We start from the raw sequence: 68,008 nt of genomic DNA on the forward strand, positions 1-68,008 counted from the left end.
ACCTTGTACATAGTAGATGCCCACTCCCCACTCTCAAACCTTAAAAGGCTCCCCTTTATCTATAGGACAAAATAAAACTTCCTCAGCCTAGCTTTTAAGGCCCTCCACAATCTAGGCTCTGTCAACCGTCCCAAACTTTTTGCATATTACTCTCCATTACAAACTACATTCCAAAGCAAAGAACAGGGAATAGAGTATTGACTCTGGAGTCAAAAGACCTGAATTCAAATCCTACCTCTCTCTGATGTCTCCTATCTATTTGATCTCGGGCAGATACTTGGTTTCTTCATCTGGAAAATGAAGAGGCTTAAACTAGATATGATCTGGGAGCCCCTTCTGGATCTAGGTTTATGGTCCCAGACACTCCATCTCCCAAATCCTTGCCTTTGCAGAGATCATTTCCCATGCCTGTAATATACGCTGCCTCTCTAATTCTTGTCTTACCTCAAGGCTCAGCCTAGACTTTGAGTACTCCCTGAATACCTCCCCTCTCCCTCACAATAATGAGTGCTCTCTTCTGCTTCAAATTACTTACTTACTCTTCTTTATACACACTGTTCCCCAGTTGAATCTAAGTTCCCCAGGGCCAAGGAATGTCGAATTTTTGTCTTTGTATCTCCAGTATCTGGCATCTATGAGATGCTTGATGCTTCTTGAATTGAGTTGAACCATCAACTAAAGAAAATATCCAAGTAAAAGTAAAGGTCAACTGAAAAGGAAATATACAAATGAGAAGACCCTGAACTGTAAATAGAACAGCAACAATCCAAACTATTTAAATAGGATACCAATTCAAAAAAAAAATGGGAAATGGACAAAAGATTGACACTGACTCTAGCTTTTCAGGCCCTCCACAATCTAGGCTCTGTCAACCTTCCCAAACTTTTTGCACATTACTTTAGTGAAGTTTGATGAGAAGTAATCACTATAAAATAAAGGAGCCCAGAAAGACCCTCCAACCAGCAAATGCTTAAAGATACAGGTCAGCAGTGCTTTGGAACACAAACTCAACTGCAAAATATTACAGAAGAATAACAGAAGTCAATAAGCAATTTCAGCTAATAACATGGTGAAAAACAGTTTAAAAGAAAATAAATCTTCTGAGATATTAGCATGAGATCCAGTTGAACTAGATCATCCTCAGACCATTGGTAGATGAAACCAGGAGGGCACCAAACAGATGTGAAATGGAACAGATTTGCTAATGTTTTAATAGTGATCAGTTCATCTGAATGATGATAATAGAAACAATACAACTGAATTCTATAATCTCAGGACCCAATGCACTATATATGTATATATATATATATATACATATATATATATATATATATTTTTTTTTTAGGTTTCACTATGGAGGTTTGTTTGTTTGTTTTTGCACTATTAGAATTAAATGCCAACTTTCCACGGAGTCCCATCATAGGTCATAAATGACACAGAACTTGAAGAGGAAATCCTTGGGCCCCAGAGCATGAAGTTCAGGGAAGAATTAAATCATGGGAATCCATTCCTTCATATCCTTCCAATTCTATCTTCCTCTTAATAACCAAAAGATCTACTACCCAAGGGCTGGTAATCTGGATGTTCTTTATGAACATTTCTTAGACTGTATCCTGGCCCTGCTTCACAGAGATGCCCAGCTAGAAAAGGTCCAGCTGAATTGACACTCATAGCAAAGTGAGAAAAGTTGGTTCATGGTAACATCCATTCTTTGAAGTAGATAGATAGATAGATAGATAGATAGATAGATAGATAGATAGATAGATGGATGGATAGATGGATGGATGATAGATATATAGAAATGGATGGATGAACAAATAGATAGATAGATGGATGGATAGATAGAAATAGATGGATGGATAGATAGATAGATAGATAGATAGATAGATAGATAGATAGACAGATAGTGGTTATATTATTAGATAGTCAGAGTAGGAGAGCAGGCAAGGACTTTGACCTAGCAGAAGATATTGCCCTCTGAGGCAGATAGATCTGGGCTTTGCTAGAGAAAATTTTAGTTAGGATTGGGATGTGGGGTATAGTTATAAGCTATTGTAAGATTACTTTCACGTTTATCCTTCCTATTTCCTATCCTTATTTCCTAATAATAAACTAAGTTTTTGCATTTAAAAAATAAATAAAAATTTAGTAGTCAAAAAATGCATACGGTCCAGACTATGGCATGAAGCTGATTGTTCAGCTTTAGGAATTAAATTATCAATATGGATTTCTGGGCGTCACAGAATGATAATAAACTGGGCTCAGATGTGTGTAGAAAGGATTGACTCTTGTCATAATTAGAAAATTGTTCAGTGTTTTCAATGATCCCAAATTATCTCCATCACTAAAGGTCATCCCTTTAATATCAATATTTTTCTAGTGATGTTTTATAGCTGTGAATCACGGGATACAACAATTTCAGAACAAAAGTTACAACTAATCCAACACTTAATGGAATGATGCATCTTTTTATAATTAAGAATTGATGAACAAGATATTATTGAGAATATAGAGGACTGGATGAGTTCTAGAAAACCTCGAAAGATTTCTGTGAACTGATGCAAAATGAGATGAGCAGAACCAGGAGCACAGTGTATACAGTAACAGAAATGTTGTGCAACAATCAACTGTGAAGGACTAAACTTTGATCAGCAAGACAAGTGTCCAAGATAACCCCAAAGGGCTCATGAAAAAAATGCCATCCAAAGCCAAAGACTGGAGTCTGGTTGCAGATAAAAGCTTTTCCATTTTCACTTTAATTTCTTCATGAGTTTCTTATTGTATGGGTGATATGCATCTTCTGTCATGGTATGAGCAATATGGAAATAGGTATTGTATGAAAGCACTGCTATTGCTATAATCTATTTCAAACTATTTACCAGCAGGGATAGAGGGAGAATCTGAATCATAAAATGTCAGAAAACAATTGTCAAAAATTGTTTCTACGTGTAATTGGGGAAAAAATTAAAAATAAAAAGAGAACATGTGGAACTGAGAAAACTCATAGCCTGAGAACAAGACACACAGTCCAGCTGCCATACTAGGATTCTTAATGTATCAGAGAAACATAAAAATGTCTCCTCTGGGGGACAGCTGGGTAGCTCAGTAGATTGAGAGCCAGGTCTAGAGATGGGAGGTCCTGGGTTCAACTCTGACCTCAGACACTTCCCAGATGTGTGACCCTGGGCAAGTCCCTTCACCCCTCATTGCCTAGCCCTCACCGCTCTTCTGCCTTGGAATCAATACACAGTATTAATTCCAAGATGGAAGGTGAGGGTTTTATAAAAAAATATTTTTTTTATTTTTAAATGTCTCCTCTGAATGAGGTGAATCAGTAAACATTTAGTAAGCATCTACTCTATTCCAGGTCCTGTGCTAAGCCCTGCGGATACCAAGAAAGGCAGGGTCCCTGACCTCAAGGAGCTCACATTCTAATAGGGCAACAATATAGAGACAATGACGTGGAATCAAGAGACATACAGTGTAAATGGCAGGGGAGGCACCAGCCGTAAGAGACAAGTAGGTGTGGGAACAAGTGTGGAAAAGGCCTTGCGCAGAAGGTGAGATATGAAGGAGAAACACTGAAGCATAAAGATGGAGATGAGAAGGGAGAGCATTTCAGGCATGGAGACAGGCAGAGAAGGAGTGTCGTGTGCAAAGACAACAGGAGGACCGAAATTATCCAGGATGAGAAAGTGGAGGAGGCGCCTCACCAATAAACTCAGAGACCTGCCAAAGTAGCCCGATACCAAATAGCAAGGTCTAAAGGGGAGGAAGTGCTGGATAGGGGGTGGGGGTGGGGGGCTGTTAGAGAAGACACTGGGAAACAGCCAAAGGGAAAAGCGGGGGAAGGGCTAAACTTCATTATCGCTGAGTCCCATCTCAACACGCGCAAAGAGATGGGAGCTCTAGGATGGCCGATGGCCATAGATGGGAAGGATTCGGCACAATCTCCCCCGTCTTCCTTCCTTATCTTCTGCTCTCAGAATGCTAAAGGAGGAGAATGAGAGAGAAAAGACCCAGGCCCACCACTGACGAGGGCTAAGATGCCACTGTGGCTCCTGGCCGGTCCAATGGGAATGATGCTCCAGCACTCGTGGTGTCGGCCGCTGGCTAACTCAGAGCAGCGGCGCATCATCCCATCGCCTGCAGGGTTGTCTGGCCCTTTGCCGGCTGTTGGGTCCTATGATTGGCGGCTCCACAACGTCACTAGAAAATGTTGTCTCTGAGCGGGGCCCCTGGGAATGCAGTCCGCTAGTAAGACCCTTCTCGTCCAAGACAGCCATGATGGAGCCCCAGCTTGGGGAGGCAACAGTAAGGCGCGGGGAAGGCGGAGCTTCTTCTGTGCGCGTGTGCGCGTGTGCCTCGGGATATGTGCACATATGCACGTGTATGTGAGTGTGTATATGTACATGTACATACATCAGTTCTTTCTCCCTGGCTTTTTGTCCTCGGCTGCCGGAGGGAAATGAGTGAGTCATTCAAACCCGGCTCTCCCACAGCTACCTTCTCTAACCTTAGCCTACCAGGTTCCCTCCTTTCCAGCTCCTTAAAATAGCTCCATTCTCTCGGCGAACTCATTTCCATGGAGATCCAGCTGTCAGAAGGGCTCAAAGTTTCCTCCTGCGAAGCAACAGCCGCAGTGCACAGCCTCCCAATGGCAGCCTTCTGCTCGGCCGAGAAAGAGGCCTCTTTATGATGCAAATCGACTTGGTGGCACCATCTCCACCCCCGGAACCAGAACGTGGCTCTGGCTTGGGTGGCCCGAATTCACCTGCATGGCGGCAGCGGTAGCCGCCTTCACCCCACGGGGCTTCCTCTAGGAAGGAGCCCCTCCGGAGTCCACATGCTCCCTCTCCTACCAGCCGGTGTGGCTTTGACCGGGTTGCCATCCCCTGACTCTCTCCAGGGCCCCTGCCGGGAACTTCCGCCTTCCTCCTCCCTTCCGCCATCATCCTGTGGCTGGATACCTCTTCCTAGATGAGCCGGAGTAGCTCCCATTTCCCCCAGTCGGGTGTGGCTCGGGCGCGCTTTGCTTTTTCTCTCCTGAGCTTTTCTCGAGCACCTTCAGGTGCGGGCGCTGGTCGGGGACCCGATTCTCTCGGAGCTTATGGCTAGCAGACCAAGGGTCCCATGGGTTCCGTTCTTTTCAACCAGTATTCACCGGGAGCCTCCTGGGGGACCAACGAACTGCTCCAGGGCCTTTGCCGAGAAACCCCCAGTAGGGTAGGGAAGAGTCAGCGAAGACTCGGCATGGCCACTCAAGTCTGTACTTGGCCCCGAGAAAGAGACGAGGAATAATCTCTGCCTTCCAGAAGCTCCGATTCTCCTGGGGATGGGCACGTGTACCAACCATTACAACACGAGGCAGGGTGAGGGCAGCTCCAGAGGAGCCCCGAAAACAGTCACCTTCCTCTCTCCATCGCAAGAGGAAGGACTAGAGGTGTTGAATATACTGGGGAGGTAGAGACGTGGGTGGTGGAAAGGGGGCTGAGGAGAAGGAGGAGGAAGAGAAGGAAGAGGAGGAGGAAGTGGGGAGGAAGAGGACAAAGAAGAGAAGAAGAAAGTAAAGGAAAAGGAGAAGAGGAAGAGGAAGAGAAAGAAGAGGAAGGGGAGGAGGAAATGGGGAGGAAGAGAACAAAGAAGAGGAGGAGGAAGAGAAAGAAAAGGAGGAGGAGGAGAGGTGGAGGAAGAGAAGAGGAGGAGGAGGAGAAAAAAGAGGAGAAGGAAAGGGAGGAGGAAAGGGAGGAGGAGGCGGAAAAAGAAGAGAAGGATAAGGAGGAGGAGAAATGTGGCTCTGTGGATATAGCTGTTCTAGGCCCTTGGAATACATGGATTCAAGTCCTGCCTCTAACACATGCCAGATGCCTGACCTTAGAGAAGCCACCTCACCTCCCACTGCTCTTGTCCCTTTTCCCACTTTCTTACAAATACACCCAAATCTGTCTTTAAAAGACCTTCCCATAGTCACAGCATCCCTTCTTCATGTCTCCGTTCACAAACTCCGAGGGAAAAACACCTTCTATCCTCTCCACTCTGGGGCATCTCTCACCCCCTTGCAGTCTGGTTCTGACTTCACCACTCATCTGAAACTGTTCACTCCAAAGTTCCCAATGACCTAATTGCAGAAACCAGTGGGCTTTTCGCAATCTTTATCCTTCTTCACTCACCTTTCTGCAGTCTTTCACACTATAGATCTCCTCTTCCTCCTCCTCCTCCTCCTCCTCTTCCTCCTCCTCCTCCTCCTCCTCCTCCTCCTCCTCCTCCTCCTCCTCCTCCTCCTCTTCCTCCTCCTCTTCCTCCTCCTCCTCCTCCTCTTCCTCCTTCCCCCCCCCCCCCCATGGACACTTCTCTCTCCAGCTTCTTTTAAGTCTCATTTCCTGGTTCATCATTCACTTCACAACTCTAACCTTTGGTGAGAGGCAGCATTTAGAAACAAAGAGAGGTTGGCCTTGAAAGCAGGAAGACCAGAGCTCAAGTCCAACCTCCGACTCTAGACAAGTCATCTGATCTCTTTGCACCCTAGGAAATGCTCTCAGGCTGTAAACTGTACAGAAGGTATAAATCTATATTGGCAAAGGGAATTTCCTCATCACTGGTAATGCTAAATTCAAATGAGAATTTCTGGGCCACATATTGACTTAGACAGCCACAAATGACCACTCTCCATGTTGGGATGTTTGTATTTATTTTGTTAAACATTTCCCATTACGCCGTTGGCTACACACTTCCCCTCGAGTTTGGCATTCTCGTCCCACAGCAGTGAAATCATTAGCAGAGCACCTACCCAATTACAATACCTAGTAAAGAAGGAAGGGGGAAAGGGGAAACCATAAGAAGTGCTTTGAGATTATCTGAGGAAGGAAAGAGCACTTTTAGACAAGGGCTAAGAAGGGCAGAGGTAAGGAAGGTGGATATTCCAGGCCTGAGGGAAAAACCTACAAAAATAGCCCAGAAGGTAGAGATGGCGTCTTGAGTTCCAAGAGCAGCAAGTAGTCCAAGTTGGCAGAAGGATAGAGTGCACAAGACAAGAGAACCCATTAGAGGGACCACAGTTGGATGCTACAGGACGGTAAGAGAAGGGAGTTTAATTTCCAGATAGGATAATTAGGAAAACTTCATGGGGGAGGTTCCTTTTGGGTCCACCTTGAAGAAATGAGTAGGATTTCCCAAAGGAGAAATGGGCAAGGATGGTAATGATTACCCTTCCATAACAGCAAAGAGAAAGTTCAGAGTCCACAAAGCAGAATTTGTTCTTGTTCTGATTCATTTTCATGGCAATGCAAAGATACTCTTGGACATGAAGTGGGCTCCAAAGCCTCAGCCTCCACACAGCTCATGTGGGACTCTTCAGTAGTGTTCCCTAAAATGGATTTGAGAGCCCTAAATGCCCACAAAAAGCTAAACTGGGAGCACCAGGCATTTCCAACCCTTAGTCAGATAGTTGTCATTAATGTGGCACCAGACATAGGAAGTCCAAATAAACATTTGCCTTTTGTTTGCTTCCTGCTTACTATGATGCAGTGACTAGAAAGCCTCTCCCTGATAAGGACAGGCTAAAAGTTCTAGTCATGGTTTTTATTACCTCTCCAACCAAAGGAAACTGAGAAAATACCACCAGGCTAAGATCAAGTCTATTCTGTGGTTTGCCCAAGTCCGGTTCAGCATCAAATTTATGGTCTCAGATGCCTTTGACCTGATTTTTGTACTATATTCTGGCCAACTCAAAACTGTAATGATTTCCTACATACATGTGCATTTATGTGTATATACTTGGGGTATGTATGTTGGGTTATATGGTTATAGTTGGGGTGTATGGGGTGCTCAGGGAGGGGTAGTATCTCTGGTATGGAGGGCTTGTCGTGCCCTTCTAGGGCAGCTCTCCAGTCTCTGACCCTCACCTGACACCCAGCTCTCACTTGTGGCTTCTAATAGCTGCTAGCATGCGGCAGCGGCCACACCCTGGGCAACGGCTTCAACAAGCCAGCTAAACCTTGTGAGGGTAGCCATTGGGTCGTCGACCCCTGGTGAACCAGGGCCTTGCTCACCCAGCATGTGAAGACTGCTTCGGCTGAACAGACGGAAGAAACCAATAAGAAGGTTCAATGGCTGAGATGGCGACGCAGCAAAGCACTGTGGAGTGCTCAGGGCGTGTTGGAGCACAAAGGACAACACGGCCATCTAATGCAGCTGAGGAAGTCTCCAGGTGTAATCATTTTTTGTGCCACTGGACCCAGGCTTCCAATGCAGAGAGAGTGGGACTGTGTCTGTGCATCAACTTTTCCACTTAAATCTCCTTCACGCACAAGTGTCTTTGTGCACACTCATCTATCATCGATGAAAGCGCACAAAAACAATCGTCATCCTCGGTTACCGAGAGACTACTACTACTTGGGGTATGTATGTAAATAGCATGTCTCAAGTCTTGGTGCAGTTTTAAGCTTTAATAACTCTATATAGTTATATATAACCACAAAAGAGGATGAAGTGAAGGATTAAGTCCGTTAAATTGAAGCGCATTCTCCAAGACTCTAATAATAAGAGAAATGAAGATTGAAACAAGGCTGGTGTCACCTCACACCAAGAAAGCTGTCAAAGATGCCAAAGGATAAAAGTGGAGAATATGGAAGGCCATGAGAAAACCAGCACACTATACCATGGGGGAAGCCATGAACTGCTCCAGCCATTCTGGAAAACAATATGGAATTATTCAAGGGGAAAAGTGATTAAACTGTTTCTAGGTTTTAACCCAGAGATCCCACTGCTGGACAAGTAGGTCAAAGACAGAGAGGTCCATTATAAATATCAAAATAGTCATAGGAAACCTTTTTTGTTCTCTTGTGATCATTTAAAAAATGGTACCCATCAATAGGAGACTAGCCCAATAAACTGGTGTATAAATCCAATAGGATGCTACTGTACAGTAAGAAATGACAAGCTTGAGGAATGCGGAGACACAGAGGAAGATTTCTATTAACTGATGCATCACGGAGTAAGCAGAGTCCGAATGAGAATCAATTTCATGACTATCATGATATGAATGGAAAGGTGCCTAAAGGCAGTCCAACTGGAAGTCAGGTTATCTCTCAGGCCCAGAGGAAAGGAAACAGCTATGACTTAACTACAAAAAAGCGTTGCAGACCCAGTTATATATGATCTCTGTAGTTTCTGTGTATTCACTTTTCTTTGTCACAAGGAAGGGCTCAATTCCAGGTTAAGGTATATGGTGGGAGACTCAGGGAAGAGACACGAACACACAAATTCCTGATATAAAAACCAAAGCCTTAATATATCCAACATAATATTTTCCTTAAATTGCAGCTCAGTGAGAAGCTTAACCAGCATCGCTACAGCTGAGCCAGAAAACATCAGTATTAATCAGAGAGGACCGTACGTGCCTTCCTTTGTCGTAGACTGGTGGTCCAAGTTCCAAAAGAAAACTTGCAAATAAGAGGGAAAGAGTGAATGACACAGCAGAAAATGTGTTCCCAGAGAGTTAGCTTCCACCCACCTCTCCTGCTCAAGGAGAACTGGAGGGAGGCATCGTTCCAGGAACAAGTTTCCATCTTGGCTCTTATTTGGGATTTGGTCAGATTTTGACTACTAAAAAGCATTGGCTTGACAGTTTGGGGAATTCAAAAAACATTTTCTTTGTTTTAACTTCCATCTTAGAATCAGCACCGTGTATTGGCTCCAAGGCAGAAGAGTGGTAAGGGCTAGCTAATGGGGGTCAAGTGACTTACCCAGGGTCACACAGCTGGGAAATGTCTGAGGCCAGATCTGAACCTAGGACTCCTGTCTCTAGACCTGGCTCTCCATCCACTGAGCTACCTGGTTGCCCCCTCAAGGAATATTTTTAAACAAGATCATTCACTAGTATAGAAGCTGATCAGCCACCAGACCTCATAGGAGGGAGAGCAGGGGCTGATTTTGAAGAAATGCTGCTTGCTGTTTCTAAGGCTAAAGAAAGTAAATTTCCATAATCATCAGATGGAAGTCGAAAATCTCTCTGATTTCTGTTTATTCAATCGTTTATTTACAACAAGGGCTCTTCACCTGGGATCCATGAACTTGTTTTTTCAAAAAATGGGCAACTGTATTGAAATACATTATTTCTTTTATTTTTTATTATTATTATATATTTATATATTATGTATATATAATATATTATAGTATAATTAATTTCTTTTTTAGTCTTCAGTATTTTATTTTATGTAATGAAAATCATTATTCTGAGAAACGGTACGTGGGCCTGAGCAGCCTTCTCGGGATCCTTAACAAATAGTCGTGGAAGAACTGATGGTTAACTTTTAATTAGATGGTGATTTCCCTCCCAAATGTAGCAGCTGCCTCTTGTCTTGGCAAAACTGACAAATGTCTCTTTCTTTTTCTTCCTTCCTTCCTTCCTTCCTTCCTTCCTTCCTTCCTTCCTTCCTTCCTTCCTTCCTTCCTTCCTTCCTTCCTTCCTTCCTTCCTTCCTCCCTCCCTCCCTCCCTCCCTCCCTCTCTCTCTCTCTCTCTCTCTTTCTTTCTTTCTTTCTTTCTTTCTTTCTTTCTTTCTCTCTTTCTTTCTTTCTCTCTTTCTCTCTTTCTTTCTTTCCTTCTTTCTCTCCTTTTTTAAAAACTCTCACCCTCTGACTAGAATTAACAATATGTATTGGTTCCAAGGCAGAGGAAAAGTAAGGAGTAGGCAGTGGAGGTTAAGTGACTTGCACAGGGTCATACAGCTAGGAAGTATGTGAGGCCACATTTGAACCAAGATCTCCCATCGGAAGGCCAGGTTCTCTATCTACTGAGCCACCTAGCTGCCTTCTAATGATTCTATTTCTAAGACTTTATTCTACAAATGTTATAAAAAGGAAAACATATATAAAATATTCATGGCTTCTATGTTTGTAATAGCAACAATTTGGAAACAACTTCTTTATGTGTGAGAATGGTTGACTAAATTATGGGATATTCATGTGCCATGGGATTTCATGGCAGCATCAAAATAAAAGGCATAAAGTATATAAGAAAATCGGGAAAGATCTATATGAGTAGAAATAAAATAAGAGACTTAAAAACATTGCCTGTGTATTACCGGTGCTTAGCCGGTAGGCTTCTTGATTTGATTTGAATTAAGTAGAAAAGATTATTCCAGAAGTGTTAGGAGCTAGAAGGCCCAGTGGAAAAAGTGTCAGGCCTCTGAGTTCAAATCTAGCCTCAGACACTTACTACCTATATGACCCTGGGCAAGTCACTCAACCCTGTGTAAAGATTAGAATTAATAAGTTTATACTCCAAGTATTATTTTAATACTATTTATTAAAAATCAACGTAGAGGGGCAGCTGGGTGGCTCAGTGGATGGAGAGCCAGGCCTAGAGGCAGGAGGTTCAAATCTGGCCTCAGCCACTTCCCAGCTGTGTGACCCTGGGCAAGTCACTTGACCCCCCCTTGCCTAGCCTTTATCACTCTTCTGCCTTAGAACCAACACACAGTATTGATTCCAAGATGGAAGGTAAGGGTTTTTTTTTTTAAATCAACTTAGATCAAAAAGGGAAAATTAAATGCCAGCCTCCTAGCTCCACGCTGCTACCGCCAGCCTGCACTTCCTGCAGAGAGTGAACAGAGCGAGAAAACATGCCCCAAACTGTAACTGAATACAAAATGAACCCATGATGCATGACAGGAAAAGGGAAAAGGGGATTGTAGGAAATGTAGTCTCTGGGGTTCCAGATTCTAAATCAATACACCTGTTTGCCTCAGTTTCCTCATCTGTCAAATGAGCTGGAGAAGAAAATAACAAACCACTCCAAGATCTTGGCCAAGAAAGCCCCAAAGGGGGTGGCCAGGAGTTGGACACAACTGAACAGCAGCAACAGTGAAGAGGGCCCGAAGGAAGGTAGTGGCTACATAAGTGGAGGGAAGGGAGGGATGTGAAAGGGCTGGAGAGAAAAGCACGAGATGTGGCAGCTGGTTACATATGTAGGTTGAGTGTGAGGAGGGAGTCAAAGTAAATGCCAGGCTTGTGATGGCAAAAAAATAAGGTTTTAATGACAAACACAACTTGAAATACTTTCCATCATGTGTCAAACCTTAAAGTAAAATGCCAAGCCCACGTTCCGCCACGTTTAAGGACGCCACCAGTTCCACCTATTGCTGATATGCCCCAAGTTTCAAGAGGAAAAGATGTTGACCTTCCTGCATGATTCTCTCCCAAGAAGCATCTGCTTTCACCAGACTGAGCGAGATCCCAGACCTTTGAGGGTCCAGCAGGAGCAGCCTTCCTGGATCACCACTTTTCCACTTGGGGATCTTTACTTAAAAAATTCTGGCCACGTGCATCCACTCATATCATCTCCAGGCTTTATATTATTGCTGTTGGGGAAGGAACAGGGAGAAGAATTTGAGCTCTGCGGCTGAGACTCTGACACGGCGGCGATGTCTCCCCGTGCTGCTTAGCCTGGGCAGCGGGTGCCATTCTTCTGGCCTTCCTAATCCCCACCAAATCCCCAGAAAGACCACTGCTATTCCTGGGCTTTCTCCCTGGGAAATGGGAACTCAGGCAGAGGGAGAGGAGGAATATTCCTTGTATTTTTGCTTCTCCCTAGAAGGAATGTTTTCCCTTTCTTTTTTATTGTTTTTTTTTATTTAAAAAACCCTCACCTTCTGTCTTGGAATCAATACTGGGTATTGGCTCCAAAGCAGAAGAGCAGTCAGGGCTGGGCAATGGGGGTCAAATGACTTGCCCAGGGTCACACAGCTAGGAAGTGTCTGAGGCCAGATTTGAACGTAGGACCTCCCATCTCTAGGCCTGGCTCTCCATCCACTGAGCCACCCAGCTGCCCCCATGTTTTCCCTTTCTACAGGGCTGAAAATTGTAAAATTCAGATGCTTAAATCCTTTCCAAAACAGCCTAATGAGCAGGTGGGGAAGCGGACTGGCCCCTTTTAGCCGTGGTGGCTAAAAGGCTGCCCTCACCCGAAACAAGCAGGTTCTGTAGAGAACGATGATGCCATCTGTCCTAGATAGGCTCAGTTGCAGGTGTCTGCCGTAAATACTCCCAGTTCAGAATAGCCGATAAGCAGTTGGTGAAGTAAAACTGGAGCTCCGGAAAGAAACTGCTCCTAAAAATATGGATCTTGGAGGCATCGGCAAAGAGATGGAAAATGGAGTCACCAAGAGAGCGAGCCCCACTGTACCCGAGAGACAGGCTCCCTCCATAGTATTTAATGGGTCCTCCAAAGCTGGAGGCAGCAAACTCTTGGACCAGACATTCATCCTGGCATCACAAAGGCATCCCTCTGCTTAATTAAAGGTGGGCTGGACCAAGTACCTCTTTCAAAGACATTACAAAACATCTCATGCAGCCACAACAGTGATCATTTTGAAAACCCTTTTAAGACTGAAAAATAACCAGCAAACTAATAAGATTTAAGTTGGGATGGCTCAGTGGATGGAGAGCCAGGCCTGGGGTAAGGAGGTCCTGGGTTCAAATCTAGCCTGATACTTCTTAATTATATGACCCTGGGCAAGTCACTTAACCCCAATTGCCTAGTCCTTACTGCTCTGCTGCCTTGGAACCTACATTTGATGAAAGGTAAAGATTTTTAAAATTTATTTAATTGATTAATTTGGAGTATTTTTCCAGGTTTACAAAAATCATGTTCTTTCCTTCCCCTCCTCCCAGGCCCCTCTCGTAGCCAACACACAATCCCACTGGTTTTTACATGTGTCATTGATCAAGATCGATTTCCATATTATTGATATTTGCACCAGGGTGATCCTTTAGAGTCTCCATCCCCAATCGTATCCCCATCGACCCATGTGATCAAGCAGCTGTTTTTCTTGTGTTTCTGCTCCCACAGTTCTTCCTCTGGACATGGATAATGGTTAAAGTTTTTTTAACAAACTATTTATGTTATGTTATGTTACAGAATCTCACATCCAATTCTCATTTTTCTTAGATAAAAAAGGATTAATATATATGGTTGTGGGTGTGTATGTATACATACATATGTAAGCAGGTAGGGTATAGATATATATGTGCATCTTTTTGTTGTTGTTCAGTCGTTTCAGTCATATTTGACTTCTTGTAACCTCATCTGGGGTTTCCTTGTCAAAGATCCTGAAGGGGTTTGCTGTTTCTTTCTCCAACTCATTTGACAGATGGGGAAACTGAGGCAAACAGAGGTAAGTGACTTATCCAGGATCACACAGCAAATAAGTGTTTCTGGCCAGATCTGAACTCATGAAGATGAGTCTTCCTGGCTCCAGCCTGGGCACTCTATCCACTGTGGCACCTGGCTGCCCAGTACATGTGTGTCTTAGCTGGCACAAAAAATATCATGTGATTTCAAAAAAGCACCCCAATTCAAAGTTGGATGTGATCTCAGAGGTTGTCTAATCCACCCTCTATGTGAAGCAAGAATTCCTAGAAAGATTTCCCCAAGTGGTCACCCAGCTTCTCCTTGAAGGCTTCTCCCCCCTCCTATAGCAGCTCTTTCTACTTTAAGACAGCTGAGATTTTCCTTACGCTGAAACAAAATCTGATTCTCTCCAACTTTTACCCATCAAATCTGGGCCTTCCTTCTGTTGCCAAACAGAGCAAATCTAATCCCATAATCCCCTTCCTAAAAAAAACAACCTCACCTTCTGTCTTAGAGTCAATACATGTATTAGTTCCAAGGCAGAAAAACAGTAAGGACCAGGCAATGGGGGTAGGGAGGGTTAAGGTTAGGGCTAGAATTACTTGCAAAAGGTCACACAGTTAAGAAGTGTCTGAAGTCAAATTTGAACCCAGGACTTTCCCTCTCTAGGCCTGGCTCTCAATCCACTGAGCCACCTAGTTATCCTTCACTTCCACATCTGCAATAATGTACAATTTATTTAATAACTATCAATTTACATAGTAGCTTTAACTACATGGATACATACTCAGACTCTTCTTAAAGCCACAGAGAATCTAAGAATCCTAGATGGGAAAAGAATCATATTACAATAGAACAATCAGTTGGAAAGTGAATAGAGAGAAATGTAAAGTCATTCACCAAGGTCCAAAAAATCAATGCCATAAAGTATAAGTGCAGCTTAAAAAAAAAGTTCAGGCAAAAGAGAAATCTTGGGGTGTCAGTAGGTACAAGTTGAAGGTGAATCAATGGTCTACAACTGAGGACCAAAATTGGAGGTGTGAGCTTACTCTAGTAAGTGACTCAGGAATTCTCTTACTTAGTGTTAAGTAGGGGTTCTTTGAGTTCTTAATTTGTTTAGCTAAAAATAAACTAGGTGAGAGTTAATCCTATCTTCACATTTCCTAGCTGTAAAATCTTGTATAGGTCACAGCCTCTGTCTACCTCAATTCTGTAAAATGGGAGCAATAACAGCACGTACTTCACATAGTCATTATGTAGACAAAACAAGATTATACTTGTAAAAAATGTTTAGCAGGCAGTGGATTGAGAGCCAGGTCTAGAGATGGGAGGTCCTGGGTTCAAATGTGACCTCAGACATTTCCTAGATGTGTGACCCTGGGCAAGTCATTTAACCCCCATTAGTCAGCCTTTACCACTCTTCTGCCTTGGAACCAATACACAGTATTGATTCTAAGATGGAAGGGAAAGGTTTTGTTGGGGGGGGGGGGTTAAGCACTTTGCACAGTGTCTGGCACCTATTAGGCACCTAATAAATGTTTCTTTCCTCCCTTCTTTCCTACCAAACCAAATAAGCCTGCCTGATAGGGGTGACTCAGCGTCTCCTGACACCTAGTGCAGGCCTGGAAGGAATGTGGGGTGGGGGGGGTGAGGTCCGTGTCATTCTCATGATCGCATCATCCTTCATTCTCAATTAGGAAGAAGACAGCTGGCAAAGCTCAGCCAAAAGCAATCCCTATTTGGCCCGGAGTGCTGCTATAATTTTTAATAACAGATTTCTCTACCAATCTGTGTTGTGCTCTGCCTAATACTAACTAGTCCTCCAGGAGGAAATATCAGCTGACAGCAGCTAAGGAGGACAAGGAAAAGGACAGCCAGAAACGGAAAACCGCGCTGAGGATGATCCAAACAGCAACGACAACATCCTGCATTTCTAGAGCACTTTTGTTGTTGTTTCTGACTCCTTTGGGGGAGTTTTCTTGGGGGTTTTCTTGGCAAAGATACTGAGGCATTTTGCCATTTCCTTCTCCAGCTCATTTGACATATAGGGAAACTGAGGCATGTGACAAGGAAATCACTTTAAAAGACTGATATATATTAATTTAAGGTCGCCAAGGAATTCAGCTATGTAATTCCTAAATGAAAACTCAAGTCAGCAGTCAACCTTTTATGGAGTTTAATTACAAACAGGAGGAAGAAAGGGGAGAGAGAGAGAGAGAGAGAGAGAGAGAGAGAGAGAGAGAGAGAGAGAGAGAGAGAAAGAGAGAGAGAGAGAGAAGGGAATAGGACTTAAATACCCCCTCTGTTTAGGCTGGGCCAAAAGACCCAAGCCCTTAGATAGCTGAGACAAAGAAAAGAGATCAGTCCCTATCACTCACGTGACCAAAATGGAGAAACAGTCTCAGGGGCCTCCACCTCCAGCCTCCTTCAGAGCAAGCTCCTCAGAGCACAACCTCTCAGAGCAAAAACTCTCCAACCCCCTCTCAGTCCTCAGACCCCACTATCTTTCAGGAAACCATCTAAGTTCCCTCCCCTCAGTTCTCACATCTACCAATCACTGTCCATGTCTTCCCTGTGCCAATGGTGGCTCTAGCTTAACCCAGGACCGCCCAGAGGTCTGCCCCTTTGCACATGTCTGTTGAAGGTCATATTCTCAAATAATTAAATCTTGATCTTTGCTGCAGTCCTTCCTAAATCCTGTTACTCTGAGTAGGGTGGAGATTGGAAGTTCCAAGACCTGGTTCTGTCATTCCAAGTATCTCTATTGTATCAATTCTAAAATCAATCATGACTCAAAGAACTTCCTGTTCTATGCTTTAGCGTAGGTCAAAGCCCTTTCCATTGTTTAGCAAAAGGTTTCTGTCCTAAAGTAATCTTAAGTAGGGAGGAGAAGGACCCTCCCATGCCAAGGGGGGTTCACATTCCAATAGACTATCAGTAGGAAATTTTTCAAGTATGAAATTTCCCAATGGTGAAATTTCCAACATTTATAAGTCTAAGAAATTTTAAGGTTTACAGGCATGTCAGGGTCATGCATCTAGTAAGTGTCTGAGGTTGAATTAGAACTCAGGACTTCCTGTCTTCAGGCCCAACACTCTGGCACTACGGCACCCTCCCGAGCTGCCCTAAACTGGGAGTACTAGATTACAATTCAGAAGCTCTGGGTTCGAATTCCACCTCTAACCCTGACTGGCCCTAAGGCAGTCACTCAACCTCTGTGAGACTCAATTTCCCCTTGGTAAAGGGGGCTACCGATACCCTGTGGGCCTTAAGGGTGACCCAGAAACCTGAAGGCCCGCCCCCGAGGGCAGGTGGCTGAGCTCCTGCTCTAAGGGACGCCTGACCCTGTCCCCACCTGTCGTCATTCAGTCGGCCGCATCCCCTCCGCTGCTTCTGCGGCTGGGCCGGCTCCTGAGAAACCTCCACTGGACTCTGGGCCGCTTTGGGGGTTGCTCGTCGCGTTGTATAAGCCGAGAGGCTCAGAGATGCTTCGGAACGTCCTCAATAAAGAAGCAGGTGCCAGGTGCCACACTCCAGGACTTCTGCTAGGACTTGAGCCTATTCCGCGCTAGAATCAAGGCCGGGGGCCTCGAGGGCCCAACAAGGCTCAGCTCCTCTTCCATCCTCCTGGCGCTTCTAGCCCAAGCCGGCCAATCAGAGGCTAGAAGGCGTCACCGAGCCACGGCTCGCCACGGCTCACCCTGGCTCGCCCTGAAGGGGTCCTTCGGCTGCCTGTGGACATCTCCTAAGCCACAAGATTAGCCCTCGGCCTGCCTGCCACCTAAGCCATCAAGCACTGGCGCAATACGAGAGCCGCATGTCAAACACAATTCGTTTTGCTTAATGAAAAGCCAGAAAGCTCCGGGAGGAAGCTCTTCTGGAGGGGATAAATGTTAGCTAATGACAGCCGGCATTTCGCAGGCCTCCCCGATTTGCCAGAAGGAAAAAGACTCATTTCCTCCTCACCACAGCCTGGCAAGGTAGCGGCTTTTGGGCCGGGAGCAAAGAGGTAGTGACTCGCTCAGTCTGAGGAGGGATACGAACTTGGGTCTTTCGGACTCGAAGTCCATGCCCTAGAGCCCATAGACTCTTTTTTTTTTAACCCTTATCTTCCGTCTTAGAATCAATACTGTGTATTGGCTCCAAGGCAGAAGAGTGGTAAAGGCTAGGCAATGGGGGTCAAGTGACTTGCCCAGGGTCACACAGCTAGGAAGTGTTTGGGGTCACATTTGAACCCAGGACCTCCAGTCACTAGGCCTGACTCTCAATCCACTGAGCTACCCAACTGCCCCCCCAATAGACTTTTGACAACCGTTTGATCAACCAACCAACAGTTATTAAGCCCTACTATGTGCCAACCACTGGGCTAAGAGCTTGGTGTACAAAAAGAGGTAAAAGCCAGACCCTTCCCTCAATCTAATGGGGGAGACAACAGGCAAAGGTATAGACAAGATAAATAGGAAATAATTCACAGAGGGGCGGCAGAGACACAGAGAGACAGAGACAGAGAAAAGGGTATCCTGAACACCCTGAGAGAAGAGAAGAGAATAGGAAGGAGGAGAGGGATAAAGTGTCAAAGACTGCAGAGAGGTGGGAAAAGAATGAGGATTTGGATCGGCAACTCCAAGATCATCTATCATTTAGGAGAGAAGACTTTCCATGAAATAAGGCTGAAAACCACACCAGATTGGCAGAAGAACTTCAGAGTTGGAGGGACCTTTAAGACTACCTCATCCACTCCATCTGAGAAGAGGAAGTCTCTACACCAGCCTGACACCACCTGCCGTCTACCTGTGACTTTTAAGGTCTGGTCCAGGGACCAGAACAATCAGATGTCCTAGAGAGACATTCTAGGCATCAGTTTCCCAACTAATTTGCTGGGTTCTAAACCTATTGTGGAAGCATCGCTTCATTGCCTGGCAGGGGCAGACAAGTGCTCGGTTAATCCCAACCAGCAGCCAGTCCATAGTTACAGACCAGAAATTCAAGGAGACTCTCAGGCCACATTTCAGATTCTTAAGCAGAGTATAGGCCATGCAGCAGTCCCTAAGGAGAGCTCAAGCCAGATGCTTTAGACTAACGAGGGTTATGCCATGGGCTCCTTGGGGACTTGAGCAGGGGAGAAAAGCCTTTGTTCAACTTTAGACTATGAGCTCCTCGAAATTGAGGATTGGTTTTTGCCTTTCGGTGAAGCTCCAGCATTTTGATCCAAAGTAGGTGCTTAATAAATGATTCTTGACTCCACTCTCTGATTTGTTTGAGACTTTGATTGCACCTTTCCGGGGACGGGTTCTCCATTTGACATTTTTAGATCCATTCATGCCTCCATGATGAATGTACTCAACCTGTAAAAAAAAGGGGGGGTGGCGTCAGTTCCCTTCCTAGTTCTCTATCTGTAAACCATCCTCATCTTTTTGAAAAGACGGAAGAGCAAAACTATCTAGACCTACAAATGGTCCCCTTTTTTGTTGTTTTGGACGTCTTGAAACATTTTTTTCCAATTACATGTAAAAACAATTTTTAACATTTTTTAAGGTTCTGAATTCTAAATTCTCTCCCTCTCTTCTCCCCTCTTACTGAGAAGGTAAGCAATTTATTATAAAGGCTATACGTGTACAGTCATGTTCAGCATAGTTCCATATCAGTCATGTTGTGAAAGAAAACCCAGATCAAAAACAAAACAAAACAGGAAAAAAATAAAGTTTTTTTTTTTCAATCTGCATTCAGATTCTATTGGTTCTTTTCCTGAAGGTGGATAGCTTTTTTCATCATGCTTGTCTAGGATCATCGTACTGCTGAGAATAGCTAAGACATTCACACTTGATCATTGTGTGAGATATCTGTTACTATCTGTTACAACTATCTGTTCTTCTGGTTCCCTTTGAATCAGTTCATGTAAGTCTTCCCAGGCTTTTCTGAAGTCATCCTGCTCATTATTTCTTATGGTACATAGTGTTTCATTACAATCATACACCACAGCTGTTCAGCCATTCCCCAACTGATAGACAACCCCTTAATTTCCAATTCTTTGTCCCCACCAAAAGAGCTGCCATAAAAATTTTTGCTCAAATAAGTCATTTTTTTTTAATATCAGGTTATTATTTTTTTTAACCCCTTACCTTCTGTCTTGGAATCAATGCTATTTTTTGACTCCAAGGCAGAAGAGTTGTAAGGAAGGGCTAGGCAATGGGGGTTAAGTGGCTTGCTCAGGGTCACCCAGCTGGGAAGTGTGTGAGGCCACATTTGAACCCAGGACCTCTTTTTTCTAGGCCTGGCTCTCCATCCACTGAGCCACCCAGCTTCCCCCTAACTATGGGATTCTTACAAGCGTTTGGGCATCATTCCAATTGCTCTCCAGAATGATCAGTTCACAATTCCACCAATGATGCATTAATGTCCCAATTTTCCCTCATCATCTCCAATGCTTGTCAGTCTTCAGTCTTCTTAGCCAACCTGATCATTGTGAGATGGTACCTCAGAGTTCTGCATTTCTCTAATCAGTAGTGATTTAGAGCCTTTTTCCTTATGACTCTTTTTTTTTATTTAAAAACCCTTATCTAATGTCTTAGAATCAATCCTGCATATTGGTTCCAAGGCAGAAAAGTGCTAAGGGCTAGGCAGTTGGGGGTCAAGTGACTTGCCCAGGGTAACCCAGCTGGGAAGTGTCTGAGGTCAGATTTGAACCCAGGACCTCCTGTCTCTAGGCCTGGCTCTCCATCCACTGAGCCACCCAGCTGCCCCCTCTTATGACTCTTGATAGCTTTGATTTCTTCGTTTTAAAGCTATCTGTTCTTTTCCTTTAACCATTTATCATTTGGGGAAACTGATCTCCTCTTCAAAGGCCCACAACTTTCTACCCAACTAATACTCAAGGATGAAACACAGACACTCGGTACCCAACCTATCCTTCTGGGGATGAAAAGTCCCAAACAAAGGCTCCCTGGCCTGGGAGCTCCTCCATCCAGCCCCTTGTCAGCCAAATGGAACGTAAAGCATTGGAGGGGCCCAGAGTTCAAGGATGTGCCTTAGAAGAGCCTACCTGGACCCAGAAACAGGGAAGCAGGCCACAAAGGAGGAAGGAGCCCGCTGGTGCTGCTGGGGTTTCATTTTCTTTCCCCCAAAGGGCCAGCTTGGTATTTATTCTCTGTGCTGTGGTTAGGGAGAACAGCTCCAGGCTGTGCGTCTCACTTCTCCATCTGTGTTTCAGAGCTTTTACAATGGTTCCATCTTATGGTGAAACAGGAAGGTAGAAGAGAGAGTTATTCTAGCATCCCCTGGCTCACTGGGGTGCGCAGTGGGCTAGCTCTCTCGTTTGGTGTGCTGGCTCCTCCAGGGTCCCCCTGCCTTTTGTTCTGGGTCCAAGTGGCCTTCCCAATCCTGTGGGGCACTTGGCACTCGGGACGCTCCATCTCCAGATTCCACGGCTTTTCTCTAATTATCCCCCATGTCTGAAGGGCTCTCCCTCCTCCTAGCGTCCCTCAAGCCTCAGCTAAAATCCCACCCTCTACGGGACGTCCTTCCCAGCCTTCTGAAGCTTAGCCCCTTCCCTCCGACATCTCCCCCCAACATATTCTCTAGATGGCATTTTTATAAATAGTTATGCCCACCTCTTCCCTCTTAGAACAGGAGCTCCTGGACCACAAGGACTGGCTTTTGGCTTTCTTTCTCTCCCCAGTGCCAAGCACAGGGGAGATAGTTAATAAATGTGAGGTGGCTGATTTTCCTAAAGAGATCAGAAAAAAATTGTTTTGCTTTTAAAAAAAATTATTGAGCCAGGCCTAGAGACGGGAGGTCCTAGGTTCAAATCTGGCCTCAGACACTTTCCAGCTGTGTGACCCTGGGCAAGTCACTTAAGACCCATTGTCTTTAAAAAAAAAAAAAATATATATATATATATACATATATATATATATATAACTCACACTTCCCTTAGAAGCAAGAGTTTTTATCCAAAGATCTAAAAATATTTCATAAAAGCTTATGATGTGATTTTGTAATTTGATAGATTTCTTTTTCTTTTTTAAACCTAGAATCTATGTAGGAGTTTCAAGGCAGAATGGGGAGGGCTGGGAATGGGAAGATGGGGGTGGAGTGACTTGCCCAGGGTCACACAGCTAGGAAGTATCTGAGGTCAGATTTGAATCCAGGACCTCTGGTCTCTAGGTCTGGCTCTCTATCCACTGAGCCACCTCATTGCCCTCCTCCCCGCCTTTTAAAACTTTATTGCTAGGGGATTTTTGTTTCAAAATGAGAGTCCATGAAACACAGCAGGTAGAAGAGAATAAGAACTGGGATTTAACTTCTCTGCAGCCCTGGGCCAAGTTATCATCTGAGCTGGAAATGAGTCCAGGAGATCAGAAAGGGGAGCAAATAAGAGACCTTAAAGCCCAGAAGTCAATTTAAGTGGAGAAGATCATGTCTTGGGACTGGAAAAGAGGCCAAAGGAGATGGAAGATAATAGATGAGAACTCCAGAAGAATTCCAATGGAGGGCGGGGAGCAGAAATGAACAAAGAAATGGGGCTGAGCAGATCAATGGGCTCCCCAGAATCAGCTGCCTCTGGGTTGGGTTATCAAAGGAAATGTTTAGACCAATGGACACATTCAGGGGTGACCAAGAGGATCCAACGTTCTGAGACCAAGGAGATCCAGGAACAAAATGGGATCATTTGGCCAATGAAAAATCCCAGAATTCTTCAGTGTAAAGAAAACCAAGTCCAAATATGGAGAATGGACTGAAAGAGCTAACCGAAAAAATGAGATCTTCTCCTGATATCTTTGAAGAAAAGAGCAGAATTCTAAATGCATTGCTTCCAGAAAGTCATGGCATTGAAGTCAGGGCTTAAAAGTACCATAAAGTCACTGAATTGCTTGCCGAGGGGGCATTTCCAGTCCCATGTTCATTGGCCACAACCAAAAAGTGCATTTCATGTCTAACTGCAGGGTGGGATTAGGAAGGGAGAACAGACCACAGAGCCAACGGGGACAATGAGGACTTGCTCGATGTCCGGCAAGTCTTCTTCTCCTCTCTTATCTGTGATTGAATGAAATAGTGGGGTTCCCCCCTTTTTTTGGCTTGGACCCCTTTTAACAGTCTGGTAAAACCTTGGGACTCCTTCTTAGAATAATGGCTTTAAATGCTCAAAATAAATCGAAGAATGCTAAATATCAGCTAAAGACTTGTGAAAACAAGTGATTCCCCCCATCCAAGGTTATGGACCCCTTGAACTCTACCACCCTCGACCACGGATCCCAGGGTAAGAACGGATGTACTGGGTGAATTCTCATTTCTGGTCCACGTCCAACAAGCTGATTCTAAGTAGATTCACACCCCATTTTCATTCGGGTCAGTAGGAGCATCTGATTCAACTCTGGCTGATTCCATTGGCATCATCTGACTCGCTGTCCTGGAGGCAAACTCTCAGCAAAGCCGGGGACCTGCTCAATGTCAAGAAAGTTTTGGTTTCTGAGAGCGAGTCAACTAAAGGGATGACCCAACAGTGCACTGCCCAGACTGTCTTGACCCCTCCCATTCTCATATGATAGCACAGGAGCGATCTCCACCACCCCACAAGCCAAATGGCTCTCAGCCTGTCAAGAGGTCAATTCCCCTCAACCCAGAGACACAGTTTAATTACAAAGGGATGTGTTGCCATTGAACTGAAGGTAAACTGAGTCACAAAGTTCAAAACACATTCAATTTATTGGAAAGGCTAGCAATGACCAATAAAAGGGGTCTCTCCACCAAAGACCATTAGGTAGGGCTCACCCGTCTTCCTATTGTTTGATGAAATATAAGACAACAAAGAATGGGAAGTGTAAAACTGTATGATTAGTTATAAAGTCTGAAGTATCAGAGATGTGGGGAAACAGTGTGGTCCATAGAAATGAGGATTGCAGGACTGGCTACAAGCCCTCCTTCCACCTTGCTGGTATCGAAGGCTCACTCATTGGTAGCATCCACCCATAGAGTTAGAGTCTCAGCCCTTAGGGTTAGGGTTAGGGTTAGGATTAAGGTTAAGGTTAGGGTTAGGATTAGGGTTAAGGTTAAAGTTAGGGTTAGGGTTAGGGTTAAGGTTAGGGTTAGGGTTAGGATTAGGATTAAGGTTAAAGTTAGGGTTAGGGGTAGGGTTAGGGTTAGGGTTTGGGTTAAGGTTAGGGTTAGGGTTAGAATTAGGATTAAGGTTAAAGTTAGGGTTAGGGTTAGGGTTTGGGTTAAGGTTAGGGTTAGGGTTAGGGTTTGGGTTAAGGTTAGGGTTAGGGTTAGGGTTTGGGTTAAGGTTAAGGTTAGGGTTAGGGTTAGGGTTAATAGGGTGAGCCGACAGATTTCCCTTCTTTGTGCAGTCGGTGGGATGTGTAGAGACAGTCCGTTTCTTTGAATTAAGGTGATTTAGGGGACAGCTTAGCTCAGAGAAGGAAGCCCATTCATGGACAGAGATGAAGAAACATGACTTGGGCAACAGTACAACTTACGGAAGGTGATCCAGAGTAGACTCGATAATGAAATGGAGCCAGAATCTCCCCAACTTTCTCGGGTGGATGTAAAGGAACAGGAAGTATTCTCAGATGAACAAGTGACCAATCATGATGCTTCTTTTTCTTAAGACCTTCATGTTCATTTGGGAATCTGGCTGACTATACTCCATGACACGCAAAATGTATTTATTTATCCATTTCACCAGAACCCTATTAAACTGTCATGTCCCTGATGGTTATATTGTGTGAAAAAACAAAGCCTTTGTTCTAGTCCCTACAGAACTATTAATATCTCGTGAGTCACTTAAGAATCACACTGTGAAATGGCAGCCTTTCACTTTCTGTTTAAGGGGAAAAAGAGAGAGAAAAGAATCCCTTCTTGCCTATCATGACATTGTTTCCCAAAAGAATTCCTGCCTTGAAGTTCTGATGAAGAAAAAGGAGCCATTTGCCCCACCAAGGAATACTCAGTTTTTGGGAGGGGGCTTAAGTGAGACAGGGAGGGCCTCACGAGATCCCAGACCCAGCATTTCTGTAGGAGAAAGAGTTCAGGAAGGGAGGGAGGAGTCATCCCTCAGTCATCATTTTAAACATGAAAAGCTGAGTTGTGTACATCCTTCAGACCCAAATAATAACCACAGCATACCACAATCTGCCAGAAAGCATCGGGGAGAGGGAGCTGCGTAGCACAGTAGAGAGAACACCAGGTCTGGAGATAGGAGGTCCTGGGTTCAAATTTAACCTCAGACACTCCCTAAGTGTATAACCCTGGGCAAATAACTTAAACCCCATTACTTAGTCCTTACTGCTATTCTGCCTTAGAACCAATACACAGTATTGATTCTAAGACAGAAGGGAAGGGTTTAAACAAATAAGACTCGACACTAAGAAAGTAAGGGTTTAAACAATAGAAAGCATTAGGAAGTAGGGGATCAAGGAGGGATCATAGGATGTGACAGAGATTCAGGACCAACCAGCTGTGCAATCCTCAGCATGTCTCATCTTTAAAAAGAAGGGAATTAGGTCAGATGGACTCAATGGTTCTTCCCTTCCTCTAACTAACTAATAATAGCACTTAGGGTATGCCAGGCACTGTGCTAAGTAAGCACCTTACAAATATTCTCTCATTTTTATCCCCATTTATCATTTTCAGCCCAGGAGATAGATATTACTATCACCCCCATTTACAGATAGGGAAACCGAGGCAAACAGAGGTTAAATGACTTGTCCAGGGTCACAAAGTTAGTCACTCTTTGAGGCCAGATTTGAACTCGGGTTTTTTGGCCTCTGATCTTCAAAAGATGAGAGGAAGACCCATCTGCAAAGTGCTTCGTGTTCTCCACTTGTCAGGGTTTGAAATGCTCCCTGGCATTCAGTAGGGGACAGTGTGTTTTAGTGCCCACCTTTTAGAGTATACACCCTCCCTACATCCTACTGGGATGCCTCTTCATGGCACACCTGGATACCTGAAGGCTAACCAAGCCAAAGCACAAAGGGAAAATCCCAGAAGTTTTCAGAAAATCACCTGCCCTAATCTGGCATTCAAGACCCTCCCAAAGCTAGCTTCCAGCCCATTTCCAGGTCCTCTTCTACACGTTTTCTATGTCCTGTAGCCACATGGTCCTATTAGCCATTCTACAATCTATCTTGGCAGACCTCTCCTCCCTCCATACATTTGTATCCTCCATCCTCATCCCTGGAGCCTTTCTCCTCCCTCATTCTCTACCTGTTCAAACTCTGTTTCCCAAACAAAACCCAATAAAACTGCAGTAATGCTCCCCACCTCCAAGGCTCCCTGCATCTGTGACTCTCTTCTATGGGTTTCCCCATTTTCTCATTTGAATTATTATTGTTCTTTGTGTCCAGCTCTCATGCACCCCCATCCCCCATTAGACCGTAGATGCCTCCAGTCCCAAAATGGTGCCTTGGCATAGCTATCTACTGCAACTGACATCAATATTTGTTCAGATGGATTGTTGGTCTTCAACTGGCTTGTTACATTCAGCTCTAAGAGCATTTCCAGAGAGAACAGATCCATCTCTCTCTTGTACCATTTTCTTACAATTAAGTACCAATGATCATACAGGTCAAAAAGTCGTAAAGCAAGGTTTTGAACCCAGACCCCGTGATTCCAAATCCAGTTCTTTTCCAGCATGCCTGGTGAGTTTCTCCAGGCCTTAGCCACCTCATCTGTAAAATGGGTTTTGTATGATCTCCATGCTCTCAATTTCACCTATGAAGTGTACCATAAGATCCTTGAGGACAAAGCCTCTATCTTGCTTCTTTTAACTTAAAGTTTTATTACAATTTTATTTAATCACTGCATTGTGCTAAGGGCAAAGTATCAGTGTGTCTCTTCACTGGTTCTGCTAAAGGTCAGTCATTTTGTTTACCTTATTTTTTCCAATAGATAAAAGGATACAAAACAAGAGGAATCTCACTGAATAAACAGACAATTATGTCTGTTATATATATAATCTTATATTTCTTTCTATATGTTTATATATAATGTATACAATGTTATTTTATTATATATTTAATTTTTTTGTTTTGGGAAAAGTTATTTATTGAAGATGTGAGCACACTGATTTTTTTTTAGAGAAACTTTTTCCTTAATATAAGTGTACAGGGGCAATTATGTAGCTCAGTGGATTCAGAGCCAGGCCTAGAGACGGGATGTCCTGGGTTCAAATCTGGCCTCAACCACTTCCCAGCTGTGTGACCCTGGGCAAGTCACTTAACCCCATTGCCTAGCCCTTACCACTCTTCTGCCTTGGAACCAATAAGCATTATTGACTCCAAGACAGGTCAGAGTTTTAAAAAATGTATGTGTGTGCATACAAATCTAAGTGACTTCTACGAACTCTGTATATAGTTCTTAACAGGAATCCTAAAGCTTGTGACAAGGAAATCACTTTAAAAGACTGATATATATTAATTTAAGGTCGCCAAGGAATTCAGCTATGTAATTCCTAAATGAAAACTCAAGTCAGCAGTCAACCTTTTATGGAGTTTAATTACAAACAGGAGGAAGAAAGGTATTAGAGAGAGAGAGAGAGAGAGAGAGAGAGAGAGAGAGAGAGAGAGAGAGAGAGAGAGAGAGAAAGGGAAGAGAAGGGAATAGGGCTTAAATACCCCCTCTGTTTTGGCTGGGACAAAAGACCCAAGCCCTTAGATAGCTGAGGCAAAGAAAAGAGATCAGTCCCTATCACTCACGTGACCAAAATGGAGAAACAGTCTCAGGGGCCTCCACCTCCAGCCTCCTTCAGAGCAAGCTTCTCAGAGCACAACCTCTCAAAGCAAAACCTCTCCAACCCCCCTCAGTCCTCAGACCCCATCCATCTTTAAGGAAACCATCTAAGTTCCCTCCCCTCAGTTCTCACATCTACCAATCACTGTCCATGTCTTCCCTGTGCCAATGGTGGCTCTAGCTTAACCCAGGACTGCCCAGAGGTCTCTGGCTTTGCACATGTCTGTTGAAGGTCATATTCTCAAATAATTAAATCTTGATCCTTTTGCTGCAGCCCTTCCTAAATCCTGTTACCCTGAGTAGGGTGGAGATTGGAAGTTCCAAGACCTGGTTCTGTCATTCCAAGTATCTCTATTGTATCAATTTTAAAATCAATCATGACTCAAAGAACTTCCTGTTCTATGCTTAAGCATAGGTCAACGCCCTTTCCATTGTTCAACAAAAGGTTTCTGTCCTAAAGTAATCTTAAGTAGGGAGAAGGACCCTCCCATGCCAAGGGGGTTCACATTCCAATAGACTATCAGTAGGAAATTTTTCAAGTATGAAATTTCCCAAAGGTGAAATTTCCAACATTTATAAGTCTAAGAAATTTTAAGGTTTACAAGCTAAAGGGCCCTCATGCACCCCTGTAAGTAGAAAGGAATTAGAGAGCTTCTCCAGGACCAAACCTATGGCCATTTGGCCTCTCCAGTTCCAAGGAGGGAGGAGAGCCCCTATCCTTTGCTCCTCTGGGGCCAGTCAGGGCCCTACAGGTACTTAAGACGGCTGATCCCCAGGGAAAGCTCCTCCCAAATCCATCCTTATTGAGACTGAAGCTATAGAGTGAAAATGGAAGGTCCCCACTGAGGAGGGGTGAAGGGAGGCACCAGCTTGTTAGGGGGCTAGGAAGGAGCCCCTGCAGACAGGAGGGCATCTTCACAGAGAGGAGGAGGAGAAAGGAAGGCAGGAGGCAGGGAGGGAGACAGTTATGAAAATGTTTCAAAACAAACAAATCCTGCCCCTGCTGCCTCTGCCTAGGACCAAGTTATTTCATCTCGTAGAGCCTCAGTTTCTCCATTTGCAAAGCTCAGACCGAAAAATAGTGACCTCTGCCAGGTGAGGGTCTTCCCAGCACACAATGGCCTAGGGTCCCCTCTTGGGTTGGGGGGCAGCAATATCAGCAGAACCAGGAGTGTTGGTGGTTGGATTCCCCAGGCCCTGGAAAGGGCCTGATCCATCCAGGCTCCTGATGGGAGAGTCTAGAACTCAGCAGGCCTGGGCTGAAACGCAACACAACTGAATTGAACTGAACCAGGCTGAAAGGGAACTCAAGTCAGCGGGGCCGAACCAGAAACATTGAGTGAATGTGGGGTAGAGGAAGACCGAGGGGCGAAGTCAAGAGACCTTCCCACGGGTTGGTCAGGAAGGCTGTAAAAAGGAATGGATTAACTCAGCGATTGATAGTGAGCTCCCCATCATGGAAGGGAGTCAAGCCAAGCGGGGAGCTAGGATCCGCAGAGTAGACGGAGGGTGGCATCTCCCCACTGGCAGAGGCCTGAGGAAGGGGCGGGAAGCGAAAAATCTGTCCCTTGGGCACGGGGTAAGGAGATGAGGGAGGAGAGGGAAAGCGCGGAGTTGTGTAGCCCCGACTCCAGCCCCGCCCACCTACACCTCCGGAAGAGAGCCCAAAGACGTCGCCCGTCCCCTATGGCGTGCGCACGTCGGCGTCCCGGGCGGGGGAGGCGGGACTTCCCGGCCCGCGCTCGCTTAGCTTCCGGTGCAGACCGGAAGCCGCGGTTGTGCACCGAGCGAGCGGCAGCCGGAGGTGAGAGAGACGTCCTGAGGCGCCGCCCGGCCCGGCCCGACCCGGACCCGGAGCCGGCGCCGTCCCCAATGCTCGGCGCCGGGGCGGGCGCGGCGGACGTGGGTCGGAAGCAAGCGGCGGGGGGCGGCGAGGACCCGGTCCGGTGACGGCGGCGATGTCGACAGGCCTCCGGGGCTCCGGGCTCCCGAGCTGGAAGCGGCACATCGCGGATGAGCTCCGGCGGCGGGACCGGCTCCAGAGGCAGGCCTTCGAGGAGATCATCGCGCAGTGTGAGTGTCCGGTGGGTCCCTCGGGCCTCCCGTTCCTCCTTGTCTTGCCCACGTGCTTTCGGGGGCCCGGGCCTGCTATGGGAGCTGGAGGTGGGGGGGGGCGATGCTGACCGGCACGAAACTAGGGATAGCAGGGGTCCTTAACCTGGCCTCGAACGCATGAGCCTCCCCCGGACTGAGCTCTTTGCCCTGGCCTAGGCTCCCCTCGGTGGTAGACGGCACACGGCCCTGGCCCACCGGCTTTGCCTAGTCTCTTTATCTCCCCGTTCCCCTCTCTTCCTCCCCCTCCCCCGTCTCTGTCTCTGCGTGTCTCTCATTCTCAGAATTCCTTTGGGGACGTTTCCGTGCGTCATTTCGCTGCTTCCTAAGCCAGTCTCGGTGTATGCTTCCCTTTTTTCTTTTTAAAGTCTCCACTAGCGGGGTGCGGTGGGCGGAGCCGGGATTGCAGCCGCGAGGTCCCCAAATTGGGCCTTGGCGCTCCTGGAGAGATGCTTCACCCCTAAGAGATGTTTCCCCACGTTGAAATGATGACACTTGGGCCATTCTGAAAGGAAAACTCTCAATACTCTGCTCTGCATTTTCTGTTCCTTGTGGCTGCCCTAAACAGTTTTATTTAACGTTAGTCTAAATGTGAGTTTCTTACCCTATCACGTTTGGAAGGGGCATCTTCAGCTCCTCCTAAATAGAAAAAGAACACAGGCCCTACAGGTGCCCCAGTGCATCTCAGCCTAGTTGGTGCTCTCACACATCATCCTTGGGGTGTTTGCTTTGTTCTTTCCTATGACCTGCTCAAAGAGCAGCCCAAAGGACAAGGGATTCTTCAGGCTCACACTGCTGTGGCTGCCATCTGGCCCTTGCTCATTGTTAGGGGCTGTGATTAGTGTTGCTGGGAACATGATAGAGAGGTGATGGGTAATATTGAAGCCCTTCCTGGAGAGGGGAGGGAGAATGACTTCTAGCTCTGGACAACACCTGTCAGAACTACTCAGAACCCAGATCAGCAGTCATGTACCTTGGCCTAAAATAGTCATGGATTCACTAGACAGTTGTATGGTTTGTCAGAGATCTTGAACCCTCCTTGGCTGGAAACTCCCGGAGGGCAAGGATGCCCACCTACTTGAGTTTAGTCTTATCCTAACACTTGATGAAATTCTTTACCCCTGCTTTCCTGTCCACCTACCCTCCACCCCCAAGCTGTCATTTCATCAGCTTGGGGAACTCGGGATGTGGAAACTCCCTCACTCAGTGCAAATTGTCAAGTTTGTCTTAGAGGCTGCCAAGAGCACTCTGTGACTAAGAGAGTTGGCATTTTGTATCAAAGGCAGGACCTGAACCCAAGCCTTAGTGACTCCAAACCAAGTCCCCTACTGCTCTGCTTAGAATAGATGCCTAATAAATGGTCAGGATAATCATAGCTGCTGGTGGCAGCTTATCTTTTTTCTTTTTCCATATCTCCTACACCTCCGGACTCTTAGCTTTCAAATATTTGTAGTCTAACTTTGAAGGTCGGTTATGCTTAGAAGTTTTTTGTTAGTAACTATATAAGTTTAAATGTTAACCTTTTGTATATAAAGGTCAAGAAAATCTACTCTAAATTAACTTTTTTTTTCTTTAGTGCCAAGGACAAAAAATTGTCATGTACTTTGTTTAAGGCATCATTATACAATTACTAGCTTCTTTTACACCTTAATATCAACATTTATCAAGTACCCCCTACATGAATGACTATTTTTCAATCCCTTTTCAATTTAAATCAGTTTCTTTTTCAAGTTTCCCTTCAGCTTCCCCAATGTATGGCACCTCAGCCTTGAGAGAACTAATGGCCCTTTAGGGTCAGAGTGATGAGCTACTGGTCTTGGAGCTCCCATGCAGCTCTTAGAAAGTCCTAGAAAGAATGATTGAGTCAAAATAACCCCTTTAGATTAGTGCTTTGCTGAAAGGGCAAGTGGGCAGGGCTGGGATGTCCTTTAGTCAGCATTGTGGTAGAAGAATGCTTCTGAGGTCCCTTTCAGCTTCCAGATGCTGGTGAGCTATGGCATTAGTCCCATTACATATCAAGAGATCGGTCACGGCTGCACATTTGTGTGACCTTGGTCAGTATCCCTTCATAGCTAGCTCTTTGCTGCTTAATTCTAATCTAATTTGTGGGAGTATATAGTCTTTAAAGTCCTTTGAACTCTAAAATTCTGTGCTCAATTTGGGTTTCTTCCTCCCTGAACCAGCCCAGCTCTCTGCCTCCAAGGAATGACTTTTTATGGAGCCATATGGCTTGTCACTGGAAATTGTGAGGGTGGCAGGCGTGCTGCTGCCCTGCCAGTTCTGGGCATTCTCTTCCCTGTGAAAAACTGGGTAGAAGAAGCTTAGAAAGAGGCATTTTCCCCTCTTGGAATAAACCTCCCCTTTTCTGAATTCCTTGTGGTCTTTCTGGGCCATATCAGTAGTGTCTCTCCATCCAGTCCATCTCCTCTGCCTTCTCCTTTGTCATTGAAGGGACCTTTAGGAAGGCCCTCCCCAATGTATCCATTGAAAGACCTAAAATGGTATCGTGGATGCAGGATACTCTTAATCTACTGGCCTGAAAAACTGTTTCTGTTCAGTACTGCCCCCACAAATCACTGCCACCATCATTTGTCATCAGGCCATAGCAAGAGTCCACTGTGGATATCATGGCTTGCAGAAGCTGTAATATCTGTTCATAATCATCATCCCAGGGTGCATAAAGGAACCTTGAGTTGGGCTTTCTGCCCGTGGGGTTAAGGGAAAAGCACCAAAGAGAAGGCAACATATGGCAAGAAGTCATGATACCCTCAAAAGGAGACACTTCATTAGTGTAACAGACTCTAAGCAGTCTAAGCCCTTTCTCAGAGAACTGCTGACTTCTAGCCTGCTTGAGAATTGTGATAGTGATTTAATGGTGACTTGTAGTAGAGTGGATGGAGTGCAGAGGTTGGAGTGAGGAAGACCCAAACTCAAATCCAGCTTCAGACACTTTCTGGCTGTGTGACCATAGGGAAGTTATTTTAACTTCTGTCTACTTTGATTTCCTCCCCCTGCAGAATGAGCATGGATTCTGAGATCAAATGAGATACTGTTTGTGCCTGGCACTTTAGAAGGTGCTTAATAAATGCCTATTTCCTTCCAAAGCCATTTTTCTCCTTTCTTTTTCTCCCTTCTCTCTCTCTCTCTCTCTGTCTCTGTCTCTGTCTCTGTCTCTCTCTCTCTCTCTCTCTCTCTCTCTCTCTCTCTCTCTCTCTCTCTTCTCTCTCTCTCTCTCTCTCTCTCTCTCTCTCTCTCTCTCAAGTTAGAGATGGAAGGTCATGGTGAGGTTATTTTGTTTTCTTCAATTAAAATTTATTTTGGTATGTTTTCTATTACTCCTATCTGGTAACTAGCAACAGCTTGAGAAAAATTGAAAAACCAGAAGTGAGAATTACTGCTTCAGAGCCATGGAATAGAAAGAGCTGGCACTGGAAACAAAAGGGTAGAGGTTTCAATCCCTTCCTTTATAATCTTCCTTGCCCCCAGTTTCTTCATCTGTAAAATGAGAGCATTAAATTAGAAGGCTTCAAGAAGGCCCTTTCAAGGGGCAGCTGGGTGGCTCAATGGATTGAGAGCCAAGCCTAGAGAAGGAAGATCCTAGATTCAAATCTGGCCTCAGATATTTCCTAGCTGTGTGATCCTCTGCAAGTCACTTAACCCCCATTGCCTAGCCCTTACCACTCTTCTGCCTTGGAACCAATACACAGTATTGATTCTAAGACAGAAGGTAAGTAAGGGTTTTTAATTTTGTTAAGTCCCCTTCAGTTTTAGAACTGTGACCCTATGAACTGTATCCTTTTTGTTACTGTTTACAATCAGAAAAGATTAATAACTGGCCCAACCAGTTCTTAGGTGGCAGCAGAATTATTGGATAAGAGAGAGTGCCATACTTGGACTAGGAGGGTCTGTGTTCAAGGGCTGGTTCTACTCCCAGCTGGGTGATACAGGAGAAATCTCAGCCTTGTTTTTCCTCTGCTAGAAGATGAATAGAGTATAAATGATCTCTTTGGCATAAGGCAAATTCACTGTGTCCTTGATATAAGAGTATTCTGTTGGCTGTGCTTCTACACCTTTCTTGGGTCTTATAGCCTGTGCTTAGAATGGAAACCATTCAAAGTTGCCATACTTTGGGTTCCATCAAGAATGTCCTAATGCTCCTGCTGCCTTATTGAAGGTGGCCCAACCCTACATTTCATGATACATAATTAATACGAGCATTACTGAGGACATGATGTCAGTCATTGAGTTCAGATTGGATTTTGATTTTGCTCCTCATGCATGAATTTCTTGTTCTAACAGATAATAAGTTGCTGGAGAAATCAGACCTTCAGTCGGTGTTGGCTGACAAACTACAAGCAGAAAAACACGACTTGCAAGGCAGGCATGAAATCAGGTATTCTCTGATGATTAAGTATCTCTCCTTTGGCGAATTGGTTCCTTTTTCCAGCAGACCAGAGATTCAGGCATTTTTATTCTTGTTTGGAAGTGAGTTAAGGGTTGTGGGTAATTTCTGTAATGAAGATGTTTTGCTATTTAAATTCAACTCCAAGGGGCAACTGGGTGGCTTAGTGGATTGAGAGCCAGGCCTAGAGAAGGAAGATCCTAGGTTCAACTCTGGCCACAGACACTTCCCAGCTGTGTAACCTGGCAAGTCACTTGACCCCCATTGCCTAGGCCTTCCTTACCACTCTTCTGCCTTGGAGCCAATACACAGTATTGACTCCAAGACAGAAGGTAAGGGTTTTAAAAAAAATCGACCCCAAAGGTCACTTGAATTCTTTCTTCTTTGTCTTCCCCATGTTCCCTTCACTTGGCTGATTTTTGGAATCTTAGTCCAGGACATGATGGCATGTGGAATGATGCCCAATTACAAGAAATGGCCCAGCTGAGAATTAAGCATCAAGAAGAATTAACTGAATTACATAAGAAACGTGGGGAGGTGAGAATATCTATCTGGTCACTCTTTGTTGTCTCAAAATGTTGGCTGGGAGGGTAGTAAGACCATCCAATCAAGTTTTACCTAATAGACTCTGCATACATGTCTTTATCCCCTAGTTAGCTCAATCGGTGATTGACCTGAATAACCAGATGCAGCAGAAGGACCGAGAGATGCAGATGAATGAAGCAAAGTAAGTGGAAATATAACTTTCCCAGAGCTTGGCATTTGGGACCCACCCGTTGCTTATCTCCTCTCTTGGCCTTGGTGTACTTCCAGAATTGCTGAATATTTGCAGAAAATCAGTGAGCTGGAAGCTGAGTGCCAAGAACTTCGCAATAGGCTTCAGGATTTTGAAAGAGCCAACCAGACCCTAAAGGATGAATATGATGCCCTGCAGATCACCTTTACTGCCTTAGAAGAGAAGCTGAGAAAGACTACTGAGGATAATCAAGAGCTGGTCACTCGCTGGATGGCTGAGAAAGCCCAGGAGGCCAATCGCCTCAATGCAGAAAATGAAAAGGACTCCCGGTGAGATGTCTGACTGACTTCATCCTGGGGGAGGGCTTTTCATTCCTAACCAAGAGGAGGTCAGGGGAAGGCTTTACTGGGTGCTCAGTTTCTGATAAGCACCAGGAAACTCATTCTTCTTATATGACTTGCCTCTTGTAGCTTCACATTAACAAAAACCAACAGCTTTCAAAAGCTAATTGATATTTTATTATTTTGAAGCATGTGGTGGTTTTTCCTTTTTAAATCAGCCTCCTGGAACCTCCCCAGTTGATGACTTCTCTCAAGTACTTGGTACCAAGTTTATTTGGCAAGTTCTAGAAAACTAATGGATTCCACTTGAACATCCTATATCTCACAAATATAGTAGATTCTCAGGAATGCCTTCCACACCTTTTGTTCTACATACAACCACAAGTATCTTCAGAATCCCAGAGGCTACCTATTCCAACCTCTCCTTGAATGACCAAACACAAAAATGGTCATCCCTCAAAACCCCCACTTTTGGAGAGTTTTAATTATTAGAAAAGTCTGCCTGATATTGAGCCTAAAACCCTCCTCTGTCGATTCTGTATACTGCTCCTAGTTCTTCCTGCCAGGCACCACAAAGTAGATTTCTCTCTTCCTTGGTATGATACTCTTAAAGCCTGCCTGGGCCTTCTGGGCTTTTGGCCCAGCTGAGTGTCCACAGGGCCCTTAGCTTCTCCTTGCCATCCTCTAGAGTTTTGCTAGTTTTCCATTGTTCTTTATTACATGTCATAGAAACTAGAATTAGAAAACAGGCCTGTGAGATAATGTAACAATGTGTTAAGTAGATAGTGACTGGCCAAGACCAAAAGGGCTTCTCCCTTTTGGATGTTACCCCTGCTAACACAGCCTAATGTGCATGTGTGTGTTTAGCTGCCACATCTCACGTTAACTACCCCACACATCTTGTGTCTTTTCCATGTGACCTCTGGGTTTATTTACATCTCTTCCTGCTTATACTTTGAGGTTGATTTTTCAAACTCTAGGCCAGGGCTTCATCTTTATCCCTTCTAAATGATACCTTGTTTGATTTAGTCCTCATTCTAGGCTCTTGTAACCTGTCTCCGTCATCAAGGGTGGAAGAGCAAGTACACAGCCTGGAAAGAGAGAAATAGGCGGGAGTTGGATTGTGGAGGGTGTGAGACTCCTTTCATCAGCAGTTGTCATTGTCCCATCCACCCCAAGCTTGGGGTCTGGGTCTTCTTTGGTCCTTCTTGGTCCCAACATAGCTTGTTTGTTTATTATCCTTCGCATTCATGATCAGCTCTGGTCACTGTGTCCATCCATGCTGCCTACATTCTCGCACAGAGCTTTTTGTTCATCCTTCATGGGTGGGTCATAGCACAGAAAGACCTGGCCAAGACCCTTGGGCCAAGCCTGGGCAAACGGCTTAGCTTCTTTCCAGGTCGTAGCCGGGAGCTCTGAGCCTAATCCACAGTGATAGAGGGAGTTCCCCAACACCCAGTGACATCACAGCTCCAAGCCAGAAAAAGTGGTTGTTCCCTGACTCCCTCATCCTCCACCTCAGTTCTTCTGGTCAGAATTGATATAACTGCTGTTGTATCTTCCATTTCCTTCTTGGAAGTCATCTGTCTGTGAGCCAACTTCCGCTATGAATTTTAGGCCTCTTTACACCTGGAGGCTTAGACACGATCTCCTGTGTCACCAAAGAGAGGCGATCCTGTCACCGGAGGGGAGGGCTTCATCTCAACCCCACCAGTTAACCAAGGGTTAATTCTTCTCTGCTTTGGACCTCCTGAAGTAGTACTTGCCGTTAATCAATCATTGAGGTCATCCCCAATGTAACTGAGGTGGCTTCCTGTCCTGGTTAGGCAGATTGTGCACTTGGGCTCTGCCTCCCTGGGCCCCAAGAGAAGAGGCCTTTTATGGTTTTGCGGGGAGAGCTTCCCTACTCTGTCTCGGCAACGAAACAGATGGCTTTCAGCCTGCAGAGTCCCTGCCCAGTCACAACCTCAGGGTGGGCCTTTGGGGGGTTATGATGTGTTCTTGGTGAGAATGAGAACCTGCTTGTGGGAGAGGAAGTGAAGAGAGGGAGGTGCTGGGAAAGGAGAGCTGGGCTTCAGGCTTTTCCTTCCAGATGGCAGGTTGGAGAGTCAGGCAACCAGCTAGGATGGGGGAACCTTTGTGGTCAGGTGGCTGCAGTCTTGTCTGACCTAAGACCCTCCTCCTTAAGGCCCAGGGCCTGAGCTCTCTCATCAGATACCAGCCAAGCTCTCTGTATCCCAGCAGTGCTGATGCAGTCCCTTTGAGCAAGTGGTAAGTTCTTTATTGAGAGAGTCTTGAAGTCATAGAATGGGCCCTGCCCTCCAAAAGGCAGGAGTCCAGTTTGGGAGACCAGGATCCAAGAAGAAAAGACTCCTACTGCTACAGATCTCCTAGAACAGTAACTGTTTACTAAGTAATGGCAACTTCTAGCATACACAGAGCATCGAACGGAGCCTGGCACATAGCAGGTACTTAATAAAGATTCACCAAAAAAAAAAGAAAGAAATGTTCATTGAATTGAATTGAGAGGAAAGACCCAAAGGGCAAAGTTCTCCCCACCTTACCCCCATGCATCTGAATTAGTAGCCAGCCTTTATAGAAGACTATAGTTTGAAAAGCACTTTAGAAATAGGATCTCACTTTAGCCTCACAACCCTGGAAGGTAAGTGGTATTATCCTCATTTTATAGGGAAGGAAATTGGGGCACAGATTAAGTGACTTGCCCAGAGTCACACACAAAACTGGCTTTTGCGAGATTGGGAGAGCCAAGTGAAGGCAATTGGACTTTGGTTGACATGATGGTGAAGAACCACACCAGGCTTTTATTATGCCCCAGTTTTTAAAAAGTAGTAATTATACAGTCAAAATACATTTAGGTGGATATCGATGACCATCCCAGTTAGTTCAGTTCATATTATAGCTTCCTAGGATTGGGGAGGAGAGGGGCCGTGACATGGACTTTTCATTTTGTCTCATTTTGCTTAGGGCTTTCCATAGACCTCCAGATCCCTCATTTTTTGTTACTTTGGGTATTCTTTTGTGTGGTAATCCATCTTGGTTTGAGCAAGGATGTCACATGATGAAAGTGTGGTTTCAGGAAGTTGGATTGGAGGGGACAGGCAGCAGGATTGAAGAGAAAAGCAGGAGAGGGCCACAGTGACAGGGCTGGGTGAATTGGGCAGGAGGACAAAGAGGAGAATGAATAGAGAGGGTGCAGAGGTCTCCCCCGCCTAGAAGAGCAGGAGGGTCTTGGCAGGTCTTTCACTGCCCTTGGGCCTGAGAAGACCAAGTCTGGCTGTCCCTGGGGGAAGCAGCTGGAGCAACCCTGGCTGTTTTACTTTTGCCCTCCCCATTTTTCTTCATCAGTGATGGGCAAAAACACACCAGAGCCGCTCTGTTCCTTCTCCCACTCCCTCCAGACCCTTACCTTACATCTTAGAGTCTATATTGTGTTTTGGTTCCAGGGCAGAAAAGTGTTAGGGCTAGGCAGTGAGGATTAAGGGACTTAATGGAGTCACACAGCTAGAAAATGTCCGAGGTCAGATTTGAACCCAGGACCTCCTATCTCCAGGCCTGGCTCTCTAAACACTGAGCCACCCAGCTGTCCCCCTTTTTTCATTCCTTTTGCATAGGTAGGAGGTCATGAAAAGGTCTTGGAATTTCAGTACCAAATCAAAACCCACCTCTCCCACTTACTACCAAGTCATATGACTTCTCTAACCCCTTTTTTCTCTCAGTTCTATCCTGTCTTTGCTAGTAAAGGGAGTGACTTGGGTGGCTATTGGATTTTAGAGAAAGACGGGACGGAAGGGAATGGGTGGGAGTGCACGTGTGTGCTTGTATGTTTCAGCCTGGGACTCGTTCTTCCTGAAATAGTCTCAGAGCCCCCTGTAGTAGAATGGAGCTCTCCATCGGCACATGCAAGGGTCTTAAGTTTGGGTTTTAATGCTGTGACTTTTTCTAGACGCCGCCAGGCCCGGCTGCAGAAGGAACTCGCTGAAGCTGCCAAAGAGCCATTGCCTGTAGAACCGTAAGTGTCCTGGGCAGTGGGCAGGCCAAGCCCAGCCACCCTTTCTGGCCATCCTTAGCCCAGCCTCTGTCTATACCCTACCTCATCCCCTGCAGCCTGCTGAGCAATGCTTGGAAATTGGGGGTAGGGGCTGTTTTCATACCTCTGGGCTGTCCAAAGGGCACTGTGACCTGAGCCCAACAGCAATAGGCTGTGAGAGGAAGAAGTATGACAGTAAAGGAGAGGATCGCTGGGCCAACAGGGCAGGAGTGCTGGCTTTAAAAATGACCAAATGGAGGTCCTGCTGTTGGCTTAGTAGGGTCACAGGAGCCCAAGGCCTCTTGTAGTGAGCTGAGACCACCTGACTTTTTGTTTGTGTCTTTTTTTTACGTATGAATTGAAAGAAAACTCAGCTCTTATTCACTGTCTTAACCCACGTGGTGTTTCAAAGCTTGCAGCTCTTGAAGGAGAGTTATTGTGGAAATACCAGAACCTCCTGATTATGCCGTTATCGGGGGCCTTCCTGCCCTCACCCACCTTAGAAGCCAGTCAGGGCAGAACGTCCAGGAGGAGGGGCATGGCATGTTGCCAGTCTCCTTGTCCTGAAGTAGGTTCCCCAGAGCAACTCCTACCAGATATTTAAGCACAAATTGGGGCAAGCTCTCTGAATGCCAAAGGGCTCTTCCGCAGCCAGAAAGCTTAGATGGTTTAGGACGGAAACAGCCATTCAGCTTCTTTTGTTGTTCACTTTTTAGACATTACAAGTTTTCATCTTTGATTTCCCCATGGGCACCCCCTCCCCCCACCCACTTGGTCCCAGTGGTCATTCTTGTGCACCCTCAGCTTTGCCAGGGGACGCCAACATTGTTTCCCCTAAATTCTTCTTAAATGCTCAGAATTTCCAGGAGGGACAAGAGGGCAGTGTGAATGAGGAAGTGAGTTCAAAGCCACAGAAAGAAGGAACTTGGCCATCAGAGTCAAAAGCCAACAGCCTGCAAGTCACCATCCTCCCCCTTGAGACGGTCATTAGGGGAGCCATCAGGCTGCTGCTCCTCACCTGGCCTGGCCAGCTCTCAGTGTCCATGCAGGACTTGGTCGTGACTAGTTTCAGTGCTGGAAATAGATGTTATTGTAAAGTAGTCAGGAGGAAGAGCCTGGATTGCCCAGCAACCCCTTCTTCCTCTGAGAAACTTGAAGATGGGACATGAGCAATGCAGGAGCACACAGGGGGTCTGCTTGGCTCATCCCACTCCCTCACTGTCCTGCTCCCCAAAACCAGAAACCCTCTGTGGATGCCACCTCTGTTCTTGTAGACCTCGACAACCAGCTCCTGGGCTGGCTTTCTGACCACACCCTCCCTTCCTCTGCTTGGCTCAGAAGATGCCATTTGGCTTTTGCCTGGCATCTAATTCTTCGGGTCTTAAAATGCACAGCCATTGTGGAGAGGAAGCTAAGCAAACTGTCCCTGAGCAGCCATTCAGATAGCTGTTCTGAGCCCGCAGCACAGACTGCACTTGCGTTCCTAGGACCATTTGGGGCCCTAAATACCTCTGGCCTCAAAATAAGAGGGGAAGGGGGGCTTGTTATTACTTGATTGATGCCTCCCAATTTTAAAGGTAATGCAGTATCTGCCTCCCCCTCTCCCCCAACTGTTTGTTGTTGCTGGAGCCCCAAAGCCAAACACAGTAACATCTGTCAAGGTTGGCACTAATTTTGTACAATGTCCTTTGTTCCTACTGTTTGGGGGTTGGGAAAGGACTTGAAATATTCTCTGTAATATACCTCGACAGAAGAGCAGAACCTTCCAGGGGCTGAAGCCCATACAGAAAAAAGGAATTGGCCAGGAAGGGGAGGGGAGACTGTGCCTGGAGAGCTCACACCGTCTCTGACACTCATGCTTGCTAGGAGCTCACTTCAATGGACCAAAAGATTGCGGGGGGGGGGGGGGGGGGCAGTGCACAGTACCTGCAGGGATGGTAATTAAGAAGCTTCCCAGCCCTGCATGCAATGGCCAGCTTGTGAGATGGTTGCTCCTAGGACATTTTTGAGATTGAGGCTTGTGTCATTTGCAGATAAGGCTGAAAATTGATCTTGATTTCAAAGAGCAATACGAACACCAGCGGCGATGATGCCTTTAGCATGTGCAGGGCTTTTCCCTTCAGTTATCCAGAAGAGTATGAGGCCTTTTCTCCCGGCTCCCCCAACTATTCATGGCTTATCATTTGATGAGAGCCAAGCTGCCTCACTCCCCTCTCAGCATTAAAAGGAATGGGAAGAGAAATATAGGAACTGGTGTGTCACACCATTATGGCACACACATCCCATTCAGGGACATGGTGGTAGTTTAATAATTTGGGTTCAGAAAACATTGATCTGCCTACTATGTGCAGGCCCCTGCCCGATGGTGGAGTTAAACGTTGAGCAAAGACTCAACCCTGCCCTTGTGGAGATTACAGTGCAGAAGCCAGAGAGTAAAAACAGTTCAGGAGGTAGAGGAATGGCTCAGTGGATAGAGATCGAGGTCTAGAGACAGGAGGTCCTGGATTCAAATGTGACCTCAGCTACTTCCTAACTTTGTGACCCTGGCAAGTCACGTAACCCCAGTTGCCTGGCCCTTCTGCTCTTCTGCCTTAGAGTCAATATACTCTTGTATTGACTCTTAAGATGGGAGGTAAAAAAAATACAGTTCGGGATTGTGGATCGTTTTTTATTTGGGTTCTTTAAGTTCTCCTGGCTATCTCCAAACTATTCTGTGTCTCAGACAATTTTTCACTCTTTGCATCTTCACAGTTTGCAACCCCTTCTAGTCAGTGTTCTTCCAGGGAAGTGTGGAAGGTCAACATGAAGCAGGTACACTCTGGCCCAACTGGCTCAACACATTATTAGCTGGATATTGGACCACAGAAATCGGGTTCTGTATCTTGTCGGATAAAGAAGGTGTCTTTAGGACCTAAGCCTTCCCCAGATGTCTTAGAAGCAGACCCTGCTTAATTGATTGTGTTAAATCTGGGGACTTGGTATGGCCCATAGAAATCTTCAGGTTAACTCACTGATTTATTTACTTTTAATAGTCACCTTCCATCTTAGTACTGTGTATTGGTTCCAAGGCAAAAGAGCAATATGGGCAAGGCAATGGGGTTTGAATGATTTGCCCAGGTTCACCCAGCTAGTTAGTGTCCGAGGCCAGATTGAAATCGTCAGATCTAAAGAAATGATTTGTGGTCCACAAGGCGAGGTCAGCTTGGCCGTGTGTCCTTGACTTGCCATCTCCAGTGGTAGCGTGCAACATTCTGCAGCCATGCTTTTGGTCCCTGGGCACATGCGTGCTCTTCCATAATGGGAAGGTCTTCATAAATGATACTAACTCTCAGGTGCAGATTTAAGGTTTATGCTTGTGTCCCACCACTCCTGGGGGTGACCCAGGCAAGTGGACCAGCTCACCAGACCTAGTTTCTTCACCTTGCAAAAGAAGGGATTGGCAAGGTGGCCTCCAAGATTCCGTCAAGCTCTAAAGCTGATGAGATCAGCAGTCCTATAAGATATTTAACTCATAGAGACCAAGTGCGATGACTTGCCCAAGACCACAAGAGTACTAGGAGTCAGCATCATGTGAGCCCAGGCGTCCCTATTTTCATGTGTGGATGCTTCGGAGGAGGGACCCAAGGAGAAGGAATTCTTCCAGGATCCTTTGGGAGCTGCTGCTCCCTGAGGTCAGGGCTATGTGCCACATACTCCACGCCATGGAGGGCCCATCTCTCTGCTCCATTCTTGGTGTGGATCTCAATATAGTAAATCTTTCATTTTACTTCTTTTCTCTACTTTCCCTCTTCTCCAGAGACTGCAGTTCAGTAGGAGGCATTAAGAACAAAGCACTATGGGTTTTTTTCTTTCTCAATTGGGGAGGAGTCAGTGACAAGGAGAGGGGACATTCTTGTTGGGGGGAGTGAGGTGTTGAATTTGAAAAACACTTTCCTTCCCCCATGCAGAAAAGTTCTGAACAAGAAGCACAGCCTCTTTGCCGGGGAGAGGAGCCTTTCATATTCATTTGAGAATAAACAAAAACCCTTGGAAGGAGGGAATACAGAGCTCCAATCTAACTGACAGCTCCTTGGGGGCCCCCTCATGCCTCCATCCTTCCCCCATAAAGTTGGGAGACACCTTACAGCTCCCCCCATCTGTGGCCTTCATTTTAAAAATGAGTAGACTGAGGCACAGAGGCATCACATTTAGTTGTTAGCAACAAATCCTTGTCTAGAAACACTGGGATTTCTTGGAAAGGCTGTGATTTCTTACTCTTGTGTTCAAACATAAACACAGTATATTGAGAGTGAAATTCAGGTGGCTATTAGATTCCGACTCACTTTTTTTTAAACCCTTCTGTCTTAGAATTTATAATGAGTATTGGTTCTAAGGCAGAAGATTGGTAATGGGGGTTAGAAAGTAAAGGGATAAAGAAGGGCTAGGCAATGGGGGTTAAGTGACTTGCCCAGGGTCACACAGAGAAGGAGTATCTGAGGCCATATTTGAACCCAGGAGGACCTCTTCTCTTGCAGGCCTGGCTCTCTATTTATTGAGCCACCTGGCTGTCCCTCTATCTCACTTTTCCAAACAAATATATGTGTATGAGAACTTCCTCTGGCTTTGCTAACCCTCTCTGATCTGTAGACTTTGCTCTTTGGTGCTCTGTCATGTGGATGGCTATTTGGCTGCTTTGCAGATCCTTGCCCATATCCCCTCCACAGCCAGCCTTCTCTTTCCTAGTTTAGCCACAGTGCATGGAATCGTTCCTGGGGCTGCCACTGCTTGGGCTTCAGCTTAGGACTAGTAGACCAGATTGTTGTTGCATTCACACCACCCCTATCCTCCTCCCCTTCCTGGGGCCTGGACTCGTGACTGGCAGTTCTCATGCTCTTCCTGGCTTGGCCGTAGCCTCTCAGGGCCTTCCAAGCGCAAAGTGGGCTGATGTCCGAAGAAGCCAAAAGCTTGCTCTGAAGTGAGGTTTTTCCATGGAGCCCTGGCCTTGATTTCTGTAAGCGTCACTTTGGACATTTCCGATAGTGTGGCCTAGTTAGAGGTGGTTGATGGATGAGAAATGATAGTGGGATTTTCAGGAGAGATTCGTGATGGGGCTGCCACTAGCCGATTCACAAAGTAGAAACATTCCCATCCTTCTCCAGGGATGATGACATAGAAGTGCTTGTGGACGAAGCTTCAGACGCAGCCGAGGAGACATCGCCCGTTCGAACAGTCAGCCGGACCACCACGTAAGCACGTCGTGTGTCGGGAGAGAACGGAAGCCTATTTGTCATGCTCCAGGGAGGCTTAGTGTGCATTTCAGAAGTAAAAGAAGCCTGAGTGTTGCCCAGGCCAAGTTAGGGAGTCAGGCGGGGATGGCAGTGCCCAGGCTCTGCCTCTTCCGGTGTTCCATGATATATGGGAAAGGCGTAAAGGACCGTGTGGCTGGAGCAGCCAGACTCCTGCTGTCAGTCGTACCTCTGCTGGTATTCCTTCCAAGGGCCAAGGAGTGAGGCAGGCCAAACTTTGTCACCTCCTTAGAGTTTTTGAGTGTTTAAATGAAATTGTAAGAGCTTAGAAAATGCCGCAGCACTGCTGCACTTTGAAAGAAAAGTTTCTCATGGGCCAAGCTGTGGTTCTTCTCATTGCATTGCAGTGTGTTTTAAGAATAGCCAGAAATTCTAAAGCTCAAAACTCTTGAGACCAAATTCATTTCATGTCAGGAAAAGCTACGGTTTTCTTGACATGAAAAGAGAGATGAATTTCTTCCTGGCCTTGATACTTTCTACAAGCTAGGTGCTCTCTCCTGCCTTCCCCCATGTGTATTTTCTGGTCGGTTCTGTGTTGTACTGTTTTGCCCCGGTGGGGTTTGGGTCTCGGTGGTAGGATATTCTCCTAGCTCGCTTTTTGGTGTGGATGGCATTGATTGGGTTTGGGGCAGACTGTTCACAAGGTTTAAACCTGTCCTCCTATCCCCTTTAGTAAGCGAATCTCCCAGCCTGCTGGAGGCCTTCTGGACTCTATCACTAATATCTTTGGGTAGGTTAGAAAACATTCACCTTTTTATATATGTATTTGTATCTGTACAGATGTATAATGAACGTACACAAGAATATCAGTGATGCGAGGAATACAAAGCTTTTCTTCTAGCTTGTGCCTTCCTTCCCTTTTTTCCCCTCAACTTTCTGTTTCTTACATCTTGCTGTATGCTGACCTCTGACCTTTCCCTCCAGTCTGTCCGAGTCTCCCCTTTTGGGACACCACCCTTCTTCCGATGCTGCCAGGTGAACACATTATCCACTCTTAGCCCAGCATGTGAGTGTGGGACATTGAAGCCGTGCTGACCCCTGTCTCCTTGCCCTCAGTCATCTGATAGACACCACACTAACCTGGAAGCTCTGCATGTTCCTCTTAGCCCTTCCAGAGGGGAGCCGGGGTGGTCAGACCCTCCCACCCTCCATGCTCTCTTATCGTTAACCTTCCTAATCGGCATGCTGGTATTTGCCTTGGATGCGGCTGTGGTTAGGAGCGTGGGCTGGTTTCTTCCCACATTGACAATGAAGTGTGTAACGAGGCAGGCCCAGCACTGACCTCAGCTGTCTTTTTAAAGAGAGAGAGCGAGCGGTCCATCTCACCGTTCTGATGATTTTGCAGTCACAGAAGACTGGGCACCAATCATTGCAAGCCTGAACCAACAGGCTCAATTGGGCATCGTGGAATCTGTGGCCCAAAGAATGGGGGTGCCCGTTTCACTGGTGACCAGCCCTCCCACATGGCCTTCTTTAATAAATGTTTTCTTTGGTGAATCTCTGAGTGCTTTGACTAGCCAAGGTGGGAAGGAAAGAGATAGAAACAATCTGGTCAGGCAGATTCATCTCTGATTCTTCTGACTGCCATCTTGCCTGCTAATCTCTGTTTCATCTTCTGATTTAACATACCTGCATTTGTATTTTTCCTCAGGAGGCGTTCTGTCTCCTCCTTCCCTGTTCCTCAGGATAACTTGGATGCTCCTCCCAGTTCTAATAAAGAAGTTCGGGTGCCTACCACAGCAGTCTATGTCTTCGTAAGTACATTCCATCTCTGGCAGAGTGGCTCGGGAGGTCCAGCCAGTTGAACCTCTCAGTGTGGTTGCTAAATTTGAACTAGGCCTCTTCGAGGTCTAGCAGATGTTTAGACTAATGCAGTCCATCCCTTCAGTGGATGCTGCTGTTTTTGGAGGTCAGTGATGAGAAGTAAAAGGTCTGACTGCACTGAGAAATCATGGTCCCTCTTACAGCCTTCACAACTCCCAGCAGCCCACCCATCCTTTTGTACCCAGGCAAGCATAAGGCATGTTGTCCTTGGGATGGTGGAGCAGCTGACAGTTTGGGATGTGTCCAGTGTGTGCTTCCAAGAGGACAGAGGAAGGACATGCTGGGCTGGTATCCAACAGAACCTGTCCCAAGGAGTTGGGAGTGGAGTGCAGTAGGGACATGGTAGTGCCTGATCTCAAGTTTTCAAGCTGAGACCTCATGGGCTGATAGGAGCCTGAGAAAATAGTGGGGCCAGACTGTGGTCCAGCCTAAGCGTAGGCTTTAAACCTAGCGAATATATTGGGAAGGGGACTTGCCCTGATCCACTGTCTGGTTCAGGAGGTCAGCCAAGAGCTGCAGTGAGGCATGTTTCCTCCAGTTTCACCCTTTTGTTAGAGGCCTTCAGAAGAGAAGCAGGCCATTATAGCTTATGCTTGTCCTCAGACAGTCACTAAGAACACCTGGCCCTGCTTGTGATGCTTTATTCCTAGGATGAGATGGGAAGAGAGGCTTGCAATTTTTAAAATCCTGTCTACTGACTTCTGCTTCCCATCCTACAAGCAATCCCTCCTCATCTTCCTTTTTCACAACGGCTACTACTGCAGGCCCTTGACTGGCTAGGAGTACTCTGTCCGTACTGCCATAAGGGGCCTTTTGGCATTGGTCCCAGACTCCAGAAAGACTTGATGGTTGGATTTTCTTGTGAAAGATTTTATTTCATATAAAGACTATTTCTATGGCTATACCTGACCCTCCTGGTGCTGCTGCTCATGTATAGGCTGCTGCTCATCCTGGCAGGAGAAAAGTCCCAGAAACATTTCTGGATCTCACCTCATAGACCTCGTGGAACCTGGTTGGTGAAGCAGAGCCACTCGGTTACAGATTTTTACTGTCATTCTTTCTGAGAAGAGATCTTAATCAACTCATGCACTAAGATAGAAGTTACAACACAGATTAGTTTGAAGTGCATAAAGGCAATAAAATCGAAGCAAAGATCTCTCAGACTTGAGGGAGGTAGGCCACAAAATCAGACCACCAAGATGCTTATATTGTGTTGTTTTTTTGTTTTGTTTTGTCTTTTAATATAACTGTAGGCACAGCTAAGTGGCTCAGTGGATAGAGAATCAGGCATGAAGACAGGAGGTCCTAGATTCAAACCTGGCTTCAGATACTTCCTGGCTATGTGACTGAGCAAGTCACTTAACCCCCATTGCCTATCCCTAACCTCTCTTCTGCCTTGGAATTGGTATTGATTCTAAGACAGGTGGTAAAGGGGTGTGAGGGGGTGTTGGTATTAGACTTTTCATTCGAGAGCATGTTCCTATATTTTGTGTTTATAAATGGGCCTGCTTCAGGAGCTAGGGGTGCAGGCTTTGGTTACAATCCGTGTTTGGGTGAGGATACAACTAGGAGCTGAGGTGGGGTCTGATCTTCTTCCAGGACGCTCATGATGGAGAAGTTAATGCTGTGCAGTTCAGCCCAGGCTCCAGGCTACTCGCCACAGGAGGCATGGATCGAAGGGTTAAACTCTGGGAAGTATTTGGAGGTAAGAGACAGAACAATAAGGAACTGCTTGGGACGTCTCATTTGGCAAACGTGTGAATTGGGGCTTACTGTCCGGGGAGGAGAGGGGGGCACCTTCTGGAGAACCTTCCTCCACTGTCTGTATTTGAGAGGAGACACTAGAGGAGAGTGAGCAGTATACTGAGGAGCCTGAGACAGTTAAGGTCCTTAGCCTGGCTAATAGAACATTGAATGATGGCTGCCTTTTAAGTATTTCAAAGATGGTCACAAAGAGGAGACTAGATTTGTTCTGGAGAAGAGGAAAAGCTACCTAACCGAACCCACTGTTCTACCTGTTCAGAAGTGAAAGTAGGTGATGGCTCTTAGTGGAAGGCCCCCTAGCCACTCCCTGGTGATATTTAGAGCAGATTCTTGAGCAAGAGTTGGACTAGGTGGCAGAACTCCTAAATGCCCTTCCAAATCTGTGATTCCAGACAAACAAACATAAGTACTAATTAAACTTTCTCCCGGAGATGGCTCCTCGTGGTGTAGAAATGATCCTTGGGCCCTCACTAGCTATGCCAATAGAATAGAAACCCTGGCGGGCTCTCCTTCACTAGAGGGGCTTCAGGCCCTGATCTCCTCGGTATCTGTGCCCCAAGGACCAGCCCACAGAGGTCACTGGAGGACATCATCAGTGTGACTCCACCAGGCTGAATTATTCGACCCTAGCAGCTGTCAGAGACAGTCCACCCCGGTCGGAGAGTGGTTGTGATCCACCCGGATGGAGATGTTATCTGTCCTCGTGGGCGCCCTGGTCATTGATGGTCCTAAAACTGAAAAGTCTGCAGATTGATAGTGACAGTACTCGCAGCTCAGAACTGTGAGAGCACCCAAGAGAAGTCAAACAGGACAGAATGGAATTACTCAATGAATTAATACTGCAATGAAAAGAAATGGAAATTTTTGGAAAGTCAGCATCAGGCTAGTCTTCGTTCATGCCGACCCCCGTCCTTATACTTAACAGTGAACATATTTGGGCTAAGAGCTCTTTGACACTCTCCATTCTAGTCGTCGTTCTGCCACCAATCACCTGCATAGCCTTAAGCAAGGCACTTCCCCTCATTGGGCCTCAGTTTTCTTTCTGAGAATGTTGTGTTGGGCCAGATAAAGTGGAAGGAAGTCCATGCCTCTTCTTGGCATAAGCCATTCCCAACAATTGTGACTGAAAAATAATGAGCCATCCTGGCCAGTGCTGAGAGCATTCAGCCCTGCCAGCGGGACTCAAGAATCTCTAAGCTTTTTTTGGGCTTTAACATCTATTTTTGACAAACTTCCAAATTAAAGATAAGATAAACTGCAACCCTCAGAAGAAATCAAAAGGTTCAGAACAGAACATTCCTGGGTTGCATTCAGAGAAGAAGCACATCCACATTTGGCTTGCCCTGCCCTGAGCAGGGCCCATCTGGCCATTGTACTATCTGCATTTTCAGGAAAGGCTGCGATAAGCTGGAGCACGTCCCAGAATGGGGGTGACCAGCACAGGGGTCAGATGGCCTGGGAAACATGCTGTGAATGAGTAGCCAGTGGAGCCTGAAGAGAGAAGATGTAGAAGGCCCCACCTGAGCCGGCTTCCCATTTCAGTAAGGCCGGGCTTTGTTCTGTTTGGCCCCAGAACGTGGAACTTGGAGTGGTGGATAGAAGTTACACTGGGACATATTTAGGATTGGTGTACATGGCTAGGTTCTGGCTAACCAGAAGTGAACTGAGCTGCCTTTGGTTTGTGAGCCCAGATGCAGGCTGGAGGAGATGACCTCTGTGGGCTCTCTCTAGCTCTGAGATTCTGTATCTGTATTAGGGGGACGTGTCTACACCACTATTACTCAATAACCCAAGAACCTGGTGACATCAAACCAAAAGGCCTTAGGGAAAGCCATCAAGCCGGTGGGCTGGAGTGGAAGCTCAGGCTTCAGTCATAAGTCATAATAAGTCATAACTGAGCTTGGCCTTCAAGGCCTTTGTAGGACCTGGAAAAGGTACGGCCAAGTGCTGAGATCCCTTTTAGTTCCCCTGTGGTCCTTCATGTGGCAGCCCAGCAAACTGAGCTTGACAAAGAGACTGTCCTAGAAGAAGCTATGTGACTTCCCAAGGCCAGAGAGTGTGTCATTGGCCTCCAGAGCACTCCCTTCACTCAGGAACCAGGATTCCCAGTTGTGGTTCTAACAAACGTTGTCACTGTAGCTCAGCTGAAAGCCAAAACAGACGCCTCTCAGTGCTAAGAACAGCAGGCATCGGGAACCTGCCAGGCCTGTGCCCGGGGATCAGGTCAGAGCTGCCTCTGTCTGGAGACCACGCACAGAATTAGGGCAGAGCCCAGAGGCAGCATTCCTTCCCTGGATTGCCATTGGTGGGTTATTTCCTAGACTTCACGTCAATCAAGGGGTAATTCTGTGCTTGTGGGGAGCTCTCTTCTCCCTGCAGATGAATCCTGGTCTTCCAATTTGCTTTTGGGCCCTGAAACATTATGCAGTTTGCCAGTGGCACAAAGTGAATAGTTGTGTATCCAAAGTGAGATTTGCACTCAGGACTTCTGACACTCATTCAAGCTTATGCAGCAATGATTATGTGGGTCTTTTATTTACTGTTTTAAAGCCCTGTGCGGATTCCCTAGATCAGATAGCTGCATCACCAGTTGTTAGAATGATGACAAGAGCTAGCCAAGTGGCCTCTCAACTGTTACTTAGATTAGTTCAGACCTTTCTCGGCATCTCTAGTTCTTAAACATTCAGCTTAACCCCCATGGGGTCTGCAGATAGATTTTAGGGGGTCTGTGAATTTTGGTAGAGAAATAATTACATCTTTCTTTGCCATTGATTGGTTTCCTTTATAATAATCCTGCCTATTTTCTGCCATTAGAAACATTATTCTAAGAAGGGGATCCAGGGGCTTCATCAGATTACTGAAAGAGTCTGATTCCCACAGAAAAGAATAAGATCTCTTGATTTTACCAAGTGATTGCTCATTTCTTTCAGTAGAGCTAGCCCTAGCTTTGGCTACTGCTTTGAAACATGATTCTTTTTCTATTAAAAATTGAAAAGGTAATAACATATCAGCAAGACCTCTTCCTATAGGCCCTCTGTGATTTAGAAGGGATTGATCCTTAGGGTTTGGGAGTTTTCTACTCACCAAAATTTTTGTCTTAAAAACCTTACTTCAGAAAGTTTTGGATAAAATCAAGCCCTCATCATGACAGCAGCTTAAGATGCCAGATGATGGTTCGGTAAGTTTTAGAACCTTGTCTGTGGCCAGAGCGTCTTGAGAGTTTAACAAAAATACAATTGTGGAATGCATCACGTTCACCTGACCGATGGTTGTGAATAATAGGCCTTTGGGTTCTTCCTTCTCATTAGTCTTCAACCAGCAAGTTCTGTGGAAGAGAAGTTGAGACAGCGTCAAAGATACAGAAATGGGGTCCCCCTCCCATTAAAAAAAATAATATCCATTAACAGCTTTGGGTTTATGCTGCCTAAATTTCTCCCAGTGTCCTTCCTTCCCCCCAGGCATCTCACATAACAAAGAGTAGTTTTTTAAGAAAATAAAAGAAAAATCCACAAAACTTGACAGCATGTTGAAAAAGTCTGAAAATACATTCAGTGTTCCACATCTCTGTACCTCCTGTCTCTACAAAAGAGTCTCGGGACATTTCCTAATCAGAATTTGTGGCTTCCAGGTATATCAGGGTCTGTCATCTAGTAGGTCGCATAAATCCTTGTTGATTGCTGGCATTCTCTTATTTTATTGACTCTTCCATTGCCTTAATTGATCAGAAATCTGTCCCCCTTGGCCTTGGGAACGTCAGGAAACTCCCTTTACCTACAGAGATGCTCATCATCCCTCTGTACCTGACTGTCTTTGAGAGTTGCCTTGGGCACTGAGAAGTTAAGCACAGGGTCCCATCGTGGAGTTGTCTTTAGTTTCAGGATTTGTGAAAAGTGCTGGACTTTGTGTCCAAAGACCAAGATTCAAATTTTGGCTCTACCTCTTATTCCTCATAGTTTCTCTGGGCCTCTGTTTCCCCTTCAATAAAATGAGGAGCTTGGCTCTGAAGACCTCTTGAAGTCCCTTCCAATTCAGAATGGTGATCTCTTTTTTTCTGTTTTTCTGCAGATAGGTGTGAGGCAAAGGGCTCCCTCTCTGGCAGTAATGCAGGAATTACCAGCATTGAATTTGACAGTGCTGTAAGTATTAATCTAACACTCATAAACTGGGCAGTGAAATATAGAGTGGAGCAGCATTTCACGTGATTGGTACTTAAGGTAGATCAAATGAATGTTTCTGTCTCTCTAGTATAACCTTTCCTCCTAACTCAAAAGCCAGGTCAGAGAAAGACTCAAACAATATTTGTAGCATGATTTGATCAGTTGTGGCAGCAGCTGTCCCTGAAACCAGAGAAGGCAGTGTTTGCCTTTGTTAGTCTAGAAGGAATCATTGAGGCAATGAGATTTCAAGGCAAAGGAACATGTGCCTTGGGAGCTCTGTGTAGCCAGTCAGTGGACCTCCAGGAACCTTTGAACAAGGAGAAAAGATCAGGATTTCCTGGGGTGGCATAGCCCTCCCCTCTCCCTCCTTCTCTTCATCCTGACCTGACCAGTGTGTCCTACAACTGCTGGCGCTAATTGATGTTGGTCATTTCCTCACCTGTGGCCTTTTTGTAGATCGCTTTGGGGTTTTTTCATCATCTGCAGATGTTTTGTTCATGGGCATGAGAGAAAAAAAATGCTTGCTCATCATGGATGCTGAGCTTGAGCCATGGGAGCTCATGGGGAAATGGAGAGCAGTGGGGTGGAGGTGGGGAAAGCATAGCATGGACCAAGCAAGTGTGCAGAGTTAGCCACTGTTCTGTTCAACTCCAGCATTGGGACTGGATGTTTGCAGATGTCCAGTCCTTCTTGGGCCCTGACCCCTGATGTCTGTTCCCGCAGGGATCTTATCTCTTAGCAGCTTCAAATGATTTTGCCAGCAGGATCTGGACTGTGGACGATAACCGATTACGGGTAAGTCCCCTCGAGGCTAGACTGCAGTTGTGGGCCCCAGGGAATAATCAACTAATCCAGAATTTTTCTTTCTGGAAAACTCCACGGCTGGGTTACCCTTTCTTTTATTTAACAAAATCAATAGTTCTCACCTAATAGCCAGGTTCCCTTTGCACTTTCTTCCTTTGCCCAAGGTCTAGCCTCAGTGATATTTGGCTTTGAAATCTAGAAGTCTTAACACAGTGTTTGGAATGAGGGGCATAAAAAATGTGAGCCCTTCATCCAGAAACTAACTGATCGGGGGTGTCCATTTGTAGTTGGAACCTGGATGGGCCTCAGGATCGCTGCTATACTTATTTTTAATATGCGGCTAAAAAGAGCCTCTCAACAGTTTATTTTAGACCGTCAACAAGCAAGCATTTCTTACACTTTTACTATGTGCCCAGCAGGCACCCCGCTAAACTTGGGGGAATGTGAGAGGGCCAAAAAGGAGTGTCCATTCTGCCCATGAGGAATGCATGCAGAGTAGATGCCTGGGTAATCGGAAGGGCAAAGCACTAGCAGCTGGAGCCAAGACGGGGACGACATGCTGAGTGATAGAAAGCCAGGGGGATCAGGGGGGAAGTGAGGGGGCCAGGCTTTCCAGATATGGAGGACCACCATGGCAAAGGCTCAAGGGATGCCGTGTGTCCCGTAGACATGGAGAGCACTTGGCTGTCAAGCCTCTGCAGTGATGGTTTTGTAAAGTCTCAATGAAAAGGCAAGAAAGCCTCTTGGGACTTGGGCCTGTGTCAGAGAAAGGAGGCCGTTTTGAGTCATTCGAGCCTTGAATTTTAGTTTTTAGTGGTTTCCTGTTTTGTTTTGTTTGCCAGTTACTTGCAATAAATTTCCATGTACATTTTTTAAGCCTTGAATTTAAAGAGGGGTCAATGATGAATAGTAAAAGGTCTGATTGCCCCGAGATGTCTCTGCCCACCCTCACGATTCCCAGCTGCCTCTTTTCTGTCAGGCTCTAGTTGTGCCGTGACTCCCCAGAGGCCTGCTGACATCATGGGACATCTCACGTACATGCGTGTGTTCATTCAAATTTCAGCGAATACATCATTGTGGTTGGTGTCCAACAGTGGGTGTCAGCGAGGAATCAGGGCTGGTGGGAGCACATCTCCTATGGGTCTGATCTGAAACCTGCAAACTGAGGCCTCTCTGGGTGGAAAAGAATAGGGCGCCTCCCCTTGGGGGTTCATTCCTTTAGCATGGTTAAAAAGAGTGGAGGGGCCCCGCGCTCTGTCCTCATACCAGATGTTTCACTCCCTCGTGAGCCCCAAATTGTCAGGAGAAGCAGCAGTGGTGGTTTGGGGGTCTGCCCCCAGCACTGCGGACTGCATTGATCGTGAGCGCCATGCCGTGCTTCTCCATGCCAATGCCTCCCCTTTCTCTGACTGGCAAAGTAATCCAACCATTTCTTTGAAACCCTATCAGGCTCGATTCTGAAGCATCCTCTGACAGCCTTGGTTTGGGTTTTGTTTCTTTTTGTCATGGCAGGGGCAGGGGTTAAATATGCTCCTGGCCACAATGCCTTCGCCAGCAGCCAAAGACACGATACCACCCTCCTCCCACGCCTGTCCCACAGCCCTCTTCCCCTGAGAAGCCCGCGGGCCCAGGCAGCTCTCAGGCTGCTGCTCAGGCCATCGAAGTCTCCTGGGGTGACCCTTGTCTGACCTGTCTTCTCCCTCAGCACACACTCACGGGTCACAGCGGCAAAGTCCTGTCTGCCAAGTTCCTGCTGGACAACGCACGGATTGTTTCAGGAAGTCACGACCGGACCCTCAAGCTCTGGGATCTGCGCAGCAAAGTCTGTAAGGAAGCTCGCCATTGCGCAGTCCGCCCTTCTCTGCCTCCGCAAATTAGGGGAACGCCCCTTTTCTAGAATAAACTTAGCGTCACAAAACACTTTCCTCCCGAGAATTGCCACGGTGTGTTCTAAGTCGTAGACACAGACCCTGGGGCTTAGCAAGCTTCTATGACTGGTCAGCAGCAGCCCTGAGCGGTGGGCTCAGTTCATGCTCCAGCAGTGACTGGCCCCCAAGAACACCAATTCAGAGATCCTGTGAAGGGAGGGAGGCAGGTAGGGTTGTTGATGAGTCAGCTCTGTCCTCCTTTGCAGGTATAAAAACAGTATTTGCCGGCTCCAGTTGCAATGATATTGTCTGCACAGAACAGTGTGTGATGAGTGGACATTTTGACAAGAAAATCCGTTTCTGGGACATACGGTAAAATAACTGGCCTAAGAGCCAAAGGATTAGGGTCTGCCCTGTGACAACGTGCAGCTTAGAAAGCTCTAGAGATGCCTCAGATAAGTCTAGTAGATTTTGAAAAAAAATTCTAGTAGATTAAAAAAAAAAATTATGGGGCCACTGGGTGGCGCAGTGGGTTGAGAGCCAGGCCCAGAGCCAGGTCCTTCCTGGGTTCAAATCTGGCCTCAGATACTTTCTAGCTGTGTGACCCTGGGCAAGTCACTGAACTGAAGATCATGCCCAATCTTACTGCTCTTCTACCTTGGAGGCAGTACACAGTATTGATTCTAAGGTAGAGTGTGAAGGGTTTGTTTTTAAACATTTTTAAGATTCTCCAGCTCTTCCCCTCTCTCCAATATTTCCTTCATCTCTCTAGTCTAAGACTGGGATGCCCTTCTGTATGGTCTCCTATAGGCACATGTGAGCTCAGAAGGGTCCCAGGTACAGCTGGGTAGCACCCTTCTGTTTTTGGTGGCTGCTCCATGGAGAGGTGCTTCGCTTAGGAAGTGTTTCACTCCACAACATTTTACAACCCACGGGGATTGCTTGTTGGCTCTGGGAAGAGGGAGAGGAGAAGGGAGGGGAAGAAAATGAATCATGGAAACATGGAAAAGTATTTTTAAATAATTAAATTAAAGAAAGTTTATCCCTTCACATGCCGGTCGTTAAGCCCTAGGAGCCACGTCCTTGCCTCCAAGAGGCATCAATGGGACCAAGCGATGCTCTTGGCCACCACATGGGGAAAGGGAACGAGCAAAGGGACAGATTCCAGGGGCAACAGCTGGCACAGGGGCCTGCCAGCCCATGGACTTGGACCTTTTTAGCTGGCTAATGTGGTGCTTCCTGTTTGCCACTCGTCTTTGTAACCCCACTTCCAAGCACTCCTTCTCATGCCCTTCTCCTCTCTCAGCTCTGAAAGCATAATCCGAGAGTTGGAGCTGCTGGGGAAGATCACAGCCCTCGACCTGAACCCAGAGAGAACCGACCTGTTAAGCTGCTCCCGAGACGATCTGCTCAAAATCATTGACCTACGAGTCAATGCCGTCAAGCAGACCTTCAGGTGACCCGCGGCCTGGGGATTTCTGGCCGTTGTCGGGCCGTCCTGGAGCTGGGGAGGTTTTAGCACGCCAGGGGCTGGGGCAGCCTTTGGCCTGACTAATGCACGGCTGTGTTTGATTTCAGTGCTCCGGGCTTCAAGTGTGGGTCTGACTGGACCCGAGTCGTGTACAGGTGAGAGATGGCCGAGGGCAGCGTTGGGGGTGTTTGACTCCTTCAGTTGTAAGAACGTAGCCGGCTTGGAGCATCTGCCTCCCTCCTCCCGGTGCTTCCTTTGGGGCAGTGCAAGGCCACACACTGCAGTGTCCAGCTGAGAGCTGGTCTACACCTGGTGCTTCCTCCCTGCCAGCCTTGTCACATGACCCCTCTCAAAAGTTGGGGCAGGGGACACCTAGGTGGCTCTGGCTCAGACACTTCTTAGCTGAGTGACCCTGGACAAGTCACTTGAACCACATTACCTAGGCCTTAGTGCTCTTCTGCCTTAGAACCAATACACAGTATTGATTAGAAGTTTGGTTTTGTAAAGAAAGTCAAGGATAGCAAGCAAAAGCTATTTAACTTGCAGTCCAAGAGATTTCCCCAGAATTCCTTCCCTGCCCCAACTCTCCTTGCTTCCTGTCCCTCTTTACTGCCCCTTCTGCTCCCCTTAAATGCCCAGAAGTTGGACCCACATGCTGAGAAGCCTCATGGGTGTTGGCCCTCTCAGTCCTTGAGTGGTGCTTCACGATTGCTGACTGGCTTAACATGGAGGTGAGACCCCAGCCCTAATTAGGTTCCCCCCCCCCCCCCCATCTCCTGCAGCATCGCATGCACAAGCTCAGCTAGACGTGGGTCAGGCTGGGGAGGGACAAGGGCAGGAGGAGCTTGTTTGCACATCCCAACCCTTGTGCCCTGTCCTTGCCTCCTCCTCCAGCCCTGACGGCAGCTACGTGGCAGCCGGCTCAGCAGAAGGCTCCCTCTACGTCTGGAATGTGCTCACAGGCAAGGTGGAGAAGGTGCTCTCGAAGCAGCACAGGTAGGATGGGGCCCGGCCAGGGCTCCTAGAGGGCCCTGAGGGGGCTGATGAGCCCCACCACACCAGCCCCGGCCTCTACCTCCATGCAGGCACTGCCCTGAGGGCTCCCAGGCACAGGGCTGAGCCACGTTACTCGTGTTCATCTTGGCTTTCAAGGGGTCCCAGTTTTTTCAGCAGCAGCTCACAGATGTATTTACTTTATTCAGAAACAGAAATGGTAGGGTGCAGTAGGAGGAGTCCGAGCTCTTGATTTTGAGGAGCTGGGCTCAAATCCTGCCTCGGATGCTTTCAGTTGGTCGAGTCCTGAGCAGGCCATTGAATGTGGCCACAGCATCCTCATCTGCTGAATTCAGTGACCTCTTAGGTCCCTTTTAGCTTTGGAAGCTTGGAAGGGACTTTAGAGGGCAGGACTGGAGCTCCAGAGGTAGGATTTGAACCCAGACTCCAAGGCCAGTATTCCGTCCACGGTGGAATCGATGATCCTATTATGAACGAGCCAAGAAAAACCTCTAAGTACAGTTCAGGGCCTCGTCACTAAAGGAAACTGTTCCTGGTTTCACTTCCCCTGGGTTTCCCTCCAGCCTCAGGAGAGGCCTTCACACCAGATCAATGTAGTCCAGCCAGACAAGGCCAGCCGTGTGCATGGCCCGCTTGTAGGATGGTGGTGAGGGCTTCCTGGCATTGTGGTCCTTGGACTGTGTGTCCTGCTCCATTCCCTTCACGTCCCCTGCTTTGTTCAGCTGATGGGCCGCTCCTGCCTCCGGCAGTCCCTTTTGTAGTAGCATTCGTTGCTCCATCTTTGGTGCATCCGAACACATCTTCCCAAGCTTGGGGTGAAAGAGAACCCCAGGATCATTTTAACTTCCCCAACTGGTGATCTCACCCAACGAGATCAATTCCCTGGACATGGAGGATACAGACCTTCTTCAGAAATACTACAGGAGGTCCAGGTTCAAATGTGGCCTCAGACACTGCCAGCTGCATGACCCTGGCACCCTCCGTTGCCTAGCAACCCTGACCACTCTTCCTCCTTGGAACCAATACACAGTATTGATTCTAAGCTGGAAAGTAAAGGCTAAAAAAAATAGAGTTTGGGCATTTCTCCCCGTGCTTTTCTTCTGTTTAATTGATTTTGTTTGTATACTTCAATGTCACCTCCTGGTCCTTTTGTTTTTCAGTTCTTCAATTAATGCTGTGGCATGGTCACCTTGTGGCACTCATGTGGTCAGTGTGGACAAAGGAAACAAAGCTATTCTGTGGTCTGACTACTGACTGGATGGCATAGGAAAAGTGGGCTCCCGGGGCCACCATTGGAAGGGAGCTGCCCCTGGCAGCGGAGGATTGAGGAAGGCTCAGGCTAGAGCTGTTGTTCCTTGGACCGGAGAAGCCTCGAAGACTAATACCGAGAGTCATCGGACACTGCAGGCCCTTCTGGGGATCTGTTTCCTCCTTTGGTTGGGATGAAGAACACTACTAGCTTTGACTTTCCGTACCTCGGGGACGGAGCACAAGGCGCCGGCTGGGTCCCCTCGTGCACAGCAGTGCCAATTATCCCAAATATCCATGTTCATTCTCCTTTAGCACTTTCCCCCATCCCTAAGAAGTTAGGAATTATTCACGGTTCTGGTCTAACCCAAGGCCCAGTGTTCCTTGGGTCCAACAAGTTGACTCAGGCATTGGGTTAAGAGAAGCCTGGAGTAGGGAAAGGTGGCTCCCAGGGGCTTGGGTCCGGAGGGAGCCTGGCGGTCTGTTCAGTTTACATTCTTTCTCTGTCTTCTTAAGCCACCCTTCCCAGAAGTCACCATTCTGCTTTAGCTGCGGCGCACGGGAGAACTGGAGTAGGAAACGGTCCCCGTCTGGGGCCAGAGCTAGCGTGAGAGTCCTGAGGGAGGGAGGAGGGGGTGCGCTGTGGCCGTGAGGAGCGTGGCTTTCCTGTCTCTTATTGCCTGGTCTGCCCTGTCCCACCATTTTCTCCAAGTGTGTTTCTGTTAAGTTGTTGGTTGCTTGCAAGAGGTCGAGGCCTTGAATGTATTGCTCTGGGACTCGGCCTCTTTCAGCCACCCGTCCCCTTCACCAGGCATTCGTGCGATGCCTCTTTGGTGCTTGACAGAAGAAGCATGAGGAAGCCTGGGCGCTCGTGTGTGCTTCCTCCCATCCCCGGGCCTGTGATGGGACAGAGCAGATCAATTCAACGTTTATCCAAACTCGACCCTGTTTCCCTGTATATGAAATCATAATTATGTCAGACGGGCTTCTGGGCCACCTGTCATTGTCTCTGTCTAATTTGCACTTTATTTTGCTTCCTTCCTAAACGACTTCTGTCTGCAGTTTGGGAAGCGTGTCTTAGAGCTGGCTTACAGGCCTCGGGTCTCAGCTGCCCCGTCTGCAAAGTGGAGGTGCTGAACTCTGGGACCTGTGCGGTTCCTTCCAGCTCCAAGTCTGGTCCTTAGCCAAGAGAATACCTTCTCCGTTCTTGTTCTGGGCCCCTCTTCACACTACCCTGATCCCCTCTCTTGATTCAGGCAACTCTCTGGAAAGGAGCTGAATGAAATATACAGACCTGGACACATCTTTTATTTATTTTATTATGCTGCCCAGGAGAACTCAATTGTAAATAAATAAATTCTGCTTTAAAAGTTTCACACTGCTCTGGGTTATGCTGGTGGTTTTTTCCCCTTCAGTCCTAAAGGGAAAGAAATGATTTCCTGCCATCTTGGTCTCGGGCTTGTGATTAGCAGAAAATACTTGAGTAAGAGTTCTTTTTCCTTAAGATCATTTCTTATCACTCAATATAGATTCTTGGCCAGTAGCACCACCCATGGTGGATCTCTTCCCGTGGCGCTGGCTCCAAACTGAACCAAGGACATTGTCATGAAATCCCCTTGAAATTGAGGGGTTGGATCTTCCTCCAGCATCCTACCCTGTTCACGGAGAGGACTTGATGCTCTTAGAGGTGCTGATGAATATTGGGGCTGATGTCCCAATCACCCAAGTAGCGGCCACATGCTACAACAAGCTGGACGTCCCCCGTGAAGGACCAGAACCTGATCCTAGAAGCATTGATCACTGGTACTTCTGTGCCCAGAAATAAGCCCATTTCCACTTAAAAAGGCCGCCCGGGATGAAGTGAGTGAGAAGCTGCCCACTGTTGCAGAGGAGGATGAAACAGCGACTGTTCATCTGACCCATGGGTGAGCGAGCGCTCCTCTTCCAAACCTGGGCCACAAATAGGCCGGTGGTTGGAGATTATCGAGTCTCCTCTGACCTTGGGGAGCTCTTCACGGCTTTAGGAGCTAAGAAAAGAAGGGGATTCCACGTCAGATTCCACCCGATGGGGAAAGATTAAGAAAGGCTCTGCCGTGACTGCTGAGGGGGAGAGCAGCAACAATGGGGCCCAAGCAGCGATTGGATGCTGTTTGCAGCAGACCTTACTGGGAATTGCTGGCAGATACACATTTGATGTTGCAATGAGAAGGAAGAAGGGCCGTTGCATTGTGTTCAGCCTTCAAACTAACCAATTCTAGGTCAGTCAGGATCCTTCCATGCGGCTTGCTTTCTCTACCTTTTGTGTGAATTTACATGTAAATCATGTAGCTGGTTTTGTGAGGATCCCATAGCCCTGCCTTCCAAGAACAGAAAAGAGTGGGCCCATGTAGCTAGAAGTAAGTGCAAAATGTAGTCATTGGGGTGGGCAGCAGCGGCCCTGGGGCTTGGGAAAGGCCTTGGATGGGAAGCAGTCCTTGAACTGAGCTTTCAACAGAATTAGGAGTTCAAAGAGTAGAAGTGTGGAGAGAGCCTGGGCAAACGTCCGGAGGCAGGAGATGGAAGTCGAAGAGGAAAAACCGCAAATGGCTAAAGTGTCTGGCTGGGAAGGAGCTAGACTTGGGGAGAGAGGTGCTGCCCATTAGGAGTTTATCCCAGAGATAGGTGAAGAGAGATGCTGTGGGCTACAAGAGGCTTCTTTGAGGTCTGGTTTTAGTACCTTCGTTGGCCCATGTGGGTCACATCCCTACAATTTAGTAGATGCTCCCAAGTATGTTGCCCGATGGCCAACCTAGTGATGAGCTGGACTGGCCCTCAGCCAATCCTGGAATCCATTCCAAAAGTTCAGGGACCTCCAAGGAAGAAGGGAGCCAGAAGCCTTCGATCATGGGCCTGGCAGGCACGGCGAAGCTCACTGGAAGCAGGTCTGGTCGCATCTGGCTCTGCTTGGGACACCGTGTTTCAGAAGGAACCTTGAGATGGAGAGGGCCCAGGAAAGGGCGATCAGGGTGAAGATGCCAGAGGCCACGCTACACCAGGGAGGAGAGATTTGAGCAGAAGATACTTTTGTGTGCCCCCAATGCCACACACCCCCACACACACAGCTTAGTGGCTGAGTGTGTCACTTTAGGGGGGCGGAAGCTGCTCTACTTAGCCCCAGAGGGCAGATCGGGGACACAGGGAGGAGCGAGAAGAGGCCTTTAGGGTTGATGTGAGGACAAGGTGTGCTGGTGGTCTGTCCCAAGGTGGATGGACGTTGGGTTCCTTCACCAGAGCCCTTCAGAGAGGCTGGGCAGCTGCTTGGCTTTGGGGTCACTTAGGGGTTGGACAAGGTGGTTTCTATGGGCCCTTCCAACTGGAGAATCCATAAGGCAGTCCATTATAAGTAATAAAACATCAGAACCTTCTAGGATGCCAAGACAGAGAGGGAGCGGAATAACTCAAATTCTCCACAGGGGCCAGAATGATTGGCCAAATGTGGGCAAGCCAGAGTGTACTTTTTGGCAAGTTTGGGGAGGAAGGGGCAGGCCAGACCTTGGGAAGAGCAACTCCCTGTGGGAGAGCCATTTGACTTTCATCTTAGAAGGCTGCCCAGATTCACGTAGCCCTTTCAGCTCCTCCTCCTGTGCTGGGAATCATTTTACTTCCCTGCAGAGATTTGAGAAGAGAAATTGATGTTGTAATGGTCTTCCTAGCACCTTTGCCCTAGGAGACTTCGCTTCAGGGGGAAAGGCTCCCTCGAGTGCCTACCCTAATGGTCTTCAGCCTGGACCTCGTCAAGTCGTCAGCAGCGCCTAGTGTGGCCTCAACAGACCGCTCTGAATTCAGCAGCTGGAGCCAGACACCGAAATGCTCACATCTACCACTTCCTGTTTGATTTTTGACAAATCAGCCTTTGAAATGCCCTGTAAATCTCAGCTATGACCCCATTTGATTGGGAAACCCAAGAATAATCGTGGGTCTTCCTGACTCTCCCTTTTCAAGTTTTGGTTTTTCAGTTCATGGAAATAATCACGGCAGAAAAGCAAACTACAAAATAAAACCAGACAAGCCATCCGCCTTTCTACATGTTGCCAACAAAAGCCAAGAGGAACGAATGCCTGAAGAAATGCCTATTTGAGTCCACCTTAAAACCAAAAACACACAGGAGCTACTTCAATACAACTAAGAAACTCTACAAAAATAAAGACAGAAGTAGATGGAGAGAAGTTAATCATCCAGAGTTGGGCCATGCCAGTATAATAGATGGCACAGCCACTTACATTCATCCTTGTATTCAGTGCTTTAGAGAACTAGAATGAAAGGTGAGCAAATTAATCTGGAGGAACAAAAGGTCAAGATCCTCAAGAGAAATAATGAAAAAATATGACAAGGAAGAGGGTCTAGCAGTGCCAGATCTCAAACTAAACTACAAAGTAGTAATCACTAAAACCATTTTGGTACCAGGGATAGAACACCAGGCCTGGGGTCAGGAAGACGAATCTTCCTGAATTTGAATTCAGATCCAGCCTCAGACAATGACTAGCTATGTGACCTTGGACAAGTCACATCTTTGTTTTGCCTCCGTTTCCTCATCTATACAATAGCTGAAGAAGAAAATGGCAAGCCACTTCAGTATCTGCCAAGAAAACCCCAAATGGGGTCATAAAGAGTCGGACACAACTGAAACAACTGAACAACCACACAAAAAAAAAGAGAGAGAGAAGTCAATCAGCAAGACAGATTAGTTATAGGATATGCAGAAAAAAAGAAACACGGGGACATAATGTTCAATAAACCCAAAGACCCCCCCCCCCAAAAAAAGGGGTTATGTCAGTTTCAACAGAAACACCTGAGAAAAATGAAAAACAGTCTTGGTGGAAATTGGGTGTAGGCAAACATCTCACACCATATACAGTAAGTTTCCAATGGATACATAAGTTAAAAAAAAAAAGTCATTTCACAAAGGAGCAATGAAAAAGTACCTTTAGGATCCATGGATCTGGGAAGAGTTCATGACCAAATAAGATATAGAGAAAAAAGGACAATCATGCTTACATAAACTAGAAAAGGTTTTGTAGAAATTAAACCAGCACAGTTGAAATGAGAAGAGAAGTAGTTAATGGTGTGAAGAAGAATCTTGACTACAAGATTCTCAAATCAAGTTCCAAGCTCTATAAGTGATTCAGATATGTAAGATTTACAGTCATTCCCTGGGTGGTAAATAATCAATATATCTGACTAGGCAATTCTTAAAGGAAGAAACCCAAGTTATCAACAATCTTATTAAAATCTGCTTCAAGTTGCAGTTCATTAAAGAAATGCAAATTAAGGCGAGTTGAGATTCCACATCACACTGATCTGATGGACAAAAATGATGGTAATGGAAAATGAGAAATTATCAGAAGCTGTGAGAAGACGGGAAGATTCAACTATGGGTGGAGCTATGAATCCACTTAGCCATTCCAGGATGTGATCTGGGACCGTTTCCAATAATTCTGCATTGTCTGTACCCTCTGACCTTAATAGCACTGCCAGCTTTGTATCCAGAAGTCAGGAACACTGTGAGAATTCATGAGGGCAAAAATACTCGATTTTTGTTGTTTTGGGGGCCAAGTACTAGAAATGGAGGGATTTGTTGCATATCATCAGAAATGACAATCGCCTGAGAAGACTCATGAACTGATGCAGAATGAAATGGACAGGACCTGGAGACCAATTTCTATGGTACCCACTGCATTGAAAGGAAAGCAACTTTGAAAGAGCCAAGATCTCTCAGCAGCAGCAGGCCTGATGACTTCACAGGACCCATGATAAAGCACGATGCCACGTCCTAACTCAGAGCTGATGGACTCAAGTGTAGCCTGAGGCACAGATTTTCAGACAAGGCCCGTGGGGGTGGGGGGGGGGGGGATTTGTTTGGCTTGGCCAGGCTTACTGGCTTCAAGGGTTTGTTTTTCCTTTTTGTCATGGGGTTAAGGTTGAGGGGAGGGGAAAGTTTTGATAACGTAAAAAAGGAGGGAAGGAGGCAGGGAAGGAAGGGAGGAAGGAGGGAAGGGAAGAAGGAAGGGAGGAAGGAAAGAAGGAGAGAGGAAGGGAGGAAGGAAGGAAGGAAGGAAGGAAGGAAGGGAGGGAGGGAGGGAGGAAGGAAGGAAGGAAGGAAGGAAGGAAGGAAGGAAGGAAGGAAGGAAGGGAGGAAGGAAGGAAGGAAGGGAGGGAGGGAGGGAGGGAAAGGAGAAGGGAAGGGAGGAAGAAGGGAAGTGAGGAAGGAAGGAAGTAGGGAGGGAAGAAAGGAGGAAGGAAAGAAGGAAGGAAGTAGGGAGGGAAGAAAGGAAGGAAGTAGGGAGGGAAGAAAGGAGGAAGAAAAGAAGGAAGGAAGTCATTGCATTTTTTTAATGCACTGAAGAGAACAGAAGAAAGCAGACAGTGGACAGAGAGCTTTGAACATGTTGCATTGCGTACTCTGTAAAAAGGTAAGTTCTCTCTCCTTTGTAGAGATCTGTGGCTTCACACAGTCTCTTCTTTCTGTTCTCTATAAGGAATGTGACTTTCATTTCTTCTGCTCAATGGGAACCTTTGCCCCTTCTGAGCTGAAGGTAAACCATGAAGGGACCCCCTTTGCGCCATGTGGTAATGAGCGCTACCTTCTGAGGCCATGAAGCTTCTAGAAAGAGGACAAGATCCCTGGGAGATTGGCCTCATTGCCTGTGATCATCCATCTGTGGCTGATACCCACGTAAGACTCTTAAGTGAATCTGGCAGTGGCTAGTGAGAGAAACAAGCTCCTTATTACCTAATGCTAAGATGCCTTTGGGGCCAGCAGGCCTCCTGACCTTTTGGTTAAAATTTGTGACCTCAAGATGGCATTAAGGTTGGTTCAGCTTAATTAAGCCTTTCACACCTTTTGTCTTATGAGTGCTTTTCAAGGAAAGAGAATTCAATTGATTCCAAGAGGCTGTGAGGAGTGAAAAGTGGCCTTCATGCTGCGTCTTACCTCCCAGCCCTTGCTCATCCTCCCAAGCTAGCCCGAGAAGATGGATCTGGGGTGAACATCAGGTCCCTTAATTAATGCTCAGAACTGCTGATTCAGGGGCTAATCCAGGTCCTCTCTTCTGTTCTGAGTCGGATAATCTCCCTGACAGCAATATCCTGCCTCATTAGACTCCCCATCCAAATCAGCTACAAATTCTCCTGGGCCTTCACTCCCCTCTGACGAGGGAAGGGGCACTTTTAAACGATCCTGCTCAGACACTGCTAGCTTGACACAGAACCGGTTCCTCTTGGCAACATCCTGCTGTTATTGGCCCAGCAGAACTCCAGGTAAAAACCACGATAGTGGAAATTAGCCTTTAAATGGATGTTACTAGTCTTGCAAGAAATGGGAATGGAGACAAGGAAAGTCGGTCACTAAACGAATGTGCCCTTTCCTTGTTTTTATTTGCCTTTTTGTTTTTTTTAAACCCTCACCTTCCATCTTGGAATCAATACTGTGTATTCCAAGGCAGAAGAGCAGAAAGGGCTAGGCAATGAGAGTGAAGTGACTTGCCCAGAGTCACCCTGCTGGGAAGTGCCTGAGGTCAGATTTGAACCTAGGACCTCCCATCTCTAGGCCTGACTCTCCATCCACTGAGCTATCCAGCTGCCCCCTTTATTTGCTTTTGATTGGATTTGGGGTGGGGGGGATCTTCAGGGTAGACCCACATGCCAGGCTACTCTAGGCATCATCTAGTGCATGGTTTATATTGGGGGTTGGGGGCACCCTACCCAGGAGACCACAGAAAAACCCCAAGGAGTGTCCAACCCAGCACTCAGCATGGGAAGGTGGATCACGGGCTGACTGGGTCACTTCCCTGCTTGTTTAGCCTCCTTCTTGGCACCGGAATTGACTCTGATTTCATCTTTATTTCATCTCTTTTATGTTTCTATTTTGCATATATATATTTGCATTTTATAACATGCGTAATTATTAGCGCAGTAGTCCATGTATATGGCATAATCATGTGATTGCATCTAAAGAAGTCGGAATCCACATTCTGGTTCCAAATTGTTTTACTAACGTTATGCATGATCAAAAAGGTTGAGGAATTGGGAGCCAGTGAGGGTTCAGGATGGCCCTGGAGAAAATCCTTTCTTGCCTCAGGTGGCTGGACTCTGGTTTTCTGGAACTTCAGTCTATCCACAAGAAGATAGGACAGGCCTAAACTTTAAATTCACCTTGTTTTAGCCCCTTGGGCAGGTGACATCTTCCCTCACTCGTCATGGGACAGGGCAACCAAAAAGAGAAACCTGCCCTGCTGCTTCCTCGTTCGTCGTCTGTTGGCCAGGAGACTGGGGGTTTGCTATTTCCTTTTCCAGTGGATCCTTTTCCAGGAAATCAGAGTTAAGTGACTTGCCCAGGGTCACACAGCTAGGACGTGTTCGAGGCTGGAGTTGAACTTGGGTCTTCCTAACTCCAGACCCCATGCTCTTAACCTCTGAGCCAGAGCTGCCTCTAGCAACAACAAGAAGCCTTCCTCATTTGAACTTGCCAGTTCTTTAGAATTCGGTCCATTTTGCTGGAACATTATAAGAAAAGGCGACTGTGTCAGTCCAGACTTGGGGTGTCCTGGCTTACTTCCCCAGACCCCAAGAGGCTTCGAGCTGTCTGAGCTTCCCTCGGGGCATGTGACCTCCTGGGGTCCCTTGGGGAGCGACAGAAGAGGCATTCGAACTCAGGCCTTCCTGATAGCCAGTTGAGGATGTTACACACCGTGCGTGCCACACACGTAAAGAAGAGACTTTGTCCTTTGTGAGGACTTTCTGCCCAACGTCGAGCTATCGCTGAGATCTTCTTCTCCAGCTAATAACATGGAGCATGTTTTGTGTTTTAGAGGAGTCTTTGTCTCACAGCTATCTTTGTTGTTGTTGCTCCAGGGGAGCCCTGACGAAGGGAAGGAAATCCTTTTTTTCATTAAAAAATAAGGAAAGAAGTTCCTTAAAGTTAAAGAAGGAAGTTAAAGAAGGAAAGAAGCGAGCTGAGGCTGAGCATCATTCAGGGCTTCTTAGTGGAGGTCGCATCGAAGGGCTTTTTGACCCACATCTATCACTCCCAGTGTGGACAC

General features: G+C 46.6%; 1 protein-coding gene and 2 non-coding genes across 8 annotated transcripts; all 3 read left to right on the top strand.

Annotated features, from left to right (window-relative positions):
• The first annotated feature begins 27,724 nt into the window (after nucleotides 1-27,724).
• ATG16L1 (autophagy related 16 like 1) lies at nucleotides 27,725-60,307 on the top strand. 6 transcript variants are annotated; one of them, XM_001373459.5, is made up of 19 exons: nucleotides 27,725-29,930; nucleotides 34,269-34,362; nucleotides 34,803-34,908; nucleotides 35,025-35,098; nucleotides 35,185-35,436; nucleotides 39,413-39,478; nucleotides 44,635-44,721; nucleotides 45,455-45,511; nucleotides 45,706-45,756; nucleotides 46,433-46,535; nucleotides 48,205-48,310; nucleotides 52,435-52,505; nucleotides 53,250-53,321; nucleotides 55,036-55,156; nucleotides 55,465-55,570; nucleotides 56,505-56,654; nucleotides 56,777-56,824; nucleotides 57,564-57,665; nucleotides 58,844-60,307. In XM_001373459.5, exons 1-19 carry the CDS (start codon nucleotides 29,816-29,818, stop codon nucleotides 58,935-58,937), a joined length of 1,875 nt encoding a protein of 624 aa, XP_001373496.3. In that variant the 5' UTR covers nucleotides 27,725-29,815; the 3' UTR covers nucleotides 58,938-60,307. The 6 variants fall into 6 exon arrangements, with proteins under 6 accessions (XP_001373496.3, XP_007485885.2, XP_007485886.2 ...); XM_007485823.3 differs by lacking the exon at nucleotides 45,706-45,756; XM_007485824.3 differs by lacking the exon at nucleotides 45,455-45,511.
• LOC130457795 (small Cajal body-specific RNA 6) lies at nucleotides 46,690-46,981 on the top strand. Its single transcript, XR_008917069.1, has one exon. It is a non-coding gene; the product is annotated as a small Cajal body-specific RNA 6 (non-coding RNA).
• Nucleotides 54,225-54,500, top strand: LOC130457794 (small Cajal body-specific RNA 6). Its single transcript, XR_008917068.1, has one exon. It is a non-coding gene; the product is annotated as a small Cajal body-specific RNA 6 (non-coding RNA).
• Nucleotides 60,308-68,008: the final 7,701 nt, after the last annotated feature.

Source organism: Monodelphis domestica, chromosome 2 (genome assembly GCF_027887165.1).
Source record: "Monodelphis domestica isolate mMonDom1 chromosome 2, mMonDom1.pri, whole genome shotgun sequence".
Taxonomy (NCBI): Eukaryota; Metazoa; Chordata; class Mammalia; order Didelphimorphia; family Didelphidae; genus Monodelphis; species Monodelphis domestica.

Bases quoted from the DNA above. Each gene is read 5' to 3' on its own strand.
- ATG16L1 (XM_001373459.5), top strand. From the start codon at position 29,816: ATGTCGACAGGCCTCCGGGGCTCCGGGCTCCCGAGCTGGAAGCGGCAC. The intron at 45,512-45,705 runs GTAGGTTAGAAA...CTTTCCCTCCAG, and splicing joins TCTATCACTAATATCTTTGG to TCTGTCCGAGTCTCCCCTTT. The intron at 55,157-55,464 runs GTAAGGAAGCTC...CCTCCTTTGCAG, and splicing joins GGATCTGCGCAGCAAAGTCT to GTATAAAAACAGTATTTGCC.